The sequence below is a fragment of the Nicotiana sylvestris genome, chromosome 8, assembly GCF_000393655.2.
Source record: "Nicotiana sylvestris chromosome 8, ASM39365v2, whole genome shotgun sequence".
Classification (NCBI taxonomy): Eukaryota; Viridiplantae; Streptophyta; class Magnoliopsida; order Solanales; family Solanaceae; genus Nicotiana; species Nicotiana sylvestris.
In genome coordinates, this window is record NC_091064.1 from 34,878,608 (window position 1) to 34,950,696 (window position 72,089).

General features: G+C 39.0%; 1 protein-coding gene across 1 annotated transcript; it reads left to right on the plus strand.

The window, feature by feature from the left end:
* Window positions 1-19,415: 19,415 nt before the first annotated feature.
* Window positions 19,416-20,743, plus strand: LOC104219620 (uncharacterized). Its single transcript, XM_070153696.1, has 4 exons — window positions 19,416-19,509; window positions 19,589-19,663; window positions 20,402-20,508; window positions 20,663-20,743. Exons 1-4 carry the CDS (start codon window positions 19,416-19,418, stop codon window positions 20,741-20,743), a joined length of 357 nt encoding a protein of 118 aa, XP_070009797.1.
* The last annotated feature ends 51,346 nt before the right edge of the window (window positions 20,744-72,089 follow it).

Sequence of the window (72,089 nt, forward strand, 5' to 3'; positions counted from 1 at the left end):
ATAGCCTAGGATCAACTGCCAAGGTATTGTCGGCTCTGATCCAATCTTATGGGCCTCGATTTTATCCTTTTGGTCTTTAACGCAAAAGATGCCTCAACAGTTGAATTCTTGGTTACACCTTATATAATTTCGGGGGGATTTATATATATAATCGTTTTTGGGTCACGTTTTAACTTGTGTTTGTTGTGCAAAAAAAATTGCAAGCGTACTCACTTTTTCGCGTAACTTCAGCATACGAGGCTGAAGTAGTAAAGACAATCACGCAAAATTTCAGCATTCTAGTAGACGGACCTGAAGTAACAAGTATACTGAACCAAGTGTGCTGAAGTTTTTGTTTGTAATTGCTGAACTTAAGCATTATAGCTGAAGTTTTGTTCTCTATTTGCTGAAGTTTTTGTTTGTAATTGCACTAAATAAGCTGAAGTTTTTTTGCCTTGGATTCATTAGTTTTGTCATTAAGCTTTTTCAAAAACTTCAGCAGAAGATGCTGAAGTTATTTAGTTCATTTATAAAAACTTCAGCACTAAATAAGCTGAAGTTTTTTTGTCCTGGATAAGCTTTTTCAAAAATTTTAGCAGAAGATGCTGAAGTTATTTAGTTGATTTGTAAAAACTTCAGCACTAAAAGTTGAAGTTTTTTTGTCCTGGATTCATTAGTTTTGTCATAAATTTTTTTTCTAAAACTTCAGCAGAAGATGCTGAAGTTATTTAGTCCATTTGTAAAAACTTCAGCACTATATAAGCTGAAGTTTTTGAAAAAGCTTTCTAACATACTAGATAAATAATCAAATTGACAACAGTATCTAAATCATAAATTTTGGAAACAATAAACATGAAAAGAACAGAATTATCATTATCTACTAACTTACGTACATGGATATATTCACAAATTATTGTCTACTAACTTACGTAATTATTTATAATTTATTTTTAAATAATCTGATAAATATATTTATGGTAATCATCCTATGAACTGAAGTTTCATAGCACCAACAACAACAGAAAAAAGAAGAAGAAGAAGAAGAAAACGAAGGAGGAGGAGGAGGAGGAGAAATGGGACTGAAGCTGTTTAAAAAGTGGATACAAGTTAAAACTTTTAAAAAAAATAGTTATAGGTTAAATGGGGGCGACCAAATAGGACGCCCCGTGCAATTTTTATTATAATTCGAAATAATTTTCTCCTCCTATTCCGACGTGAGATTTTTCTAAGACAAGCTTCATAGTTAACCCCTTTAAGTTCAACCATCAATGATTCGTGGGAAAGTTTAAAGCTAAATAATTCGAACAAACAGAAATCATAGAAGTCAAAACCTGAAGTATCGTATTGTTTAAAAATTGGTTAGTAGTACAGAAGTAAAAGAACCTAAAAGAATAGCCATGGAAGTTTGAAAATGCTTCAGATACCCAGAGGTTTGACCAACAAACAACAAGAAAATAAATCCTAATATAACAAAAATATTCAGAAATCGATTAACCAGTAAAGAAATAAGGGAGTCTTTTTTAGGAAAATCAGTGATGAACTCAGGATCGTTCCAGATTTACGAAGATCTGAACCGATTCAAGTCCAAACATTAGGTTTCTTGAAGAAAAGAGAAAGGGTAAAGAGAATCTGGCCTTTGAATCAAGGATTTGAACCGTGACACTTTGATAGAAATCATTCACGGACCATAGACGAACTTTTGAAGATCAGATCTCTTCGAAATCCTTCCACGAAAATCACACAATCGAGCGACCAAGGGAGATAAGAGACAAGTAGAGGCCTCGTACAGCCATGGGAAGCCATAGATCAGACAGAGATTAGGGCTGGTTTTGGGTGGGGCGGCTAGGGTTAGGTTTAGGTCTCAGTGAGAACGGAGAGGAGAGGATTTCAGGGCGGCTGTTTGGTGATAATGACCAGGTTTGGGGGGGAGGGGGGTAGGGGTTGTTTGGAACTAAAAAAGCAAAGGGGTAATGGTGGTCGTTGATCTCTGTGATCAACGGCCAAGATTGAAAGAATTTGGGGCCGGGTTGGACATTATAGGTTTGGGCTGGGTAGATTTGGGCTGGTTTAATTGAATTGGGGTTAAAATTGGGCTAGGTAATTAGGCTAAATCTGAAAATAAGAGGGCTATTTGTTAAATACACTATTTAATTGATAAAATAATTTTTTAAAATAACTAATAGGTTGTAAAAATGATTTTCATGCCTGGAAATATTTTAAAATAATTACATAATATTAAAAAAATATAAAATTCTATTTTATGGTAAAATAATGTAGTAATGCATGTGTGGGCAAAGTAATTACAATTGCAGCCTAAAAATACAAAAGTGACTACTTATGCAACAATTGAAACTTAGTACAAATATAAATGATAAAATTAAATCACAAAATTATTATAAAACTATTTGTGATGCAATTAGTGATTGTTTTATTAAAAAAATGGTGGGAGAAATTAGTTAAAATATTTTAAAAATGCAAAAATTATATAAAAAATACTAATTGATGTCAAAGCATAGTTTTGAAAATATTATGGGAAAAATTGGGTATCAACATCGAGGGCCTCGGGTGAGTTTCGGATGCTCAACAGATCAATTTTTGGACTTTGGACTTGGTAGTTTTTCTGGTGTTGTTGCAGAATATTCTTGTTCACTGTGCTCGCGGTGGATCCCGCGTTCGCGAAGAATAAATGGTGAAGCTGAGGAATTTGTTCTATGCGTTCGCGAGGAGGAGGACGCGAACGCGGAGGTTGAGTAAAGTGTTTTATGCGTTCGCGCTCAATGGGCCACGTTCGCAAAGGGTAGTGGCAGTTGGGGACCCCAAGCCCCTTTGGTCTATGCGTTCGCGTGTCAGGAAACACGTTTGCGAAGGAGTGAGTTGGTAAAGCTTCGCGTTCGCGAAGGGAATTTTTGGAGGCAGGCGAGATTAGCCTACGCGAACGTGAGAGGGCCGCCGCGAACGCATAGAAGGAATAACTGGGCAATCAGATTATATTTAAAAATCGAGGGTTTAAGTCCAATATCACAAAAATCATTAAAGAGCTCGGGAGAAGGTGAAATTTGAGGAGATTTTCAATGGAGTAATTGGGGTAAGTATTCTTCACTCATATTTCGTTTAATTCCATGATTTAATCTTGAATTTCATTATTTAATTTGAGAAATTAGAGTGAAAATTGGGAAAAAATGGAAGAAAAGTTTGAGAGTTCTTTTGGGGATTTGAATGGGCAATTGAGGTCGGATTTTGATGAATTTATTATGGGTAGACTTGTGAGGGAATAAGGATTTTATTTTTTTGGTTTTTATCGAATTCCGAGACGTGGTCCCAGTGGTCGGATTTGGCCAATTTCGGGATTCTTGGTGTAAATTGGTTATTTTCGAGTAGGCTTTGTTCCCTTAGCATATTTTGATGGTATGAACCGGTTTTTGGTTAGATTTGGAGCATTCGGAGGTCGAGTCGAGAGGCAAAGGCATCGGGGGCTAGAGTTTGGACTGGATTGAGATAAGTAATGATTGTAAGTGTTGTCCTGAGGGTATGAAACCCCAGATTTCACATCGTTGTGCCACTTTGAGGTGACACACATGCTAGATGACGAGCGTGGGGTCGTGCACTATTGGGGGTAGTGACTTGGTCCGTCCCGTAAGACTGTTAAGTTGCGTATTTGATTGGAAACTATTTGATATCATTGTGTTTTAGAAAGTATTGCTATGTTTTGGGCGGAATGCCATATTTGGGCCTCGTGCCAACTGTTTTGGACCTTTATGGGACTTTTTACTAATATTCCTCACTGTTTTGACTTAATAATTTTACTCAGTCATGCTGTGTTTTACTGATTTCATAACTCAGCCTTATTTACTCAGTTTTGATACTATAAATGATATTTTGGGCTGAACGCACTATTTTACTGATAGTTCGAGTGGCTTGTGAAGTTGATGGTTGTGAGAGGCTGAGGGCCTGATTGTGAGGTTAATGACTGAGAGAGGCTGAGGGCTTGGTTGTGAGGATTATATATTTATGGATCGGGCTGCACGCTGCAGCAATATATATATGTATATGTATCGGGCTGCACGCCGCAACGATATATTGGATTGGGTTGCACGCCGCATTGATATAGCGCTTTGGCTGTAGGAGCCCCTCCGGAGTCTGCACACCCCCAGTGAGCACAGTCGACTATATATATGGATCGGGTTGCACGCCGTAGCGATATATGGATCGGGTTGCATGCCTCAACGGTTATTATATGGTACCTATTGAGCGTGAGTGCTGAGTGTGAGCGCTGATTGATAAGAGAAGAATCATGAGTGACTGAGAGGCTTGCCCGAGGGGCTATATATATACATGTATACGAGTGACGCTTTGCTTGAGGGTATTGTTTTTATGAAATTGTTATTTTCACTTATCTTTATACTGAGCCTCTATCGAAAATGTTAAACAAATATTTTGAACAACTTTCCTTGAAACTGGAATTTTTACGAGATGTTTGGAAATTAAATTACTGATTTGGTTTTGTTATTTACACTGAGATTTTCATGTTATGTGATGTATATGAATGACCGAGAGGTTTGCCAGAAGGGTTGTTTATGAATTATTTTGTCTGAGGGGCCGATTACGACTTTTCATCACTTTTACTATAAAATGCATTGAACCTTTATTGAAACTATTAGAAAGTTATTTTTCAAAGGATTTTACTGAAACTGGGGTTTAACGAGATGATTTGATTTGTATCCTGTTTGGAAAAAATTATTATACCCACCGTGGTGCTATGACGTGGATTACATGATTTCTTACTGCTCAGACTTTATTTACTATTATTACTTTTTGAGTTGGCGTACTCACATTACTCTCTGCACCTTGTGTGCAGATTTAGGTATTTCAAAGCTCGGTGGCAGGTTCATCGGAGTTAGCAAGGTAGCTGCCTGATGATCGCAGCCCTAATTTTCTCCCTTCTAATTCTTAATGTATTCTTGTGATCTTCCTGGCCATATTGGCCTTGATGTTGTTAGATAGTTGTAGTAGATGCTCATGACTAGTGACACCCCAATGTCGGGTTTGTGTATTTATTCCGCACTGTTCATTTAGACCTACATTATGAGATTATTGATTAATAAATGGTATAAAAATAACTTTTATTGAATAATGGTTGATTCGAGAATTATGTCGGTTGGCCTAGTTTCACGATAGGCGCCATCACGACCGGGTCATTTTTTTTGGGTCGTGACAAGTTGGTATCAAAGCCTAGGTTACATAGGTATCACGAGTCATGAGCAAGTTTAGTAGAGTCTCACAGATTGGTACAGAGACATCTGTACTTATCCTCGGGAAGCTGTAGAACCTTTAGGAAAACTTCACATTCTTGAATTCTTATCATGCGACATTGATTCAGCTTGAAATATAACTCTTGAAATTCCTTCCACGCGTTCATATGCGCGCATGAGCGCTCAGTATCAGCTGTGCATCGATGGCTGGTGATTCCCTGATCAAGGGGCGAGATGTGTCTTCTATGTGTTGATGTCGGGCCAGTCTGGAGGACTTGAGGCCGGGTTTTGCCTGTAGCTTGAGCACTGAGGTGCTGATTGTGTGAGCACGTGCATCTGGATTTATATGTTCGATAGTGTCCCTATTAAGGGAAGTGATGACTAGATAGCTACGTGATAAGTATAATGTGACTGCGGGATGTATTCATATGACTTCAATGAAGCGAGAAGGGTCTGCTTGGGGGTAGTAAGAACTATCTGGTGCTTGATTTCCATCGTGATTTGATGTATCGCTCGAGTTGTGGGCATGATAAAAGATCCTTCTCATGTTGTCTAGTTGGGAAATGGAGTAAATTTCATGTCATGATATGAGTTCAGACTCAGGAAGGGTAAGTGATTGGGTAATAGTTATGATTATGGAAGAGTATAGAGAGATGCCAGTTTGAGGCTAAGCAAGTGGATTATCTTCTGCGGAGTGTTCTAAAGTTGCGTGGTCCCTATGTTATTTGTCGGAATACCTCTTTTACCAGTGAAATATATGTGTTGCAATTTGAATTTGGGTTGCTTAAGAGAGTGGGCCTGACTTTTATGAGGGTGCATGCGAGATTTGTAGAAGATTGAAGTACTAGATAGTCTGTGTTGCACGAGCTTATGAAGGATTGAGTTTAATCTCACTATGGTGTTATGGAGGTAATAGAGTATATGCATTATGAGTTATTGTGTGTTTTGATCTATGTCTTTGAGCTACGTGGGGGAGTCTGCTATTGATCAGTTGATTGCACAGTTATGTGCTACGATGGTTCCAGTTTGGGGTATACTAGTGAACTAGTTAGGGCTTACAAAGGTTGAGATCGAGGATGACCTAAATAAGGGAGATTTTGGATGGGGGTTGTGTGATACTTTATGGGCGTATAAGAATTTATAGGATGACTTGAGTTGTTATTGGTGAAGGATGTAATGTACATGAAGTAGGAAATTTATTTGGTTGCATTAAGATGGAGTTACTTTCTGCGGCATTAGAGTGCTAATGAAGCACAGGTTGTCCGGTCCGTTTGGCCAGTCTAATTGAGGTTTGAGCAGAGTAGATAACTCTCGAGAATGGTTTTAATGGGTTCAAGATTTTACATGTAATAATTGGAGATTTTCAGGTTGTGTATTTGGCTAGAAACTGAGGTTACATTGGAGGATGACAAAACTTATGGCATTTCTGCATCATTATGGATTCTACATACCAGTATCAGGAAGGCGAAGGTAATGGATTTAGATTCGTAGAGGGTCTCTTCAGAGCGGGTATCTTGGTTGTAGTACTTATGGGGGTGCTTCAGAAAAATACAACAGTTTATGAGCTTTAGAATGGTGTGGTCTTATGCTAAAGTTCGCGGGGTAAGTTTTAGTTAAGGATAGTGGTGTACTAGCAAGGAAATGTATCAATTTGAAGGAAATTCGGAAGGAACTCAGAGAATTAGGACAACTTGGTAGTAGGTTGGATCGACATGGTAATGGATATGATTGGTTCTTGGGTGCTTATGTAGTGGTGGGTTTCTACAGGTGTTTCGTGGCAATGTTCTTAGGTTTTGATGGCTTATATAGCTTGGTTGAGTTAAAAAGGAGTCTGTCTTGATGATTTCTACCACGATTAGAGATGTATATTTTCTACTGGCATGAGGATCATGAGATGTATAGTGATTTTCTCCTAGATGGGATCAAATAGAAAAGTCCTTGGCTGGTTGAGTACGTAGTCGCTTGTAGCTCATTGTGGATTATGAAGTTTTCATATTTATCATAGGATAGTACAGTATGTTGTGTGGGGTTGAGATTTGCATGGTAAGGTCACGGTTCAGTTTTGAAAGGAAGGTCATAAATTCTTCGGCAGTATGGGCAACTTCTGATGACTAGATAAATGAGATCACTGATTGGTGTGGCTTGATGAGGGTATACATTTCAGAAAGGGTGACGTGTTTGAGTTATGGATACTTCATTGGTATTGCGGCACTATCTTGTCTGATCAACTGCTAATATTCAAGGTTTGCTTGGTGGCACAGAAGAATTTTAGAAGTACCCCTCGTGAAATGATCGAGTATTAGTGATGTGCTAGATATTCGGGCAGTGGAGTTGGGATCGGATATGGTGATTCGTGTGCTTTAGGGATTTGGAGACTGGGAGTTCTCATAAATAGGTTATTTTGTGGTTGTAGACTGTGAAGTTGTGGGCAAGCTATTCAGATGATAGTATGTGTTATGGTTCAGTCATTGTGAACTTTCAGAGAGTTATTTATCTATTGTGGGTGACCAGAGTTGATTTGGGGTTCATTGGTTAGACAAAATGGATGTGTGTTCTGCATTGAGTCGGATATGTTGACTCTGAACTGCTATTGTTGAGAGAGGTACTATTCGGTTATTGTTAAGCTTATTCGTGTTTCGAGATTATTTGTGAGTTACTCCTATACTCTACACGGGATTTTGATTCGTCGATTATATACACAAATGATATGGTTCTATTTTGGCTTTATAGCGGAATTTGAGTGAGATGAATATCTAGGTGTTGCATGATTGATTGCGCATTTGGTATATTCTTTCGGACTGGTGTGGCATTATGTCATTTGCCTCTCCGTGGTTATGGTGATTCACTTTTGGGTGCTAGACATCAAATTACGCGTGCTTATTGATTTTGAGTATAGTGACTGGAGGTGTTTCATGTGGACCCGTGTTTGGATAGGGTCGCGCATTGCAGCGAAGTTATCTTGAGGTATGATCCTTTGGGTTAGATTCATATGTTCTAGTTCTACGGTGTATGATGGGTTCTTAGCATTGTGTTGCGGTGGTACTGGTGAGCTTGCGGTACATCTCTCTCATTTGATTCACTTCTCATGATTTGAGTACATTCGGATTGTTGCTTATTGGTGCACGGGGGTGCACGGTGGTGGCTTGAGATTGTATCGGTGTGTCATATCACTAGAGTAGCCGTATTGAATGAGATGAGGTCATTGGGATCTGGAATGAATACTATCGGATTCAATCTCAGCATGTTGGAAAGATAATATCGAGATTCGGCTTAAAAATTACTATGGTCCTTGCCAAAGGATATGGAGCTTCATGAATGGTTGATCTAAGGAATGGTTATGACTTTCTACGTGTTTCATTCATCATTGGCAGTATACGGAAGTGTTGGATATAAGGCTTTATTTGATAAGAGATTTATTATCGATATTCGGTTGTTCTGAGCAACTGCTGTGATTAGAAGTTATTGCTACGAGAGTTTGAGCTATGTGGTATATCATGCAATTGCATCTGAGGTTGCAGGTATGGTTTGTTACAGCTTGTTCGGACTTATTCAAAGTATAGATGTGAGATTCTGATCTTATAGATGATTTCAGAAGTAGAAGTATGGTTCTAAGGTTTAAGGGATAGGTTTGATTGTGAAATTTCAGTTACATCGTGTTATCAGACCTATATGAGATAGGGTGACGTGGGATCACCCCGGGGTATGTGCATGGTAAGATTACACAACGATTTGATGGTTTCCAGAATAACTCTGGGCATGTTCGAGGACGAACGTATGTTTAAGTGGGGGAGAATGTAACGACCCGATCTGTCATTTAGAGATTTTGTACTTCGCTCACCAATTCTTGGGCACGACTAGCCCGCGTGATGTATTAAGACTAATGTAAATCATCGGTTTTGGTTTTCAGGGTAATCAGAATGGATTTGGAAGAACAACTCTCAGTTTGAAGCTTTAAATTTGAAAGGTTTGACTAAGTTTTTGACTTTTTATTATTTGATCTCGGATTTGGATTTTTATGATTTGGTTAGCTCTGTTAGGTGATTTTGTACTTAGGAGCGCGTCCGGAATGTATTTTGGAGGTCAGTGGTAGATTTAGGCTTGAATTAGCGAAATTGGAAATTTGAATTTTTTTGGTCGGCAGTAGAAATTTTGATATCAGGGCCAGAATGGAATTCTGAAAGTTGGAGTAGGTCCATTTTATCATTTGTGATGTGTGTGCAAAATTTCAGGTCATTTGGACGAGATTTGATAGACTTTTTGATCGAATTCGGAAGTTTTGGGGATTCTTAGGCTTGAATCTGGTGATGATTTGATATTTTGATGTTGTTCTGAGCGTTCCGAGGGTTGGAACAAGTTTGGACAAGGTTATGGGATATGTTGGCATGTTTGGTTGAGGTCTCGAGGGCCTCAGGTGAGTTTCGAATGCTCAACGAATCAATTTTTGGACTTTAGACTTGGCAGATTTTCTGGTGTTGTTGCAGAAAATTCTTGTTCATCGCGTTCGCGGTGGGATCCCGCGTTCAAGAAGAGTAAATGGGAAAGCTGAGAAATTTGTTATATGCGTTCGCGAGGAGGAGGACGCGAACGTAGAGGTTGAGTAAAATGTTCTATGCGTTCGTGCTCAATGGGCCGCGTTCGCGAATGGTAGTGGCAGCTGGGGACTCCAGGTCCCTTTGATCTATGCGTTCGCGTGTCAGGGAACGCATTCGCGAAGGAGTGAGTTGGTAAAGCTTCGCGTTCGCGAAGCTATGGATGCGTTTGCGAAGGGCATTTTTGGAGGCAGGCGAGATTAGCCTACACGAACGCGAGAGGACCGCCGCGTTCGCGTAGAAGTTATAACTGGACAGTCAGATTATATTTAAAAATTGAGGGTTTAAGTCCAATATCACAAAAATCATTAGAGAGCTCGGGAAAAGGTGAAATTTGAGGAGATTTTCAGTGGAGTAATTAGGGTAGTATTCTTCACTCATATTTGGTTTAATTCCATGATTTAGTCTTGAATGTCATCATTTAATTTGAGAATTAGAGTGGAAATTGGGAAAAACTGAAAGGAAAGTTTGAGAATTCTTTTGGGAATTTGAATGGGCAATTGAGGTCAGATTTTGATGAATTTGTTGTGGGTAGACTCGTAAGGGAATAAGGATTTTAGTTTTGTGGTTTTTATCGAATTTCGAGATGTGGGACCGGGGGTCGGGTTTGGCCAATTTCTGGATTCTTGGTGTAAATTGATTATTTTCGAGTGGGCTGTATTCCCTTAGCATATTTTGATGGTATGAACTTGTTTTTGGTTAGATTTGGAGTATTCGGAGGCCGAGTCGAGAATCAAAGGCATCGCGGGCTAGAGTTTGGACCGGATTGAGGTAAGTAATAATTGTAAATGCTGTCCTGAGGGTATGAAATCCCGGATTTCCCACCGTTGTGCCACTTTGAGATGACACACACGCTAGATGACGAGCGTGAGGTCGTGCACCGTTGGGGATTGTGACTTGGTCTGTCCCGTATGACTGTTAAGTCGCGTATTTGATTGGAAATTGTTTGATATCATTGTGTTTTAGAAAGTATTGCTATGTTTTGGGCGGAATGCCATATTTGGGTCTCGCCCCAACTGTTTTGGACCCTTATAGGGCTTTTTACTACTATTCCTCACTGTTTTGACTTAATAATTGTACTCAGTCATGCTGTGTTTTACTGATTTCATAACTCAGCCTTATTTACTCAGTTTTGACACTAAAAATGATATTTTGGGTTGAACGCCTTATTTTACTGATAGTTCGAGTGGCTTGTTAGGTTGATGACTGTGACAGGTCAAGGGCCTGATTGTGAGGTTAATGACTGAAAGAGGTCGAGGGCCTGGTTGTGAGGATTATATATTTATGGATCGGGCTGCACGCCGCAGAAATATATATATATATATATATATATATATATATATATATGGATCGGGGTGCACGCCGCAGGGATATATTGGATCGGGCTGCACGCCGCAACGGTTATTATATGGTACCTATTGAGTGTAAGTGTTGATTGATAAAAGATGAGTCATGATTGAATGAGAGGCTTGCCCGAGGGGCTATATAAATACATGTATACGAGTGATGTTTTGCCTGAGGGGCTTGTTTTTATGAAATTACTGTTTTCACTCATCTTTATACTGAGCCTCTATCGAAAATGTTAAACAAATATTTTGAACAACTTTCATTGAAACTGGAATTTTTACGAGATGTTGGAAATTAAATTACTGATTTGATTTTGTTATTTTCGCTGAGAATTTCATGTTATTTGATGTATATGAATGACCGAGAAGTTTGCCAGAAGGGTTGTTTATGAATTATTTTGCCCGAGGGGGGTACGACTTTTCATCACTTTTACTATAAACTGCATTGAACCTTTATTGAAACTGTTAGAAAGTTACTTTTTAAAGGATTTTACTGAAACTGGGGTTTAACGAGATGATTTGATTTGTATCCTGTTTGGAAAAAAATTACTGTACCCGCCGTGATGCTATGACGTAGATTACGTGATTTCTTATTGCTCAGGCTTTATTTACTATTATTACTTACTGAGTTTGCGTACTCACATTACTCCCTGCACCTTGTGTGCAGATTCAGGTATTTTTGAGCTCGGTGGCAGGTTCATCGGAGTTAGCAAGGTAGCTGCCTGATGATCGCAACTCTGATTTTCTCCCTCCTTATTCTTCCTTAATGTATTCTTGTGATCTTCCCGGCCATATTGACCTTGACGTTGTTAGACAGTTGTGGTAGAATCATGAAAATGAAAAACTGTTGGATTTTAGTGTGAATGGAGTTTGATCCCGTGATCTTTGGGTTAACTTGTGAATGGAAAATGAAGGGACCTTTGTCCCCCATTACAAGAAGGAAATGAATTTATTTATGTCTATATTATATTAAAAGTACGAAGGCCCTTAGCAAAATGTCGTTCACATTTTTTACTCTTTAAAAATAGAGTTTACACTAGATAAAAACAATCATTTAGTTATTTTCCTAATATTTAGGACCTAAAATTTTGTTGAAATTTAAGTATTAAATCTTTCCTTATTTAAGATAGGTACCTAAATTATAAGACTTTAAAATCAATTAGAATTTGTACCTTAAATAAATATTTTGTAGATGTTTCTTTTGACTATTTGATGATATTACAGTAGAACAATATTAGTACAAGTAGTTTCTTTATGGAAAGTGACATAACAATGGTACTCCGATTTTATTCATGATGAATAAAATAACTATTTAACATCAATGGATAATTATTATTATTTTTTGAAAAACAATCTTACTTCACTTAAATTTTTAACAAATTATATTAACTTATTCTTATTATATGGTAAATAATGCGAGACTAAAATTAAAAACTACTAAATATATAGAAAAATAATGTTTTACTTTTCTATTAATTTTGTTCTCTTCAGTCAATCTATCTAGACTATTATAAAAGCACGAAACTTCAATGCAAAAGTAATTGATATTCTTATCATTAAAAATAAATTCATATTGGATCAAATTACCGTTTAATTAGTATTTTTATTATTACTTAAGATGTCAAAATTAACTAAAATTTTGACTATTAAATTTTTTCTTATTTGAACTAAATAAAAACTCCTAATATTTAGGAATGTAACCCAATAAAACTATAAGTCGAGTAAGTTAATTTCACAAAAATTTATAATTTTAGGAATTGTTATTTCACATAAAACAACGATAATCCAGGTAACATTAGAAGTCTTCCCCTTCAAGATACCAAGAGAAGAAAACTTAAAGCAAATTATACAAAAATTGTACTCAGGAGCTCATAATTATTTTCAAATCATCCAAAACTTTAAAGGTTTAAGGCGTAATGTTAGCTATTTCAAGCTATTCTTATTTAAAACAATGTCAAAAAATACTTTCCAAAACTGTTGCCATAGTATTTCATAGTTTCTCATTGTATTGATAAATCTATTAGGGATATATGACTAACTGATATTACCCATCATTTTTGAGCTAAACGACGTAATAATATTTATTAGCATGTATAATCTCTTTCATAATAATAAAGTATTTGTAGAGCAGAGACCTTTTATTGAGGTAGATAAATGTGATTACATTCATCATTTTTATAGGATTTGTTTTTAGTTTTTATTTAATAAGTTAGACAATTTTGTGAATAACCTCTAGGTAATTTTTACTAAAATTATACTCAGTGGTATTAAATACACGCGCAATGCGCTTACTCTAAGACTAATTGGATATAAATAGAAAAGTACTTCTACTAACACTTAATGGGTCGTGAAGAAGATAAGCCTCGCCGGTGGCATAGTCATCCTATTCAAGGGTAGTCAAGCGCACACCCTTCGTCAAAAAATTATACTGCGTATATAAGTTAGTATCACTTTATATGATTAAATATTATATTTTGAATATCCTTAACACATTTGAGTGAGGTAGTCCAGCGGTTCAAGGTGTTCAAATGACGTGTTGTTTATGGGTTCAAAGTTTTGCCCATTTTATTTGTCAAAATTAAATGGAGACCACCATGTGTGGTATGTTGATTCTTTTTCAATCTATTTTTTTTTTAAATAAATTAACTCTTAAAACTTAAAATTTTTGAAGAAATAAACAACTAATCTTAAAAGCAAATTTTTAACTAACAATTATTTCTTAAATAAATTTTATAAGTTAAAAATCAAGTTTACAAAACCTTCTTCAACAAAAGCTCTCTACAAACTTCAAATCTTCTAGACTTTCTCTTTTCTTTGGTGTACTTACTTTTATTTGTAAAATATTAACGAATAATATGAATGTATAACTGTTTTATTTTATCTATTTTGCCCTCAACACCTCTGCCCTAGGTCGATTACCATGTGATCTCTTTAAAATCCAATTGATTTCAGTTTTTCAACTTCCTAGTTGCCTCCCCTCACTCAGCCAAAGTAGTTAGGATATCCAAACATGTTTGGACTCTAGACCTAAGTTGCTCGGACACAGGTATAAATGTCTGACATGGATGCTGATTTAGAGATCGGATCCTTCGAGATGAAAATTTTAAGATTCAGAAATACGGATCCTAGTACGGATACGGGTGCGGGAATCTGGCTAAAAATAATTCTAAAAATATAAAAATATTTCTAAATTATGATAAATTTGTGAAATACTTACGCCTAGCTTGTAAAGTATGAATTTCTTTTGTATTCTCAAGTTGTAAATAAGTAAATGATTGATTTCTTAGATAAGCTATGCTATTTTGTTCAAATTTATCCAGGTTTTGGTTTTGATTTCGGGAATCAAATTGTTTCTCGTTTCGAATTTTTCGTCCATCATTGTCAAAGTACCCAAAATTGCTTGATCAGATTCAGTGCAGATCCCATATCCACACCTATACTAGTGTCGTGTTGACACGGATACGACACATAAGCTGTCGTGTCAGAGCAACTTAGCTCTGGACTAAGCACAAGTAAATAACAAAGTAAGATAAAAGCACTATAATGTATCGGTCCAAATTTGGATGACCACGGCTACCGACGAACACGATAAGGGACGAGATCCTTACGATACAACGTCCTGCGGTCATTGAAGATGGCGATGACTAACAACGGTAAGAAGACGCGCGACATTTGTAGTAGTGTGGGCTCGACAGGAGACAGTAGGAATATACTTTCGAATATTCTCTATGTTATTTTTTTTAGGGTTCAAGAGGAGGTTGTCCCTTATAAATAGGAGGAAAATACTTTGTAAAAGGGATCTCTGACTGACTTTTGGCTAAGAGCATATATCATAATACCTTTTTACATTCAAATTTGTCATTTTTATGCTTAATCCTTCGGTCTAATGATATCAAGAAACATTATTCATTTTGTTCATCTCTTGATCCTTCAATCTAGAGTTTATTATACTTAGCTGAGATTTACCTCTTTATCTTTTTTAATTAATTTAATTAAAAAGGGTTCAATATCTTTTGGATCAAACATATAACAATACTGAAAAACTAATATAAAGCCTATGGCGACCTTTTTGGCTCTAATCAGTTATGAGTATGTAGAAACTAACTCTACATCAATGTGATCTCAAAAATCAAAGCAAGACGTACTAAATATAAAAATAAAATAAATCGTTGAAATATATGAATTTTATTAGTTCGCGTATTAAAACATTATGAGGCAATAATGTAATTTGCATTTGAATAATATTGTTTGCAAAATTATCTCGAATGCAACTTCTTCCTAATTGCTACTATATTTTTCTCGCTTAATTTGGTCTTTTTTCACATTGAGGCCCGTATCTATTGTTGATGAAGGCTTATTGTGCCGTCCTTTATAGTAGTGTCTGTTGTCATGAAAAAAAACTTTGGGTGTGTTTGGTACGAAGGAAAATGTTTCTCATGCAAAATCTTTTCTCGGAAAATGAGTGATTATCACTTATTTTTTCTTATTTAGTTGGTGAGTGAAAAAAATTAATTTTTACATCATAAAAAAAGATATTTATTTTGTTGAAATGAAAGAAAATACTTTTTACTATATTATTTTGTTGAAATAAAAGAAAATAATTTTTTTACATCATGAAAAGAAATTACTCATTTTGTTGAAATGAAAGAAAATACTTTTTCTACAGCATGAAAATAAAGAATTTTTTTTGTTGAAATGAAAGAAAATATTTTTTCTACGTCATGAAAAGAAAGTATTTTTTTTGTTGAATTGAATGAAAATAATTTTTTACATTATGAAAAAAATAATCATTTTGTTGAATTAAAAAGAAAATACTCTATCTACAACATGAAAAGAAAATATTTTAACAATATTTCGATTTAGAGTGTGGGTAGGGCAGAGTTGGGGGGTGATGGGTTGGGTATGGTGGGGTGGGGTGGAGGGTAGGGGTGGGTGGGGGTGGGGATGAGGAATAGGGTGGGATGGTTGAACAAAAATTTTGAAAAATGTTTTCCCTTCTTTTGATAGGGAAAATATTTTCCTCTAATTGGAGAAAAATGAGTTTATGGTAAAAAAAATTTCCAAAATATTTAAGCCAATCAAATATAAAAAAATTGAAAAATATTTTTCGAAAAATATTTTCCTTCGTATCAAATACACTTCTCCAGCCACAAATTTAGTCATGCGAGCTGCTCTATAATGTCGGTTGCACTCATTGCTTCAATGTGAAAAAGACCAAATTAACCGAGGCAAAACCAACATTCTGTCGTAGCGACACTACCGACCCCGAAGAGCACCAAGCAACATCCAATATAATATAGGAGTTCATGTCCTTCCTTGCAACAAATTTTAGAAACTAGTCTTAATGTACGTGTTTTTTGCGCGTATGCCTATATTACGAGTATATAATTTTTTTAAAAATAGTTAAATATATTAAATAATTTATTTGAGTTATTGAATAAAAATTAACAAAAAAGATCGAAGCTCCTAAAAAATATAAAGATTGATCCAATTGAGTCGAGGATGTTCATTTCAAATATTTTACAAAAAAATAATAAAGAGAAAATATTATTCGAGTAGGGAAGGAGTTAAAAATTATTATAGCTTTATATTATTGTAAAAGTACTAAACCCCAATGCGAAAAAAATAAACTTATTTTTTTAATATTGAGAACAAGTAATTAAGTCTTTGAAGTAATTACTCCCTCAGTTTAAGTTTATATAAAACCTTTTAGTTTTTTGAGATTGAAATTATATAAACTTTGACCAATATTTTTATATATTTTTTATCATATTAACATGAAAAGATTGCATCTTCATAGTATTTCTCGTATAGGATTTAAAGATTAGTCAAATAAATTCTTGAAAAATGAAAGATTCATATAAACTAGAAAGGAGTGAGTAATTAGCCAAATAGTTAATTTATTTCTTTTTTTTAAATCATCATAGAATAAAATTATTTTTTAAATCGATAAAACTCTTAAGGTACATAAATTTATTTTCACAAGAAGAGCATTGGCGATTAAAAAAATAAAAAATAGAGCAAAATTGATTTTGTTATAGTTTAACTTGTTATTTATTTTTCGTATTAGGTAACAAAATAACAAGGATGTTCATAAGATATTCACATATATCCTAAGAAATTACAATAACGCATATGTAAGACAACAACAACAACAACAACAACAACAACGGCCCAGCGCATTGTGCGTGTATCCTATCTTGATGAATATAATATTACATTAAATATTATATTTGAGTTATAAAATAAAAATTTAAACTCTTGAAATTAAAAAAATATTGATTATGCTTCCTTTTTAGTTTCAATAAACCTACATAGCCTTTAAAAATTTAAGATCTTTTTTGGGGAAAAACTTCAGTGTTTATTTTTTATTTAGTGGTTATTTTTTTTCGTTTACCTTTTTTTTGGAGTATCCATTTGTAACTTTGTTTACTCTAAGTTTTTCTGCTTAGCGTCATTCTCATCTTTATCTATTCATATTATTTCATGGATAAGATGATTGAAATAATAGTCTTTTTTAATTTTTGAAAAACAAACCTGCACGATTGATATGTACCTCGAACAGTTGAGATTGCATTATCTGCAATATTAGTTTCTTGCTTTTGAGTTAGTTATGTTGCTAAAATTAATCGTTATATTTCTTTAATGAAGAACAAAGACTCGTAACCCTATAAGGAGTCCTTAGTGGTTAAAAAAAATGAATCCTTAGTGGTTAAAAAAAATGAGTCTTAAGTATCAAAAAAAATTCACTTAAACTTTTCCAACGTTGCTTTGTTAGTAATAGATTTGTTATGTTACATCATTAATTAAGGAAAGATTTACGCAAAATATTCAGTATTAGGACTTTGTGTACATACTTCAAATAAGGAAGAATTTAATGTATTAATTCAATTTATTTAAAGCTCCTAAATATTAGGGAGAAAACTTAAAATGATTATTTTGTCTAATATAAAATTTATTTTAAAGGAAAAAATGACGAACGATATTTTGCTAAGAATTTTCGTACTTTTAATATAATATAAATAAATAGAAAAACAAAGAAGGAAGGAAGGTTCTAGATATAAGTAAACTAAGAAGGACCAAATTCTTTCATAGCCCTTGTAAGATATCTTCTCTTGTATATATAAAAACATTTTCACACAATGCACATGTTTCTTCTAATTAGGGTCCAAAATATAATTTGTTAAGTTTCCTAACTTGGTCATTTTTGTCTTTCTCATTCATAACAGAATATTATCTCTGGCGTAATCTTATATATCTAATGACCTACCCTTTAATATAAATGTCTTATAGTCTTCGGAAAGTATAACACGAATTAGTCAGTTTTCGGACTGGTCATTTAAAAATAGACAGCGTTTGTAAAGTCATTGAAAAATAGCTATTATTTTGCTGCAACACGGAAAGTTCCAGCATAATATACTGGAGATCGGTGCACCTGTGTATGAACTTCCAACATATTATGCTGGAACTCCAACACGCGGAAAATTCTAGTATAATATACTTGAGATTGGAGCATCGGTGCTCCAATCTCCGGTATATTATGCTGGACCGGTATATTATACTGGAACTCCAGTATATTATACTGGAGTATTTTTCCGGATTTTGAATAGTGTTTTCGTTCAGATTTATCTTTACATGAAAAGTGGCTAAATTTCGATTACTTTTGAAAATATGACTATTTTTGAATGTCCACTTATAAATCTGACTATTTTTGAATTTCTCCCATGGATACTATACAAACTTTTGTTTTCAATATGCATCAAGTTTCAAAATTCCACAGCACCAACAATGACCATATTTACTATCCGGTCCATTCATATTCTGGCCCAGACCTAATGACTAAAAAATCCACACTAGGAAGAAGTACAGCCCAGTCTACAGGGGCCGAGTAACCTTTTTTCATATTTTCACGCCAGGTGTGGAATTAGTGTACTTTCAAATATTTGGCTAGAGCTAGCGTATGGGTGATCTCTTTTCTAAGTGAAGAATACACTTCCATAGGGCCGTTTGGCTAGCAGTGGACAGATGCAGGATTTTCATCGAGGGAATCTATATATATATAAAAGAGGGAAAATAAATGCTGACATGACATATCTCTTAAGCCAGCATTGGTATTTATCTTTTTTGTCAAATTTTTGGCATTTTTCTCTTATTTTTACCTTAAGATATTGCTTAAAATTATATAAAGACCCTCTATTAATTTCTTCCATAAGTTTCTACCGTTAGCTTCTTTATTATTAGAATTTACTTATATGTATGGACGTTACATTATAGCACAGCCGAAGAGGCAAAAGCTTGATGAATTTGTTCTTCTATTTGAAGACCAGGTTTATGTCTTTGCACTCAGTAAGTACTATTTTTTTCTTTAGTTTCTTATTCATACTCTTAAGCAATTATTATTTGTGTTCCCTTGGGTGTATTGCAGAGGCCTGCAAGATTCAACGTATCTGTTATATCGCAAAGGGAATTAAATTTCAAAGCCAAGCACCTGATCTGACAAGTACGTTGCAAACTCTCTTCGTAATTATTTTGCATCATGTCTTTTTGTAATCTAAGCCTCTTTTTGATAATATTAAAAGTGCTCCAAGTGATACTCGCAAACAGGTTAACCGTCGACAAACTTTTTATATCTCATGGAATTGCATCTTTTTCATATCCTTTCTCCAATTTAAAGGTTTATCCGAGTAATATTGCAGTCATATAAAAATAAAATAAAAGAGAAATTCAAGAATCAAAAGAGTTCTCAAGGCATATATGGCCTAAGGAAAAGATCTAGAATGCAATTTTATTATAGCACACGAGTTTGGCTATTCAAAAAACTATTTCGTTATAATTTTCATTCTCAGCATTTTCACTATGGTGAAGAGCACATTTTTAGCCTGTTTGGTCAAGCTTCTTTTTGGCCAAAAGTGTTTTTTTTTTTGCCAAAAACACTTTTGGCCAAAAATTGAGGTGTTTGACCAAACTTTTGAAAGGAAAAAAGTGCTTTTGAGGAGAACCAGAAGCAGTTTTGGAGAAGTAGAAAAAAGTAGCTTCTCTCCAAAAGCACTTTTTTGAGAAGCACTTTTGAGAAAAATACACTTAGAAGCTATTTTTTAAAGCTTGGCCAAACACTAATTGTTGTTCGGAAGTGCTTTTCAAACTAATTAGCCAAACACAAACTACTTCTCACCAAAAGTACTTTTGAGAAAAGCATTTTTGAAAAAGAACACTTCTCAAAATAAGCTGATTTTTGCAGCTTGGCCAAACGGGCTATTTATCTGCTCTTCAAACCATGCTATGTTATCCAAAGCTGCGAAAGAGTATTGTTGTTTGTGCCGGTTCACTTATGAGGGATCTCTGCAGGTATTGTTAATTCTTTCGTTATTACTTCTATATAAATTTATATGCTTAATAACACTATTTTCTTTTCTCCTATAACGATTACTAGATGAATCACATCATGGTGTGTGCACAGTGGTGACGGTACCTGCTACTTGTCTTTGTATTCACTATTCAGGTGCTTGACTTGGTTACTACAGTTGTGACAACGACAATTTCGCTCTTGCATATGATTCTTCGCAAAAATCCTAAAGTGTAGTACATAGACATTACCAATGGATTATTGGATTTTGATTTTGATGTAATTTTTACTCTGGTTCTTTCACTATTTCTTGAATTAGCTTTTCTACTCTTATTTCAAATCCAAAACAGCTCGAGAGGATGCTATTGCTCAACATGATATACTATATTGTCTTTTTTTTTTTTTCATTTACTTGCCTTTATCTTATACTTTCCTATTTATCCTATGGTTAGAATAAAAGTCTCTACCATTATTCTTCTTATTATTATTTTTGCAATGAGAAGCACTGGCTATGTGTTGTCTGATGACTATAATCAATGTAGATGCATTTGGTGAAGAAAACAAATAAAAGTAGGAAATAGAAGAGGCAATGTCACCGTATTAAAAGAAGATAAAAGTGAAAAATAAATGGATAAATAAAATCTATGAATACTTTTATACTGTCTATCTAATGTATATTTAATAAAATTGAGTTTGTTTTTATAAATGAATGACATATATGAATTGATGTTAACAAATTGATCTTCTTAATTATTTTGTTAATTAGTAGGGAAAAGAAGTCTCAACTCTAAGTTTCATAAGAAGATAATTCTAAATTCTTAACTGTATCGCGTAAAGCGCGAACAAATTCACTAGTTCAATACATAAAAGTGTAATTTCTAGCGAATTGAGTTAACCCCTGTCGCTAGCTCCCCCTGCTCGCTAGTAGATCAAGTTCTTGAACTGGTTGTTTTCGACTCTTGAAACAGTATGTGTCACACTAGCCAGTCACTTAACTTGCTTACTTCAAGAGACTAATAATTAATAACACAAGAAATTAACCTTAAGTTCAATGGGGAATACCTTTTTAAAAGAAGACTAGGCATCTATGAGACAAACGTTTATTATGCGAACCATGTGGTTCTTTTGTCTTGTTAATTGGGCCAGGTGTGTTTACCAGTAATAAGCCCCAATTATGTGTGAATTAACTACTATATAATAACGTTTTGTTTAATGAAGAAATGAACGGTTCTATTAAATAATGTAAAGGGTATAACTTTCATTGTACATTGAAGTTGTTAGATAGCAGTAAATTACTGTTAGAGAGTTAGTTAAGCTTATTGTTAGGAGTTAGTTAAAAAAGTCCAAATACACTGTTAATGGAACGTGTATAAAGGGAACAATGAAATGTATTTCTAACACACTTCTAAGTAATGAAATCATCTCATTCATTTTGGTTCATCTCCATTCTCGCAAACGACTACCTCATCATCTTCTTCTTCCTTTCTAAGCTTCCTTCATTCTGAATCTTTAATCACTATTGTGTGAATTATATCATGGTATCAGAGTGTTCAAGCTAAAATTCATGTTGATTCTAACTACCAGTTTGTATCTCCCTGTTCTTTCTCTACTGAAATTAGTGTCAGATTAGTTCAAATCTTGAATTAGCAAAGAAAAAAGGCGATAACTGATGATTCGTTGGGTCAAAATCCAGGAACTCAGTTCACTACTGAACATACAACTCAATCTACCGGGAATCAAGTGAATCAAGCTAATGAGATTGATTATAATCATCCTCTATTTCTGTCTCCTGCAGATGCAAGTGAAATTCAAATCATATCATTTCAATTGACTGAGATTGAAAGCTACTCTATCTAGATTAGGTCTATGCAAGTTGCATTGTTAGGGAGAAACAAGCTCGGTATGGTTGATGGCACATGCAAGAAAGAATCATTTTCAGAAATTATGTGGAACCATTGGGAAAGAGTGAATGTATAGTGCTTTCTTAGATTATGAATTCTATGGCAAAAGGTCTTCTTGGAGAAATCATGTATGCATCTAGTGCACTAGTGGTCTGGGAAGATCTTGCAGAAAGGTTTAACAAAGTGGATGGCTTTGAAGACAATTTATTCAACTTCAGTTTCTGTGTATTTTTCAATACTGAAGGATCTATGCGAATAATTTGAAGCCTTGGTGTCGGCCAGTGTTTTAAAAGGCATGGTTGTAAGGCGAGGCATTTTACATATGCATCAGCGAGGCGTAAGCCTCGAGGCACGAGGCGTAAACCCCATAGGTATTTAATTTTTAATATTTTATAAAATAATATAATTGCAATAAATATTTATAAATAGGTAAAATTGTATAAAAATTGAAGACAATTTATTATAATATACGCTACTTAGAAACACAAGTAACTTGAGTCGAAAAGAATAAAGTTTTCTACATGGAGGAACAAAAAGGATGACTAACCTGCAATTTGAACTTTGAACTTGCTGCTATGAAGGAGAATGAAATTCTCTTTGTATTTGTAAAAAAATAAGTTAAATATTCGTTGCATTTGAGAGATATTAGCAGACTAACAGACAAGATAAAAAATTGGAAAAGACCATGAATTAAGGCTTCAATCAATAAAAAAAGGTATTGACTTTAAATTTAATACATTTCAGTTCCTTTTTAAAACTATTGAGTAATTGCCAAACTGAATTTTGAGAATTTGGGTATTATATGAAGGACTTATTCAATAAAATTTATTTTAATTAAAAAAAATCTGTGGGGCTTACGCCTCACTAAAAAAAGGCGTCTCAAACGCCCCGGCGTGCCCGGGCGTAAGCCCCGAATTACTGGGCGTACGCCTCTTGAGTTTTTCACCCCACACCATCACCTTGAGGCGTTTTTGTTGTGCCTCGTCCCAGGGCTCGCCCCGAAAACATCTTTTAAAACATTGGTGCCAACACTTGGGTGTGATTGCCCAAAATCAAGGGAATTTGTGAGTTACTTGCTGAATTAAACCTGTATCAGTTCTTGATGGGATTGAATGAATCATATTCTCAAGCTAGGAGTCAGATTGTAATGAGAAGTCTTACTGCTATTGTTAATCAGGCATATGCCTTAATTGTGAGTAATGAGGGACAAAAATCTATTGCGGCTACACAAGAATTTTGGGAGCTAATCCAACTGATCAAATGGGAAGTTTTGAAGCTGCAATGTACTATAAGACTGGAGGAAATCAGAATCAAAATCAAAGGTTTAGAGGAAATTATAATGCATACTGTAAATTTTGCAAGATAATAGGACATAACAAAGAAAGCTGCTACAAGATATTTGGATATCCTGCAGAGTTCAACAACAAAAGAAGAGGAAATGGGAGTACAAACACAAATGCAGCCTATAATGTCAACTTTCTAACAGAATGTCACGACCCAACTCCATATCAGGCCGTGATGGCGTCCAACATCGTTGCTAGACAAGCCAATAGTGAACAACTTAGTGATTTTCCATTTATTATTAAGCAATCCCAACATCTAACTTTACTTGTATTTAAAGCATTTGATAAATGACGGATTTTTTAAGGCAAACAAAATAGAAACAACTAAGATAAATCATAACTATAAAAATACAACCCAAAAATCAAAGTCTACTAATATATGCCAAGATCTAGTGTCACAAGTGTGTGGGCAACTAGTAGAATATACAAAAGATGACTATCCTACTATCTGAAATAGAATAGACAGATACAAGCAAAAGAGCAACTCCGGCATGCTGCTGAACGACTCGGAAGGGGGCAGCTCACCGTGACGTCTCAGTCCAAGATCAAGTATGCGCGTCGGGCGGGTAACTAGATGCACCAGCCTCAGATCCTGTACAATTAAGTATAGAAGCATAGTATGAGTACATAAATAATATGTACCCAATAAGTATCCAGTCTAACCTCGAAGAAATAGTGATGAGGGGTCGACTTAACACTTACTAGGGCTAACAATAATATATTAAAATATTATGCTAAGCATGAATATTATGAATAAAATTGACAGTGCAATAACAGGAAGTGATAAGTTTTTCTTTCACGAGTATAATTTCAATTTGATTAACAACTTACATTTCAAGGTATTTAAACAGTATATATCACAACGAATTTCAAATAACTGACATGTGCAATTATGCCGAGGCCGTACGACCTAGTCCAACATAATATTAAATTGTGCACTGCCAGAGGGTCAAACGGTGCGAACTATAGATGCATCTATTTACTACCGAGGTGCTCGGCCCGATCCACAAATAACAGTTATTTTCAGGAAAACACAAGTTTCTCATTTACAGTGAAGTATCTCATATAAACCTTCAAGTAAGTGAATTTAACCTTATACAATTCTTTTTATAAATTCCTAACATGGCTTAAGTGATTACGTTTGCAAGTAAAGACGCAAACATTCCAATTATAGCATGATACAGATCCTAAACTAACCGGACAATAGCATACTAGTAGCTATGTACGTACTCTCGTCACCTCGTACGCACGTAGCCCCCACAAATAGGTACAAACATTTATTTAATTCACCTATGGGGTTAATTCCTTCTTACAAGGTTAGAAAAGAGACTTACCTCATCTCAAAGCCTACTTCCCAATTCAAGAATGCGCTCAAACCTCCAAATTCGATGCCAAACGACTCGAAACTAATCAAACATTACATAAACTAATCAATTTGTGCTCAAAAAATCATATTTCTACTATTAAAGTGATTACCCAACCCAAATTGCAAGATTCCTAAAATTCATCCCGGGGCCCACATGCTCGGATTCCAAAAATTTTCGAAGAAAGTCGTTACCCATAACCTTAGGAACATAATATATGATTTTTACTAAGTTTCATAACAAATTTCATGGTCAAATCTCATTTTTATCAAAAACCTAAGTTTTCCTCTAAACCCTTGATTTTCCCTAATTTTTATATGTTAATCTACCCATAATCTAGGTATTTAACTCACATTAAGTAGAAATTACTTACTCACAAAGTTAGATCGAAATCGCCTCCTTAAAAGCTCTCAAATCGCCCAAGAGTGGAAGAAAATTTGATAAAAATGGCCTAAGTCCATATTTAATGATCCCTTACTGCCCAGCGACTTTCGCACCTACGGTGCCTTGGCCGCATCTACGGTATTCACCTGCGGAAAAACCATCGCAGGTGCATTTCCCTCACCTAGCCAGTCTCCGCATCTGCAGACAGAAGGGGCCGCTTCTGCGAGCACAGCCGCACCTACGATCACAGCTCTCGCACCTGCGGCCACGCAAGTGAGCCCAATCTTCCGCATCTGTGGTTCCTATGCTGCCCTTGATTTCTCATTTTTGCGGCTCATGGCTCACACCTGCGGATGGCCAAGAGCAGGTGCGATTATGACAGATCTGGGGACCTTCAGTTGTTGCTTCAAGCTCCCAACTTGTTCCGAGCCTCGTATGATCGACACTCGTGGTCCCCGGGGTCCTGCCCGAACATACCCACAAGTCTGGAATCATAAAACGGACTTGCTCGAACTCTCGGAACGCCCGAAACAACATTAAAACTAAGAATCACACCCCAAACCAATTGAATCAAACTTATGAACTTCAAGTTCTTCAATTTATTTCCAATGCATCGAAGGTGCTTATACTACTCGGAATGACACCAAATTTTGCGTGCAAGTCTTAAATGACATTATGGAACTGTTCCCGATCTCGAAATCCTGTTTGGACCTTGATATCACCAAAACCCGCTCCAAACCACATTTAAAGAACTTTCAAAACCTTCAAGAACCAACATTTACTATTAGGCGCCAAAACACTCCCAGTTCATCTAAAACCCGATTCGAGCATACGCCCAAGTCCAAAATCACCATACGAACCTATTGGAACCATCAAATCCCGATTTAAGGTCATTTTCTCAAAATGTTGATCGAAGTCAAACTTGGCCTTTTAAGCCAACCTTAAGGAACCAAGTGTTCCGATTTCAACCCAAACTCTTCTAAATCCCGAACTAACCATCACCACAAGTCATAAATCAGTAAAAGAAAGTATGGGAAGTCTTATTTAAGGGAACAGGGTTCTAGAAAGCAAAACGACCGATTGGATCGTTACATACTCCACCTATTAATCAAACTTTCTTCCTCGAACGAGTTTAGATTCGTACCTGAAGTGTTCAATAAGTGTGGATATTTGTTCCGCATGTACTACTCGGACTCCCAGGTCGCCTCCTCAACTGGTTGGCCCCTCCACCGAACTTTTACCACGGAAATCCTCTTTGATCTCAACCGGCGATCCTGTCTAGAAACAATGGCAACTAGCTCCTCACAACCCAATCTCTCATCTAGCTGGATAGTGCTGAAATCTAACACATGCGACAAGTCGGCGTGATACCTTCGAAGCATAGACACATGAAATACCGGATGAACTCCTGATGGGATGGGAGTTAAAGCAATCTCACAAGCAACCTCCTCAACTCGCCTCAACACCTCAAATAGGCCTATAAACCTGGGGCTTAGCTTGCCTTTCTTCCTGAATCACATAATACCCTTCATCGGCGAAACTTTCAAGAGGACCTTCTCGCCGACCATAAATGATACATCATGCGCCTTCTGATCCACATAACTCTTCTGTCTGTACTGTGCTGGACGAAGTTGCTCCTGGATCAACTTTACCTTTTCCAAGGCATCCTTTAACAAAATCAGTACCATATAACTTAGCCTCGCCCGACTCAATCCACCCGATGGGAGAACGACATCGCCAACCATATAAAGCCTCAAATGGAGCCATCTCGATGCTAGACTAATAACTGTTGTTGTAAGCAAACTCGGCCAAATGCAAGAACTAATCCCACTTTCCCCCAAAAGTCAATCACACATGCTCTCAGCATGTCCTCCAATATCTGAATTGTCCGCTCTGACTTCCCGTCGGTCTGTGGATAAAATGTTATGCTGAGCTCTATATGGGTCCCTAACTCACTCTGCACGGCTCTAAAGAAATGGGAAGTGAACTGAGGGCCTCTATTCGATATGATAGAAATAGGCACATCGTGCAACCAAACTATCTCCCGAATATAAATCTAGGCCAACTTCTCTGAAGTATGGGTAGTCACAACCGGAATGAAGTGTCCCGACTTGGTCAACCTGTCGATAATGACCCAAACTGCATCAAACTTCCACTAAGTTCGCAACAATCAAACTACAAAGTCCATAGTGATGCGCTCCCATTTCCATTTAGGTATAGTCATCTGCTAAAGTAGGCCACCTGGCATCTGGTGCTCATACTTGACCTGCTGGCAATTTAGAAACCTTTCTACATACTCCACTATGTCTTTCTTCATCCGCCGCCACCAATAATGCAATCTCAGGTCATGATACATCTTCGTGGCACCTGGATGAATAGAATACCGAGAATTGTGTGCCTCCTCTAGAATCCTCTCCCTCAAGACATCGACATTAGGAATACATAGACGACCTTGGAGTCGCAGAACACCATCCTCGCCAATAGAAACTTCCTTGGCACTACCTTGTTGTACCGTCTCTTTGAGAACTACCAAATGCGAATCATCAAACTGCCGAGCCTTGATCTGCCCCAATAGTGAAGGTTGGGCAATAACACATGCAAGAACTCGGCTAGGCTTTGAAATAGACAACCTCACAAGTCTGTTAGCCAATGACTGAATGTCCAAAGCTAGTGGCCTCTCATCTGCTGAAATGAATACCAAGCTATCCATACTCTCTGCCTTCTTGCTTAAGGCATCCGTGACCACATTTGCCTTGGCCGGATGATAAATAATGGTGATGTCATAATCCTTCAGTAACTCAAGCCATCTACGCTGCCTCAAATTGAGATCCCTTTGCTTGAACAAATGTTGTAAGCTGCGATGATCAGTATAAACCTCACATGGCACCCCATACAAATCATGCCTCAATATCTTAAGAGCATGAACAATCGCGGCTAACTCTAGGTCATGCATGGGGTAATTCTTCTCATGAATCTTCAGCTAACGTAAAGCATATGCAATAACTCGCCCCTCCTACATCAATACACAACCCAAGCCAACGCGTGAAGCATCACAATATACCGTATACATCCCCGAACCGGAAGGCAACACTAGAACCGGTACTGTAGTTAAAGTTGTCTTGAGCTTCTGAAAGCTCACCTCAAAATCATCAAACCAACGAAATGGAGCACCCTTCTGGGTCAATCTAGTCAAAAGTGCTGCAATAGATGAAAAGCCCTGCACAAACTAGTGATAATAACCTGTTAACCCCAGGAAACTTCTGGTCTCAGCCACCGAAGTAAGATGTGGCCAACTCTGAACTACCTCAATATTCTTGGGATCCACTTTAATACCCTCCCCTGATACAACATGCCCCAAGATTGCCATCGACTCTAGACAAAACTCACGCTTAGAGAACTTAGCATATAACTTCTGTTCCCGCAATGTCTGAAGCAACACTCTCAAATGCTGCTTGTGCTCCCCCAGGCTGCGTGAGTAGATAAAAATGTCATCAATGAAGACAATGACGAACGAATTAATATAAGGCCTGAAAACCCTGTTCATCAAATCTATAAATGCCATCGGGTTGTTGATTGACATCACCAGAAACTCATAATGGCCATATCTAGTACAGAAGGCAGTCTTTAGGACATCCGAGTCCCGAATCTTTAGCTGATAATACCACGATCTCAAGTCGATTTTAGAGAACACCCTGGCACCCTTCAACTGGTCAAACAAATCATCAATGTGCGGCAACGGGTACTTGTTCTTGATGGTGACTTTGTTCAACTAGCGGTAATCAATGCACATCCGCATAGTCCCATCTTTCTTCTTCACAAATAACACTGGTGCACCCCAAGGTGATACAGTTGGTCTCACAAGCCCCTTTGCTAACAACTCCTCAAGCTGCTCCTTCAACTCTTTCGGAGCCATACGGTAGGTGGGATAGATATAGGCTGGGTACCTGGAGCCAAATCAATATAGAAATCAATATCACGATCCGGTGGCATGCCTAGAAGGTCAGAAGGAAATACATTGACAAAATTCTTGGACTACTGGAATTGAATCAATCGTCGGAGACTCTGCGGTGGTATCCCAAACATAATCTAGATAAGCCAAACAACCCTTCTCGGCCATATGTCGAGCCTTCAAAAAAGAGATAACCCGACTAGATGTACTAACGGAGGAACCCTTCCACTCCAACCTCGGCAACTCTGGCATCACTAAAGTAATAGTCTTGGTATGGCAATCAAGGATGGCGTGATATAGGGATAAACAGTCCATGCCCAGGATGACCTCAAAGTCAGTCATAGCAATTAATGGAAGGTCCGCTCTAGTCTCGTAACCATAATACCATATAGGACCGATAGATCTAATTCATAACCACAGAATTGCCCATAGGAGTGGACACATAAATAGGGGTACCCAAAGACTTGTCACACCTCCTTTTCTTACCCCCGGAAGGGTATAAGGGAGTTTTTTCCAATTTAAGTGACAATCGAAACGAGATTATTTTATTTAAAAAAATTTAGAGTCTCCACTTGGGATAATCTATGGTGTCCCAAGTCACCGGTTTAAATCTCGAATCGAGGAAGTTTGACTCTTATTATGGTCTGTGAACAGAGAAATTCGAGTAAGAAATTTTGTTAACCCGAGAGAAGGTGTTAGGCATTCCCGGGTTTCGTGGGTTTAGCACGGTCGCTCAACTATTATTATTCGCCTATTTATCTAATTTTAAAATATTTTTAAACCTATGTGCATTTTATTCCTTTTAAATCGCTCTTAATTATCCAATTGTCATACAACTAATTATTTGATTACATGTTGCGAATTATGTCACGGGAACCGTACCCACAATCCACAACATGTTTATTTTATTAACAAGATTAAATTATAGCCGGGTCACATAAATGTACCCCCCGGATTTTAGAAATTAAGTGTCATAGCCACGTCACGAGAACCGTACCCGTAGCTACGATAATTTATTTAATTAACGCGCCTAAAACAAGCTAAAAAATTTGAAGACACTTTCTACACTAATTAAGATATCGATGTGAGGGCCATAGATTAGGTGATTGGATGGCACACCTCAATTTTATTAAAGAGAAAAGCATTTAACAACGAATGTTCATATTTAAAACTAATCCGAAATTAAGTATCACAACTACGCCATGGAAACCGTACTCGTAGTCACGATTTATTCATTTATGCTCCTAAAGTTTGCCTACCCACTGCCAGCCTAAACATGCTACTAGCGGATCGAGAAAGTAAAATAAAACAATTAAAATGATAAATGTAATATTTCCATCATCCTTTTAATTACCCGAATCAATTCGAACCCGTATATCAAGAACATAATGCCACATCAATGTTCCAAAGGGTATAAGGATTTGTCCCTAATTAAAAGGTCCTTAAAATAGCTCAATCAAGCAGATAGATATGTGCTATCATCGAATTTCAAGAAATTAACTTAATTTATACAAACTAATTCGTTTCAGTCACATCATGCAATTAACAATGAAATAGTCATTCAACATTCTTAATCATAAGAGATAAAGCACAAACAGAAAACTTTAGAAAGAATAAGGTTAAAGATGAACCTTAAAATGATGGCCTTTCTGATTGCAATAACACAGTGTGAATAGGAACTAATGCGGGAACTTGGCAACCTCGATAGAGAGATCGAGCTAAATTTTTACTCACACGTAAAGAATCTAGGGTTCGTTGTCGTCGAATGAACACAGAAAATGGGTATGAACAGTTGTTTCAGATTCATTGGAGCTGCTGTTGGACAGATGTGTGTTCGTCAAAGGGACTGAAAACCTACTAGGTTATAAGAGTTTTGAGCAGATGAACCGTTTCTGTGGCCATTTATCATGCCTGGTCGTCGTGTCCAGCGTGTTTCAGGTGGTGCGAGATGACTGAAGGTTGAAGATGATGAAGCCTCACGGTGTTGCTTTGGTGAAGTTGCAACTCTGTGTGTGTGTGTATTTGGCATGAGGGAGATGGATGCAGGTGGTGTATGCGAGTTTTCGGCGATGGGGTGAGTCGTGAGGTCCGGTGGCTGTTGTTGTTGAAGTAGGTGAGTCGATGGGGTGGGGGTCATTTTTGTTCTCGCTGCTGACCAAATTTCTAGAGTTTAGGTTAGCTGCCCTTTTTTAGATTTTAGGCGTTATTCATTGTTGTTAAAGAAGAAGGAGAATCTTAGGGGGATGGGGAGGGGGATTCGTTTGGCGTTCTACAACTGAAAGGTTAAAGAAGACGATTAGGGGTCCTTCAGGTTTTTTGTCAAGAAAATGGTGCTGCTTCGTCTAGGTTTTTTTAGGTCAGCTTTTGGTCTTGAATTTTGTGTGTGTATTTTTAGCTCTTTTCTAGTGTTTTAATAGGTTAGGTCTAGGTTATTATTTGGGTTTAAGGGTATTGGGCTCAAGGAATGGACTAAAAACTTGGGCTTTTATGACTAGCTTTACTTAAAATTAGCTTAATTAACTAAAAATCTATACATATAGAAATATTACCAAAAATATTAATTAGCCCTAATTAAGTAAAAATAATTATTAAAATAAGACTGACCGTTAAAACAAAACTATTTTTTTTTTTGTATTTTTCAAGATTAAAAATGACTTCAAAACCTTAATGAAACTATTTTTTGTAATTTTCGTTTTTTGTGAGAAAATTGAGTAAAAGGGTTAAAACTAATTAAAATAGCGATGTTAGGCCTAAACTAAACATTTACATGCTAAGCTATAAAATATCTTGGGGAGGGTCAAAAATCACATGTCTGCAGGTGCCCCTCTTTGACTAGAAATACGAAGTATTTTCAGACAAAAAATGACTAGACAGTTTTTTTGACCCGACCCTTATTTAAAGAGATCAAAAGCTAAAAGAAAGGAGAATGTGACCGAGCCTTGGTATCTGAGCTGCCTACATATCCTTGGCTATAAAGGAATCAGGCCACGTGCAGTTCAGAGGTGAGTGGGATGCTGGAGTATGACAAGGTGGAGAGCCGGTCGAGGTGTCGTTCTGTCGAGGTTCCGGTTCGCGGTCCTGTTATTACATCAAAACCAAAAAGGAAAAAGACTAACTAAGCCTGTCAACTATGAGTTACAAGATTCCTATCTATAAGTCTTCTAAAGCTTGATCTTGAGTCTTGAGTGGTTCTTCATGCAGACTTTGGATTTGAACCTTGACGCTTGCTAGTTGCAGGTGCTAGTTCATTCTTTTCCAGCTTTTCGAATCAAAACCGGACACACCATGCTTGTGACTTCAGTCATGTCTTGAGTAGCTCACATCTTTCATCAATTTTTGCATTTGGATTCACTTCTTGTCTTTCCTTTTTACTTCTGGATTGTGACTAACTTCTGTTGATCACCTTGGACTGTTGACTCACATTCTTGCCGCGAGCTTCTTTTGTTGCTGACTTTAATTGCATTTTGAAGGGAATTCCCTTATTCTCCAGGTGGCGCCTGATTTCCAATATTTGAACTGTATTCCCTTGTTCTCCAGGCGGGCGCCTGATTATCAAAATTGGAATTGTATTCCCTTTGTTACCTTAAACTTTTTTCCGTTGAAACCTGTGCTGTCTTCCTTTGAAACTTGGACTACTTTCCTTATTCTCCAGGTGGGTGCCTGATTGCCAAAACTTGAATTGTATTCCCTTGCTCTCTAGGTGGGTGCCTGATTGCCAAAATTTAACTGTATTCCCTTGCTCTCCAGGTGGGCGCCCGATTGAAAAATCTTTAACTGTGTCCCCTTGCTCTCCAAGTAGGCACCTCATTGCCAAAACTTTAATTGTATTCCCTTGCTCTCCAGGTGGGTGCCTGATTGCCAAAACTTTAACTGTATTCCCTTGCTCTACAGGTGGGTGCCTGATTGCCGAAACTTGAACAACTTTTCCTCGAAACTAAACTGCTCCTCCTTTGCTCTTCCCGGTGGGTACCTGATTTCGAACACCTGCATTGTTTTTCCTTGAGACTTGAACTACTTCTCCTTGTTCTCCAGGTGGGTGCCTGATTTTCAACACTTGCACTGCTTTTCCTTGAAACTTGAACTGCTTTTCCTTGTTCTCCAGGTGGGTGCCTGATTGCTGAACTTGAACCGTCCTCCTTTGAACATTGTTGCTTTCCCTTTGTTCTCCAGGTGGGTGCCTGATTACCAACATTTGAATTGTATCCCTTTCCTCTGGAACTTGAATTGTTTTCCAGGTGGGCGTCTGATTGCAGACACTTGAACCACCTTCTCTTGCTACTTGGAACTATTTCCCCAGGAACTTGTACCATTTTCCCTTGCTCTCCAGGTGGGCGCCTAATTGCTGAACTTGAATTGTTTTTTTTGAAACTTGAGTTGTTCTCCTTGTTCTCCAGGTGGGCGCCTGATTGCTGAGCTTGACCCGCTTCCCTTTGAACTTGTGTCATCTTCCCTTGTTCTCTAGGTGGGCGCCTGATTGCTGAACCTGAACTGCTTTCTCTTGAGACTGCTTTTCCTTTGAACTGTCTTCCTTTGTTCTCCAGGTGGGTGCCTGATTGCTGAAACTTTCTGTGTTCCCTTGTTTTCCATGTGGATGCCTGCAATCAAAACAAACAAAACAAACGAAATTTTCTGCCCTAGTTTGCACTAGGAAGATTTGTGAGTTGTAACCAAAAATGGAAACCACTTATACTATTGATGCAATGATGAGAGTAAACTAAATACTAGACTAGGATGTGCATCTCCTATAAGTAAAACCAAAAAACTTTGACTAGCAAATGCTTCTACTAAAAATAAAACCTGAATGAACCAAAATAGGAAGTGCATCTCCCAGGGGTGAAATCTCAATTTAGGAAGTGCATTTCCTAAAACAAAATATAACTTGAAAGACCCTGACTAGGAAGTACGTCTCCTATGGGTAAAACTTCAATGACTCAAACTAGGAAGTGCGTCTCCTATGAATGAACTATCCATTTAGGAAGTGCGTCTCCTAAAACAAAAATATAACCTCAAATACCCAGACTAGGAAGTGCGTCTCCTATGGGTGAACCTCAATTTAGGAAGTGCGTCTCCTAAAACAAAAATATAACCTGAAATACCCAGACTAGGAAGTGCGTCTCCTATGGGTGAAACTTCAATGACTCAAACTAGGAAGTGCATCTCCTATAAATGAATTTAAATGACCAAAGCTATGAAGCGCGTCTTAAATGAACCAGACTAGGAAGTACGTCTCCTAGGGGAAAATATCAATTTAGGAAGTGCGTCTCCTAAAACAAAAATATAACCCGAAAGACCCAGACTAGGAAGTGCGTCTCCTAGGGGTGAAACATCAATGACTCAAACTAGGAAGTGCGTCTCCTAGGAATGAACTTAAATGAAACAAATAGGAAGTGCGTCTCCTAGTGGTAAAATCTCAATTTAGGAAGTGCGTCTCCTAAGGGTGAAGCTTGAATGAACCAAACTAGGAAGTGCGTTTCCTAGGGGTAAAATCTCAATTTAGGAAGTGCATCTCCTACAACAAAATATAACTTGGAAACCCATACTAGGAAGTATTTCTCCTAGGGGTGATGTGTGATCTTCTCAATAGCCTTTGCGTAAGCAGAATTGGGGCATTACACCTAAAAATTTCAAGCTTCCAAGCTTTTATATGAACATAGCTTCCATCCCTGTTTCAGACAAAGAAACTTGTGAGTTTAAACATGGTGATTGGTTTGTGGCCTTGACTTTGTGGCGATTGCTCCTTCACTTGCCGTGATAACTTTGATTTCAACTTGAAAGACTTTGCTTGTTGATTGACTAAACACTTTCTCTGTCACCCTTATCACAGAAAACACCTCTGATCCGTTCAAACCCAATACTCTTTATCTATTGTATTGTGCTCATGAATTGCCATTTACCGAACTTTTGCATTTCTCATGAATCCCAAAGCACGCTGATTGTTATCCATTCAGTGCGTATACTGCTCTTTCCTGACTTATGCCACTTTGATGTGCAAGACAGATTCCGTTTTGTGCAATTGGAAAGCCGGTAGCAAATTTTGAAGTCATTTCTCACTCGTTTTGACCAAACAGACTCAAGAAGAGGAAGTAAACAAGACAAAAGGAACAGAGTAAGGGACAATGGAAAGAGATGATACCTAACAAGAAAATTACAAAGTGAAAACTTATCAGGTGTGGACACCAACTCTAATGACCATGACATGCACCTTTTGATTAAGTGGCCTAATCTGTCAAGCAAGTCTAATATTCAACTCTTGTTGTACCTCTAAGTCGTGAAACCTGGCTTCAATGCTCTGATTATCCCATCTGATTCACGGTCCTTATTCGACTTGTAGTGCCCGAAGGGTTTTCACAATCAAGCCTCTCTTATTTTGTTCTTTTTCTCAACTTACTGTCGCCTTATGGTGCCTGTGAAAGTTTTCACCAATAAGACTCTCATTTTTGTTTTCCTTGTGCAGAACGGAGTGTTGTCCCTGATGTGAATCATACCTCTAACTCTCTTGACTTGGCACTACTCAAAGATTGATCGGAAAATCTTTCTTTGGACCGTAATATGGGCTTTTTGATAGGGTTAGAAAGAAAGAATAAAGGCTCAAAAACAGCTTAAAAGGGCTCAAAATTACAACTTTTTGGAATCAGATCTCTTACAACAACCACAATTTCTACCCCAGTTTCTTTGCTTGGGGACTTTTGAATTTTTATTTTGATGGGACCAAACCGTGAGACTACCTACGTATCCTTAAAAGGAATCAGGTCAAACGTAGTTCATGACATAGGAATTGCTTTGTTTTTTTGTTCTTTTCTCTTTTTTTTTGGAATTTTCCTTTTGGAATGAACTTTCTAAAATACACCTATGGGGACATGAACTCTTTTTTTCGTGAGGCTCTAACTTGATTCCAAAATAGGGGAGGTCAAAGAAATCAGATCAGGCTCAAAAGGGTATCAAATGGTATAAGTGTTTGAGTAGCTGAAAGAGGGCCTCCCAATCCCTGAAAATGCCAAGTACAACACATGCAACCTGAAATGAAAAAGGAACAACACACACAACATTTCTTTTACAACTTCGATATTGATATCACTGATATGCTTTCCACCTTTTAGTGCCTTATCAAGTATATAACTCTCATTGGGTGATTTCTTCTTCATGATGGATACCCTCCATCAATTCGGAGAAAACTTTCTTAACTTTATCTTGTAACTTGAGATGCACTTGAACTCAAAGTTGCTTGCTTCAAGTTGTTCGGGATGCACTCTCCTTTAACAAATTCTTGTCACCCCATTAACTTACCAAATTATCTACCACAATTTCACACAATTCAGGCTTTAAGCGATCTCAGAATCTCTTTACTTACTTCCCTTAAATGTCCCTATCATCTTCAAAACTGTTTCATTGATTCATGACTAACTAACTTTTAAGACCAGGCTAAGAGTTACGCGTGCATGTCATGTCACTAGAGTCATCAGGAAAAGAACTATAAAAGGAAAAGAGAACTAAACAAACACTAACTAAAAATGACAGAAATGGGCAATTGCATTAGACAGATGGTGAAAGAGTTTGAACAACAAAACACGTAAAATATGCTGGGGTTACAACCCTGGAATAAAACCAGACAACGCTAAACGAGCTACTACGACTAAACAAACCAGGCAAAAATAAAAGGATAGAAGGGTTTGAGTCACAAGACCATATCCAGATTAAAACCCTAAAAATAACCCAGACAACAGAAATGACAACAAAATAAACCACCAAGACTCCTCCTTGGCTTGCCAAGAGATGGAGCGTCTTTCCAATTACCAAGCACAACATTTTAGCCACTGGATTTCACATCAATATTTACAAGACCATTAACAACTTCAATATCATTAACTTCAGTCAGCAAGTTCCCAAGAGGATTCACATGCTCCCTGTTGCTGTCCTCGGTTACAATTATCCCTTCTTGAATCATTCTTTCTATTTCCTTTTTCAAAGCACAACAATCTTCAATGCTATGCCCTTGGACGTTAGAGTGGTACATGAATCGTATAGTAGGATCAAATCCTTTTGCATATGGGTCTGGAGTATAGCCGAGGAGCGTCTTAATCAGGCAAGAATGCTTTAGCTTTTCAAACAAGCTTGTGTAGGACTCTTCGATTGGCGAAAACCTATTTCTTTGCCTATGTTCCCCTCCCTGCCCCTGTTTTCTAGGGTTGTTGGGTGCTTGAAAATGTTGTGAAGGCAAAAGTGCATTATGCGGTGCTGACACTCGCCATAAGGAGTGACCCGGTAGTTGGAGAGATGACCGGACATTGTTCGAAGGATAATACTGAGGTGGATTATGTGAAGCTTGGGGATAGGTTTAGGGTTGGGGTTGAGGCTGAGTGTATTGGTGAGGTGGACCCATTGAACCATGTCCTGATCCCGAGACAACTATGGCAACATCATCATGTTCCTTCTGACCCAGCAAGCTTCCTATGTCGTTCTGAATTGCTTGTTTTGTGGCTTTTAAAGCAAAATAACTCATGATCTGCTAGACTTTAGCCCATCTTCTACCATTTCTCCCATTTTTACCACATCATTAAAAGGCCTTCCCACAACCGAGATCAAATGCCCAAAGTAATTTGTCTCTTGAGCTTGAAGAAAGTACTCGACCATCTCTTTTTCTTCCATCGGGGGATTGACTCTGGCAGCTTGCTCTGTCCATCTGAGCCCGTATTCCTAAAGCTTTCATTAGGCTTCTTTTCCATCTTGGCGAGGAACATGCGATCCGGGACAATTTCTATATTGTACTGAAAGTGCCTGGCAAAGGCCTGAGCCATATCGTCCCACATGTACCATCTGTTAGCATCTTGGCGGGTGTACCACTCCAGAGCTGCCCCACTCAGACTTTGACTGAAATACACCATCAATAATTTGTCTTTCCCACCGGCGCCTCTCATCTTACTGCAGTAACCTCTCAAATGGGCCACGGGATCTCCGTGCCCGTCATACAAATCAAACTTTGGCATCTTAAACCCAATAGGCAGTTGGACGTCAGGAAACAAGCCCAAGTCTTTGTAAGCCACGCTCATCTGGCTCCCTATCCCTTGAATGTTTCTTAAAGACTGCTCTAAGATTTTCATCTTCCTGGATATCTCATCTTGCTCCACTATCTTAGCAGGCTTTTCAGTTTCACCGGGAGGCTCAAAATGAGGAGCATGAGAGTAGGGATCCGAAACATTGGAAGTTGGTTCTGGAGCATAGTGTTGGGCATCGGGGACTTTGAGCACAGTATCGTTAGAGGATCGGGGAAAATTAGCTGGTGGAGGAGCTACAAAAGCATGAGTTGCCAAAGGAGCGGGATATGAGGTGGTTTTTGTGGGTGGAGTGTGAAAAGGTTGCAGGTAGACATCAACAACAGTAGGAAGCTGGATTTGTGACAGTGGCGGAATGGTGACAAGGCTTTCAGTGTAGTTAGTGGAAACTGATGGTGGAGGACGCCCACTAATCCAGGCTTGGTATATTTTGGCCATCTGTCCTTTCACCATTAAGACATCTTCTTTCAACTCAGATCCTGATTCAACAATTCCCTTAGACGGATCAATAACCCTTCTGTCCAACTCTTTGCTGGCCATGGCTACCTTGCTCTTTGACCTTGTGTTGTATGGACGAGTTACTTAAAAATCACAAAAACCACCCTTCTGCTCAGTGAAGATAACAAAAAGGAACAAAATGAGGTCATCACGTTAGCGTTAGGGCATTTAACAGCTGCAAATATCACATTGTGTGCAATGCACCTAGCAACAATTAACGGTTCTGGAATGACTTCGAGGGTCACAAGGTCACTTGACATCATCCCAATTTTGTTCATTTCAATCTTCTCTTTTCTTTCTTTTTTAGCATTTCTTGGCTTGCTCATTTTCCTTTATCTTTTTTTCTTTTAATTATCACTCTTTTCTTTCCTCTCATTTCTCAAATCCCATAATTTCACCTCTTTTTTTTTGTTTCCTTCTTTTCCCTTTTTCTTTTAATGAAATAAAAAAAATGATTCGATCGAACCCTATGTAGGTTGCCTACGTATCATGACGCCGCATGAATCAAATCTTTGCGTAGTTCGAGAATAAAGTAAACAAACCAACGTTCTCTTTCTTTTTTTACCTTAATGAATACTCTGATGAGAAATTATTAAGGAAAACCCCTAGAAGAGAAAAAATATTTTTTGATTCTTTTTTTAGGAAGGAAATCTAAAGAATAAACCAAAAAAAAAAATATTTTGAATTTTCATTTGATATCCCTGAAAAAAGATTGCGAAACGAGAAATGAACAAGATAAAAAAAATATTTTTGGATTTCAGTTTTTAATAACCTAAGGAAGAAACTCGGAAAATAACATAAGATGAAGTATGTTTTTTTTTCTTCTTCTATGTACAGTATCCTAAAGTTCTAGTGAGAATAAAAAGAAAATATATATTTTTTGTTTTTTATATATTCCCCGATGAAGAACTTTAAGAAAAAATCTTTTTGGATTTTTGGGATTAATATCTTAAAGAAAACTTTGAAATAGGTACTAAAAGAAAATTCTTTTTTTTGGTTTTGAAATTAGTCTTAATATACTAAAGGAAATATAAAAGCAATTTTTATTTTGAGTTCTAGATATTAATTTCCTAAAAGAAAAAGCACCTCAATTTTTTTTCATTTCTAGAATTAGTATTCTAAAGAAAATTTCTAACGGAAATATAAAACGCAAAATCTCTTTTTTTTTGAATTTTTGAGTTACACCACACTTTTTCAAATACAAAATAGAAAGTACAATAACAAAAACTCGACATTACTGTACAAAACTAGAAGGTAAAAGATGACATAAAAAAGAAAAACATACTCAAAACATAAAAATAAATAAATTAAAATCTCCTAAAGCAACTCCTGAATGAGTGATCCTGGCTGGATGGTCCTGGAGTGTCTGTCATGCCCGAACTCTGGTAAGTAGATCCACACTTGTATGAGAAAATTAAGGCAAAATAAAGTTAAAGACCTAGAACGCTATGTGAGACAATAACCCTTCCTGTTGGACACATGCAAGACATGATTGTGACTATTTTTCTAAAATTAACCTATGTGGCAAAAATGCAAGATTTGAATAAGACCCCGCGAAGCCAAGAACCTAAACTTACTAGGAAGACTGGACCCTATGTGAGTTGCCTACATATCCCACCCCGAGAGATGAGAATCAGGTTCGCGTTGTTCGGGCAGATTGGATATGGGCAAGAATAAAAAAAAACTAATTTAGGAAAAATATATATTTTTTGTCCTTTTTTGAAAAAATAATAAAACATGTAAACTCTTTTTTGGATTTTTCTCTTTCCTTTTTTTTTGATTTTTGGAAAATGATGAAAAAGTGCAAAATCTTTTTTGAATTTTCAAGCTTTTTTTTTTCTTAACAAAAATGTGACAGAAAACATAATTGGGCCCTACTCGCTTTATCCTCACACTTCACCCTCTCTTTTTTTCTTTTTTTCCATTCGCCCTCAATTATCATTGGTCCGCCAAATGACCCTTTTACCCTTGAAGATTGCAACATGTAGCACATAGAATGCATCAGGATGGTCTTTTATTTTTTGGTACACCTAGACAGACCCAACCCATGTGTTGAGTCCCCAAAGTCAGATGCTTGTGATGCAAACAAACGTTCATACTAGAAATCCGGCTTGAGGCTGGGTTATTCTAAGTTCAAAACCTGGGTATGTTGTTCTAGACTTGTATACCCGAGCGGACAACTCGAGCCGGGGGGGGGGGCTATGTACCGGGAACTAAAAGGCCATCCGGCTTTGTAACTTGTCTGAGTCTCTTCCTAATTTAAGTTATGACACTAACAGAAGAGGAGTCACGCCAGCGTGCACATACCCGAAGATGAGAAGAGAAGGGTTTTGTAGCAGTTTATATACAGTTCAGATATATCAAAGCGGTAAAAAGTAACATTTAGCACATTAAGCCCAAACATATAATTAAAACCAGATAATAAATAAAAGCCAAATATAACAATTATTCTAAGCTCGAATTCTTGAACCCCGAACTAGAGATTCTGGGTTCTTGTCCCCAGCAGAGTCGCTAGAGCTGTCACACCTCATTTTCTTACCCCCGGAAGGGTATAAGGGAGTTTTTTCCAATTTAAGTGACAATCGAAACGGGATTATTTTATTTAGAAAAATTCAGAGTCGCCACTTGGGATAATCTATGGTGTCCCAAGTCACCGGTTTAAATCCCGAATCGAGGAAGTTTGACTCTTATTATGGTCTGCGAACACAGAAATTTGAATAAGGAATTCTGTTAACCCGGGAGAAGGTGTTAGGCATTCCCGGGTTCCGTGGTTTTAGCACGGTCGTTCAACTATTATTATTAGCTTATTTATCTAATTTTAAAATATTTTTAAACCTATGTGCATTTTATTTCTTTTAAACCGCTCTTAATTATCCAATTATCATACAACTAATTATTTGATTACACGTTGCGAATTATGTCACGGGAACCGTACCCACGATCCACAACATGTTTATTTTATTAACAAGATTAAATTATGGCCGGGTCACATAAATGTACCCCCCGAATTTTAGAAATTAAGTGTCATAGCCACGTCACGGGAACTGTACCCGTAGCTACGATAATTTATTTAATTAACGCGCCTAAAACAAGCTACAAGATTTCAAGGCACTTTCTACACTAATTAAGATATCGATGTGAGGGCCATAGAATAGGTGATTGGATGGCACACCTCAATTTTATTAAAGGGAAAAGCATTTAACAACGGATGTTCATATTTAAAACTAATTCGAAATTAAGTATCACAACTACACCACGAGAACCATACCCGTAGTCACGATTTATTCATTTACGCTCCTAAAGTTTGCCTACCCACTGCCGGCCTAAACATGATACTAGTGGATCGAGCAAGTAAAATAAAACAATTAAAATGATAAATGCAATATTTCCATCATCCTTTTAATTACTGTGAGCACGTGATTTTTGCCCTACAAGAACTACTCCCAAAAATTCAAAATAAAATAGTTTTGTGTCGCTTGTGATTTATTTGTATTTGTCTGTGCATGTTTATTCTATTTTAATTAATGAAAAATACAAAAAATATATGTGTTGCATTTGCATTTACGATTTAGTTTTGCAATTTAGGATTAATTAAACAGTAATTTGTTTTACGAAAATGAAAAATCGAAAAATAACGTACTTCGCATTTTTAGTGTCTAATGTCAAAATTGTGTGATTATCTTTGTATTTAATTTTGTGTGATAATTATCATTGAGGGTTAATTAGTATTTTTCTAAGTTAATTTTGGCTTTACAATTTATTTTAGAATTTTTGGTAATTAGGAATTAAAAAGAAAATAAAAGAAAAAGAAGAAACAAGAGAAAAAGAATTAAAAATCGGACTGGGCTGGTTTTTAAAAGAAAGGTTCAGGCCCAATGTCACACCCCAACCTAGGCCCAAACCGGTTGGTCCAAGAGACCATACCAAACGACGCCGTTTCATCTCCAATCAATCTCGACCGTTCAATCATCCAATCCAACGGTCCAAGATTCCCCTCCCATAACCCGTCTCCAGCCCGACCCGCTTACCCTGAACCACACCCGCCCCAGTACTACTCCAAACGACACCGTTCCTCCTTAATGAAGAGATCAAGGCCGTTGATCATGAATGATCCAACGGCCAAGATCCAATCTCCACCCCACTATATATTCCTAAAAGCCTCACCCCCATGCCCCCTAATCCATACCCCCCGGTCGTCTCTTTCAGAGACGAACCAAACGACCCACCAAACCCTAGCCGCCCTCATTCCCTTCGCCTGAAAACCCGGCGGCCTGAGGTCCGATGACCCGCAAATTCACACCCCTAAACCACTTTGACCCCCTTAGTCCAAATCTATACCCCTTTAACCTCGAATCATCCCAGTCTGTTTCGAATCTTAGATCGAAGAATCGAACCAAACCCTAATCCGTTCAATGACCACCAAACTCACACCCTGTGATCTCCTGGACCCCCTCACCATGAATCCTTGATCAATTCTTTTCAAATCATCGTGGGGCAGCTCGGATTCCAGATCGAAGTTAGGCAGGCCAGGTTCCATGAATTTTGAGTCAGAGACTGACTTTAGCCATACTGTTTTCCTTCGAAAACACATGGTTAAAGTCCGTCTCGGCTTGAAAGTGGGAAGATCCTCGAGGTTTTTAATCGAGTTGTGATTCGGGTAAGTCTTTTACGTCCAGTTTTGATTGTTCACTCTTGCAATTCCGTTTGTTTACTCTGTCCCTTCCTCTTCTATAAATTTGTGTGAATTTCCCGTTTGAATTATGGTCAGTAGTCTAAGTTCTAATTTGGGCCAGTTTGCGAGTTGAATTTGTCAAGAACTGGTCTAATTTGTGTCCGGTTAGTTTGGTTTAAGGTCAGGCTACCAATTACTTTGTCATTGTAATTCCTTAATCAGTGATGTTGGCCTGTACAATAGATCTAATGCTTAGGAAATGATTCATGATTGTTTGAATCTAGACTTGTGCTATTAATCAGGTTTCTTTTCATGACATTTGCTTTACCTCATCTCTAATTGCAGGCTCATGTTGAGAGTAGTTGGGTTTAGTCAAAACTTTTGTGAATTAAAACTTGTTCTATAGTGTGTGATTCCCTTTGTTTGCAATTCATACTGTCGATTACCTGCCTTGTTGGTCATCAGGAGGTCTACTGGTCTTTCAAATCTGAAGTTTTATAATCTGTCCAGTTGAGTTAGGAGTCAGTTGTTAGGAATTTGATAGTTTGAATTGGCTATAGCTGAAGGGTTTGGTAAAGATTGAAAGGAGTTCATGTAGGATAATATTTTAGGGCATCAGGGGGGGGGGGTAATTTGGACTTTTAAATTTGAAATTCTGACAGTAGGTACTAATGTGCCATTAAAATAAGGCATTTGTTTAAAAATAGTGGGATGGTAAACATAACAGTATGGGGTTTAAAGGAAATGGATTAAGAAATTGGTGCCCATACCTATTTGAATTTAATAAAGAAAAGACAAGGGTAGTGGGGAACAAGTGAATTAAAAAGAGAACAAAACATGTAGTAGTGGTTGAGGAATATCATGGGCAGAAATACTTTCTTAATTAGCTTAATGCTCCTAAGAGCTGTTTGGCTATAAATGAGAGGAGCTTTACACAGTTTAAGGGGGGGGGGGTCTCTTTTGGAATCAGTTTTTTAAAAAGGGAGTGGGCTAAAGCATGGATATTCTTTGAGAGCTTGGAAAAAAACAGAGACTTGAAGAGCATAAGAGTGATAACCTGGTTCTTAAAATTGAGGACCTACTATTCCATTAAAACCTGAAGTGAAATACTTGACTTTTAGTTACTGAGTTATATTTTCCAGTTTAGTTTGGTGTACTGAAGGGTTTGAGGTTCACTGGTTGATTTCCTGTTGATTTTGGAGTTCAATTAGTTGCTTGGGGTTGTTTGTTGTTGTTGTTTGGTTTCACAACTGGTTCTGGGCGGTGGTCAAGTGTTTATTCTGGTTTAAAACTGGGTTTTGAGTTGTTCTGAATTCCAAGCTACTGCTGCCGGTTACCTGCTGTTGCTGACCCTTTTTCCTCTTCTTATTGTTCTCAAATTTCCAGGTATTTGCTTCTTTCCTGAGGTATTGGTGCTGATTTAAAGTGGAAGTGCAAAAATGTAAAATGATTACCTTTCTTGCCTCTTGTACCTTAACTGTTTGGACTCCATGTACTAATGCCTAAATAGTTTAGACAAAATAGCTTAATGTAGTGTAGTTCTGATTTGTATACAACTGTATAACCGGACTGAAATTAGAAATAGACGTTTGGACCGATTAGCTAGTAGATTGGTGATAATCACCAACTTTGACGTAGTATGGTTTACTTGTGTAGTTTAAGTTCTGGAAAATTAAAATAGTTCGAAGCATGAAATGAATTCGAGAGTTATGATTTTATCTTGTAGTAACAAGCAGAAAATGAATAATTAATTAGGACATGAACAGTAGTTCAAGGCTATTAATTAGGATATGGGTATCAGTTTAAGGGAAGCATTACGACATTTGTTTTCAATAGTAAGTTCAGTAGTTCAGCTTTAAAATCACGAATATTTGAATATTGATCTAGTAAGGTTCATTTGAATCAATCAATCAGTTGCATCGTATCTTGGCAATACCACGCTTCCAGCTCGACTTAAACGACCCCAAACGACCCATTTGCATAATTTGAAGTAATCCCAGTGATCATTTGCTCAATTGGAATCAAGGCGGGGATTGACAGTTTACTTCGGATAGTTTGGGCCTCTGTACCATCCCAAATGGCCCAGGTCTTGCTCTTGATTACATGTTCATTTGGACCTGGGCCCAGGCATAGGTTTGGCCTTCCCTTTTAAGCATATTCGAATAACTATTCTTTGTATGGTTAAGGAACAAAAATTCAAATGACTTCTTGAACCCCAAATGTAGTAGTAGTATTAGAACTAATAATAAAATTAGGACTTTTCCTTTTATTTTTAGAGACAAATAAAAATAGCAATTCATAGTCGCTTTTAGGTTTGCCCTTTTAAATAATAAATGAGACGAGCCTCGCCAAATAAAGCACCTAGATTGCGGGGCCCTCGATAATTGTATATATTAAAATACTTAGATTTCGGGACGGGCCGTTTAGCGAATTTTACGGCCTTCCCCAAAATAATAACGCGTTAGTCTCTTTAGGCACATATTTTAATAACATTACCTCCCTAAACTCGGGTGCGCATTTATGTGACCAAATCCAAATCCTAACGATGTTAAAGTATGTCGAAAAACCACGGGTGCATTTATGTGACGTGGTTCAAGACTTGTTTTAATGACGCTGCAATTTTCTTTAAAAAATGAATAAAAATAGTTAAGTTTAAAATTTGCACATAGGTTCATAATTGTTAAAATCAGATAATTTAAGCCAAATATAACAGTTGAGCGACCGTGCTAGAACCACGGAACTCGGGAATGCCTAACACCTTCTCCCAGGTTAACAGAATTCCTTACTCAGATTTCTGGTTCGCGGACTGTAATACAGAGTCAATCTTTTCCTCGATTCGGGATTCAACCGGTGACTTGGGACACCATAAATCTCCCAAGTGTAGACTCTAAATCTTTAATAATAAATCCTGTTTCGATTGTCCTTTAATTGGAAAAACTCCCGCTACGCCCCTGCGAGCGCATGTAAAAAGGAGGTGTGACAGCTCTGGCGACTCTGCTGGGGATAACGCTAGAATCTCTAGTTCATGGTTCAAGAATTCGAGCTTAGATAAATTGTTATATTTGGTTTTATGTGATTTTTTTACATGTTTGGGCCTAATGTGCTAAATGATGCTTTTACCGCTTTGATATTATCTGAACTGTATATAAACTTTGCCGAAACTCTTCTCTTCTTACCTCCGGGGATGTGCTTACTGGTTGAGATCCCCTACTCTGTTAGTGTCATACCCTGAAATAAGAAAGAGGCCGGACAAGTTACAAAGCCAGACGATCTCGTGGGTCCCCGGTACGTTGCCCCCTCCTCGACTCGAGTTGTCTGCTCGGGTACATAGTCTATAACAAATACCTAGGCTTTGAACCTAGAATAACGTGACTTCATGCCGGATCCCTAGTAGGAACGATTATTTGCATCATGTTGCATTTGACTTAGGGGACTCAACACAGGGGTTGGGTCCGTCTAGGACTAGCAACCTGAAATAAAAAAGACCATCCTGATGCATCTTATTTGTTTTCCGCGCATTTATTTGCTTCGGACTTGCATGTTGACCGACTTTTGAATGTTTTGAGGAAAGAGAAATAGAAGGATGAGGATTAAAGAGAGTTAATCGCCTGTTTTGAAAAAACCAATGTCCAAATAGTGTCGAAACTCTGCCGAATTTTTGAGAAAATAAAAAGAAAAAAGAAAAAAAGAAAAGAAAAATGGGTTTTGTTTATGAAAAATAGTTTTATTTGCCAATGAAAAGAGTCTTGTTTTCAAAAAGAAGTTTGTTTTATTGTCCCGAACTACGCCGGTTTGATTCTCACAGGGTGCGGGATACGTAGGCAACCCTCATCGGGTCCAATCTCCCTTTTACAAAAATGTCAAAATTTTTGTCATAAATAAGTCGGGTGACGCCATTCTTGCTTAAAATAAGCCGAATGTCCCCAAAAGGGCACCGGAAGGCTATTTTCGCAAGAACAACCACCCTGAGTCATTTTTAAATGGTTTGCGGGCACAACCTTAAATTCTTCCTCCAGGAAGCGCTGAAAGGCCGTGTTTTCAACTGGGTCTTTTATTTCAATTTGAAAAAAAGAAAAAGAAAAGAGTCAATAATAAATCGAGTAATGCCGTTTTTGGCAAAAATAACCGAATGTTCCCGAAAGGGACGCCGGAAGCTGACTTTGCATAAACGGCCACTTTTAGTCATCTTTGGATTTTTGACCGATTGACTTACCCAGCCTTAAAATCTTCATTCCCAAAGTGCTAAAAAGCCGTGTTCGGAACCAGATCTTCCTTTTAATCTGTGAAAAATTAAAAATAGTCAATTTGTTGAGTCAAATGAATTTTATTTCTTAATCACCTTAATAAATGTGCAGGATGAGCACGATGCAAAATGAACCTTTTTCAATAATGACTAAAATCCCTTTCGAGTTGCGGCTATGGTGGGATGATTTAGGTGGTAAGGGGAAATATGAGGTCAAAAAATATCTAAAAGGTCTTACGGGTTTATTGGAAATCCAGCCTAGGGGGGATATCATAAGAGCTTTGGTCACCTGCTAGGACCCGGCACATAATGTCTTCCACTTCCCCAATTTTGAACTCACCCCGACTTTGGAGGAAATAGCCGGGTACATCGGAAATGCTGAAGTTCCGATAAGGCAAACATACCTGGTTGCTCCAAGAGCTGTCACCGCGCATCGGTTTTTAGATTCATTAAAAATTCCCAGGACGGTCCATAACCCAAATTTGGCTGCGAGTTTTTGTAATCCGCGCTTCATATACGATAGATACGGTTATGTCGGAGGATTCAACAATCCGGGTAACAAGTTATGCAGCAAAAGTAACCATCAGAAATAGGATGAGCATAGACGAGTGGCTTTTATGATAACCTTTTTGGGCCTTTTGGTGTTTCCAAGGAAAGACGGAAACATTGATTTGAAAATAGCCGGGGTAGTCAGTACCTTGCTCACTCAAGATGAAAGCACTCTTGCACCTATGATAGTATCTGATATCTTCCGAGCTCTCACAGCCTGCAAAGCCAGAGGGAACTTTTTCAAGGGGCGTAACTTGTTGCTACAAATATGGATGACTGAGCATCTCTGCCACCGTTCCTAGCTCTTGAGTTATGGTGCCTCGAAGAAAACTTGCATAGAAGAATTCCAAGAAAGAATCAAGGGGGTCAGTCTACCCGAGGGAGTTACGGCGTGGACATCATTCTTTCGGACCCTCACCGCCAGCCAAATACAGTGGACGCTAGGATGATTGCCCGTTGATGAGGTCATATATATGCCGGCAACTAGGACTCACTTTCTATTGATGGGGCTCAAGAGCATTCAGTCCTACGCGCCATATCGGGTTTTGAGACAACTGGGGAGATGCCAAACAGTGCCACAGGAGGAAGATCTTAGTGCTCAAGTAATTGAGATTAGCCCTGACGGACAGTTTCCTAAAGCAAGAGTCCATCAGATCTGGAGTGAATGCCAATATTTAAAAGCAGATACTTGCGTGCAGGATCAGGCCAAAGGCGAAGTGGCGCCAGGATACCTTGCTTGGTACAAGAGAGAACTCGAGCACGAAAGGCCGGCTAAAATACCCCATCTCCAGGAGTTCGTCAAGGCGTCACAAGAACAGTGGGATTGGTTGGCTAAAGAACACGAGTACAGGGTGACAATAGGCAAGTTGGAGAAGCAAGTTATGGATTTGAAATTTGAGAAAGATTTGCATATCGCTGCAGATGAGGGAGAAAGGAGAAAACTAGCTCAGGAAAACGAGGTCCTCAAAACTCAAATCCAGGAAATGAAAATAGCTGCCAGAAGCTAGGAGAGAAGCCGGGCTGAGAAAAGGCTCATAAATGGTCTAAAGAAGGAAGTCATCGAGTATCAAGAAGACCTGGAAAAATCTAAAGCTGGTCTAGCGAGAATCCAGGTGAAATGGATAAAGAAGACAGAAGAGCAAGTACGGTTCATGCAACAAATGAAGAGGGACTACGAAGAGCGGATCTTCAGACAAGCCCGAGATGCCAGAACAGATAGGAAGCGCTACTATGATCTGATGGCCCGAATGAAGAAACAGATGAATGAGTTTCAGGATCAACTCTTTTAGAACGCTCAAGTGCTGGGGACACGGAATCAACAAATAGAGCGATTGCTTATGGAAAGGGACAGAATCAAGGGAAGAATCGACGATATCGGGCACTACATCACCATAAAGTGCCTAGCTTGTGAGGATATGTCCCGTACCACCTTCTTTGCTTCAATAATGATTTATGTCCACCAGATCATGGAAGATTTGAAAGATCTACAAAGGGTCCTTGCACCAAAGCCCGCGGCGAGGCCGAACGACGCCCCACGGGCGCCAAAATTCAAAACTTTGAGACATTCATAGTTTGAGTCTGTATTTTCCTTGTATTCAGAGTCTACTGTCTGTTGGAGTTTGTATTTCCCTTTTTGCATAAAGTCCGTGGTCTGTATCAAGCCTGTCAGTTTCCTTTCAAAAATGTTTTGCCTTGTAATAAAACGTTTTGCTAATGAAGATTGAAAAAATCCAAAAATAGTGTCTCTATTTTTCGCACTCGTGACAGAACTACGCACGGTCTGATTCATGCGGGGACATGATACGTAGGCAATCTCTATAGGATTCGACTACCACTAAAAAAGAAAAAAGGGAAAATGAAAAATAAATAAAGAAGGATAGAATAAAGGAAGCTTAAAAGAAGGGGCACAATTATGAGAGGCCGGAATGACGCACGCAACCGAAGCAAATGCATGATAGAAAATGGTTAATTGCCTAGATGCATTGCATCCCAACGTGTAATTGCATATGTGTTAAACTTTGAAAACTAACAAGTTTGTTGATTTCCAAAGAATTCAAGCAGTTAGTTTATTTAGAGGATACTGGCACATTACCATTACCAAACCAGATCAAAGGGACCAATACCGGAAATCATGTCTAGCCCAGATGTCGACACTAGTGTTGAGGTAGAGGAGTTAGACGTCTATAAAATGAAAGAGGAGATGCTCAAGCTTAAACAACAGATGGCCGAAATGTACCAGGCATGGTCCAAAGGGCAATCACCGCCAGCTTACCCAGCCAACCCGACTTTTACCCCACCATTAGCTCAGTCTCAGGATCATCCCGCCACCGATCCAGACTTTCCCATTTATCAACACTACCATGGCACCACTTCTCATACGCCACAAGCTCCAACACCAAAATCAATTCCATACCCTCCTCCGCCAATCACCCCTGTCTTTGTGGCATCTCCACCAACTGCACTCCATAAATCCCCGAGTGAACCTGTGTTCCAAGCTCAGGATAACCAGTATTATCCCCCGGAGCTCACCTTCAAAGCGCCCGGAACCTATCCACATGATCCACATTCTGACCTACCAGGGAAAGCAGAAAAACCGGCCAGAAATCCTGAACAGGAAGAGATGTTCAGAAAAATGAAAAGCATAGAACAATCCTTCAGGGATATGAGAGGGTTAGGAGGTCAGGTGAGTGTAGCTTACAAAGACCTGTGTTTGTTCCCAAATGTAGAACTACCGGCAGGGTTCAAAATGCCCAAATTCGACTTGTATAACGGACACGGTGATCCGGTGGCTCATTTGAGAGGTTTTTGTAGTAAGATGAGGGGAGCCAGAGGAAAGTATAAATTGCTAATGGCTTACTTTAGTCAGAGTTTAAGCGGAGCAGCATTGGAGTGGTACACCCGCCAAGATCACAAAAGATGGTATACATGGGATGATTTGGCCCAAGCATTCGCTTGTCACTTTCAATATAATCTTGAGATCATTCCGGACCGACAGTCCTTGACCAAACTGGAAAAGAAGCACAGTGAAAGCTTTAGAGAATATGGTTTCCGGTGGAGGGAGCAAGTAGCAAGGTAGATCCCCCAATGAAAGAGAGCGAGATGGTTGATTACTTTTTGTAGGCTTTGGAGCCGACCTACTTTGGTCATCTTGTGTCCGCAATTGGCAAATCTTTTAATGAGGTTGTAAAAATGGGAGGCATGGTCGAGGAGGGGCTTAAGTCCAACAAGATCATGAGTTATTCAGCGATCAAGGCAACCACCCAGGCCATTCAAAGCGGCACTGGGGGTGTGCTCGGGAAAAAGAAGAAAGAAGATGTCACGACTGTTGAGTCCGGATCCTGGTTCGGATCTAGAGGCCCGTCACCCTACTATAGCCAACCACGACCCTACCACCCAAATTACCCCCACACTTCATATAGCCCTCCACAACACTACTATCTACAGCCAGATCCCCATTTTTCCGTCCATCATGAACAAGCCTATACCCAAACCCCGGCACACGCACAATGGCGCATGCCGGCTTCACAAAATCCATACCCAGCTCCACAAAACACATATCCACCCCCAAGGGCCTACAGAAATCCCCCCGGGACAGGTTTCCGACCAAACCCAGCCCTCAAGAATGAGAGGTCACAGAAGCAAAAGGCTTTCACTCCACTGGGGGAATCATATACCAGTCTATTCCACAGATTGAGGCAGTTGGGCATGTTGAATCCAATTGAGCCTAAAATGCCAAATCCCCCCTAGAAATCTTGACCACTCGGCGAGTTGTGAGTACTGTACAGGGGTCCCTAGGCATGATACATAGAAATGTTGGAAGCTGAAAACAACTGTGCAAGAACTTATCGATACTCATCGGATCGAGGTTCAAGCCCCAGAAGCACCAAATATTAATCAGAATCCACTGCCAGCTCACCATGAGACACACATGATTGAGTTGATACACAAAGAGAGGGAGCCCAGGAAGCCCTCACGGACAGTAATGATGATCTGTTACAGCGAAACCAACTCAAAGGAAAAAGTAACTAGTGGGAAATCAGTGGTCCGGTTGAAAGGGGTAGATAATAAGCTAGCTGTGGTAGCAAAGAGAGGGTCGTCAAGCATTGTTGCCGTGAAACCAGAGAGAGTTAAAGTGGTAGTGCCAGGGGTTGCAAGTAAACCTATTGTGGTCGTGAAGGGTGCTCGCATGTCACGACCCAAACTGAAGGGCCATGACTAGCACCCGACCACACTTGCCGAGCACCAACGCACATTTCATCTAACCTTCATTATTATCTTTTAGGGCTGACGAGATCAATATAAATGGTAGACCTAGATCATGGACAACCAGCAATAAAATATGACGGCATGAACATACATAGCAGGGGATGACCAGACAATCAAGAAACTACATATAAGGTATGAGCTACCACGCTACTATGAAAGACTATACAACAAAAACTAGCCGACAAGGCATACCAAACTATACATGAGCCGACACCTGTCTATGAGCCTCTAAAAGAACATAAGTGTTGCAACATAGCCGGAACAGGGCCCCGACATACCCATAATGTCTATAACAAAAATTGCATACCAAGACCAAGGCAAGTCCGGAGAAGGGATCTCGCCAATCACCGCTGAACTGGACAGTCTACTGTGGTGGGGGAGCTGCACCTGCCTATCTATCAGGACCTGCAGCACGACATGCAGCGTCCACAAATAAAAGGACGTCAGTACGAATAAAGTACTGAGTATGTAAGGCAAGGAACCATAAATGCGATCAGTAATGTAAGCAAGGATAGAGAATATACAACCTGTAACATCTTAGTACCTCTGAGGGCTACTTACATGAAATGCATGATACATATGTATAAATACATAAACCTTTAAAGCATTCGCCTCTGTGGGCATCATCATCATCATATCGTACCCGGCCATAATAGGCTCGGTAGAATCGTACCCGGCCACGTGGAGCTCGGTAAAACCCAACTGATCAGTGGTTGCACAATAGGTGCCGTACCCGGCCAACTATAGCGTGGCTCGGTAGAGTAAAATAGATACATATATATAATGCATGCTCGACTCATGGAATCACATTCTAAACCTTTCGGAGTGACGTAAGGTCGGTATCCTCTGTACACGTTATTAGGACTAACTCTTCACTATGAACCTTATAAGAATCAGGAAGTACCAACAACATTGATAACATAAGACTAAGAGAAGCAACATTAACATCAATCGTTCCATAAGAGGGAAAACAATGTAAGTACTGCTAGCTTCTAAGAGTAGAGTATCTTGGAAGATCGTTCATTACATTATGTGCAATCGGAGTCGTGCAAAAGAAGGAAAGGGATAGCCTCACATACCTTGTATATACTTCCCCAATCTCAAGCTATGCAATTGTCAAAACTCCTTAGTCTACAATAAGAGAAACGATACTATCGTTATCATTTAAGCGTCATAACTATTATGTATCGACCACAACCTATTTTACGATGAAACGGACAGCACCTCCCCTATATATATGACCTCACACCATTCAAAACAATCACCAAACAGCCCAAACAACATCAATAATAAACATATTGAGCCTCCCAAAATAGTCCACACACAGCCTAATCACTCCATACATACGACGACCACCGTAGTCGTGTCAAACAACCTGGAAATGTTACGAATAACTATCAGCCCATAACCCTACATATATATGGTGTTTCTCCACACCCTTCCTCCTCCAAAACTCCACAAGATAGTAGTAAAATACGCAGCCCAACAACAACGCAAAACAGTCCACAAAACAATAACATTACTACCAAGCCTTTCGATATATATCTCACAAGTTCTAGCTTCAATGGCTTAGCCGCAACTTGGATAATCTTAAATACATATAGAGTAAGAGGTTCCTTACCTTTATACAGAAAGAACAACTCCAATTTGACCTAATTTCCATGAAATATCCCTCCAATGCTGCCACAACAACAACAAAGCGAAACTAGCGATCAATTAGTGTTTTTCGGCACTAGAATCACTTTAGAAGGCTTGAAATCACCTAGGATTGATATTAAGAACATGAGGGAGTATTTACAGAACATAAACCCTTTAAAACAACCTCCCACACGAGCTGGAACGACACAAAAATGAGCAACAACAAGAAGAACAAGAGACTTACTAGCGCCACGGAATTCCCGACACTTGATTTGTGTTGTTTGCCCTTTTTTGGGTCTTGAATCTTGAGAGAACCTTGAGAGGATGTTCCTAGGGTTCTAAGGTCTGAAAATAGTGAAAAGAAATGACTTAAAACGGGTTGGAGTCATCCTATATAGGTCCAAATATCTTAAACCGACTTAGTGGGCCCCATAGAGAGGTGCTTGGTGCAGTCTCGCGAAAACGCGAATATCCCTCTACTCCGAGATCGTATCGATAAACGGTTTAATGAGTTGGAAACTAGACTCCTAGATCTTTAATTTGGTTGGTAGATCACCCCGTAATTCCTTGTAAATTATGAGAAAAGATTAGAAACATTTGACCCAATGTTTAAGTAAAATTATGAACCTAAGTTGCGACAACTTTTGTCGACTTTTGTTTCATAACTCGTTTGACTTCAAGACTTATGATACGGATATTATATGATTAAAATACCTTAATAAATGACCTCTTGAGTGTATTAAGCACCGCTAGATTACCTGAAAATACGAGTTACAACATCCTTGATTCGTTTAACTTCTAATACTGGTTAATCACCCTTATACACTCTTGTATCACTTAAGACCAATAGGATTGACTTCTTATCATCTCAAAGATAATTCCTTCTTGGATTTATGTTAACTAATATATGGCATGAACTAACACATGTGGATATGGGTTGTAACACCCTCCCCCCTTAGGAACATTCGTCCTCGAATGTAAGGGTTTATGGGGAGTTTAAATCATCGTGGATTCCAATGGAAATTTCCGATCAATTTTCCCCTATAAAATGGTCACTAGCAAAACTTGCAAGTAATTAAGCCCAACATATGGCTTCACAAGGCTACACAAAGCATTATGCGTATTTACATTATCTACATATCACCATTTTGTATTAAGGAGGAGTATTCTCAAATTATTGCTTACCTCATAGAGCCGTTTCACCTTCCAATGTATCCTGTCTTCCACCAGCATCCTTGTTATCTTCATTCTGGAATAAGTAAGGGTATTTAGACTTCATCTCCTCTTCTGCTTCCCATGTCATTTCTTCCATATTTTTGTTCCTCCACAATACTTTGACGGAAGCTACATCTTTTGTTCTCAGCTTGCGGACTTGCCGATCTAATATCGCCACTGGCACTTCTTCATATGATAGGTCCTCTGTAACTTGTACATCTTTGATAGGGACGACTCGAGAAGGGTCTCCAATACATTTTCTCAACATAGATACATGGAATACCGGGTGGACAAATTCCAATTCGGATGGCAATTCTAACTCATAAGCAACCTGTCCAATCCGTCGAAGAATTTTATACGGCCCGATATACCTTGGACTCAGCTTACCTTTCTTCCCAAAATGCATAATACCCTTCATTGGTGAGATCCTCAGGAAAACCCAATCACCAACCTCAAACTCTAGATCACGACGTCGGACATCAGAATAAGATTTTTGCCTGCTTTGTGCCGTCCTCAATCGCTCCTGTATCACTTTCACCTTCTCAATAGCTTGGTGAATCAAATCTGGCCCATATAATTCTGTTTCACCGACTTCGAACCATCCAACTGGTGATCTACATCTCCTCCCGTATAGTGCCTCGTATGGGGCCATTTTAATACTGGAATGGTAGCTATTGTTATAGGCGAATTCTATGAGTGGAAGATGATCATCCCAATTCCCCTTAAAATCTAGAACACATGCTCGTAGCATATCTTCCAGTGTCTGAATGGTACGTTCAGCCTGTCCGTCAGTCTGCGGATGAAATGCAGTGCTGAGATTTACCTGTGTGCCTAAACCCTTCTGGAAAGACCTCCAAAAGTTAGCCGTAAATTGAGCTCCTCGGTCTGATATAATAGATATGGGCACACCATGAAGCCTAACAATCTCCTTGATATACAACTTTGCATAATCTTCAGCCGTGTAAGTTGTCTTCACTGGCAGAAAATGGGCACATTTTGTAAGTCGATCAATTATCACCCAGATGGAGTCAAACTTATGATAAGAGCGAGGTAATCCAATAATGAAGTCCATATTAATCACCTCCCACTTCCAGGTCGGAATCTCTATATTTTGAAGCAATCCACCGGGTTTCTGATGTTCTATCTTTACTTGTTGACAATTGGGACACTGGGCTACAAATTCTGCAATAGACTTCTTCATATTATCCCACCAATACTGCTCCTTGACATCATGATACATCTTTGTCGAGCCGGGATGGATGGAATATCGGGATTGATGAATCTCATTCATAATCTTCTCTCGCAACCCTGCCACATTAGGCACACACAATCGGCTCTGGTATCTCAGTGCCCCATCTTTTCCGATCCTAAAAGCCATACTTTTACACTGTTGAATGCTTTCTCTTAATCGTACTAAGATAGGATCTTCATATTGTCGTGCTTTTACCTCGGCTACCAAAGATGATTCTGATGTATTCTGTACAGTAACACCTCCGTCATCAGAGTCTAACAATCTGATTCTCATATTGGCTAGCTGATGAAGCTCTTTAATCAACCCCCATCTACCTACCTCAATATGTACTAAGCTTCCCATTGATTTACGGCTGAGAGCGTCTGCCACAACATTGGCTTTACCGGGATGATAAAATATCTCGACGTCGTAGTCTTTCAATAATTCAAGCCACCTACGCTGCCTCAAATTCAACTCTTTCTGCTTGAAGATGTATTGTAAACTCTTGTGATCTGTGTAGATGTCAACATGGACGCCGTATAAGTAGTGCCGCCATATCTTCAAAGCATATATTACTGCAGCCAATTCCAAATCATGGGTTGGATAATTCTTTTCATGCTTCTTCAATTGTCTTGATGCATAAGCAATCACATTCCCACGCTGCATCAATACGCACCCCAAACCTATACCTGAGGCATCACAATATACCACATAACCTTCTGTTCCTTCAGGAAGAGTGAGCACTGGTGCAGATGTCAATCGATTCTTCAACTCCTGAAAACTACGTTCACAAGTGTCAGACCACTGGAATTTGGTAGCTTTTTGTGTTAACTTAGTCAATGGTGATGATATAGAGGAAAATCCTTCTACAAACCGCCTATAATATCCTGCTAGCCCTAGGAAGCTGCGGACTTCTGATGGTGTTGTAGGTCTCGGCCAATTCTTTACTGCATCGATCTTCTGAGTGTCGACACTAATACCCTCATCAGATATCACATGGCCAAGGAATGCTACTGAGTTCAGCCAGAATTCACATTTGGAGAGCTTAGCATATAACTTACGATCCTGAAGCGTCTGTAATACTATCCGCAAGTGGCCCGCATGTTCCACCTCCGAACGAGAATACACTAGAATGTCATCAATGAATACAATCACGAACACATCAAGATAGGGCCTGAATATAGTATTCATGAGATCCATAAAAGCTGCTGGGGCATTTGTTAGCCCGAACGACATCACCAAGAACTCAAAGTGCCCATATCTTGTCCGGAAGGCCGTCTTTGGAATATCCTTCTCCCTAACCCTCACCTGATGATACCCTGAACGTAAATCAATCTTAGAGAAATACTTGGCACCCTGGAGTTGGTCAAACAGGTCATCAATTCTTGGAAGTGGATACTTGTTCTTTATAGTAGACTTATTCAACTGTCGATAGTCGATACACATCCGTAACGACCCGTCTTTCTTCCGCACGAATAGGACTGGTGCACCCCAAGGTGAAGTGCTAGGCCTAATAAAGCCCTTATCCAGCAAGTCCTTCAACTGCACCTTCAACTCTCGCAACTCTGCCGGGGCCATTCTGTATGGAGGAATAGAGATCGGTTGAGTGTCAGGTAACACATCAATGCTAAACTCAATCTCCCTTTCAGGAGGAAGGCCTGGGAGTTCATCTGGGAAAACATCTGGGAATTCGTTGACCACAGGGATTGATTGTAAAGTAGGCGGTTTCGCCTCCACATCCCTAACGCGAACGAGATGATAAATGTAACCTTTTGAGATCATTTTCCTTGCCTTAAGATAGGAAATAAACCTACCTTTCGGTGTAGCAATGTTCCCTTTCCATTCAATGACGGGTTCACCCGGAAATTGGAACCTAACCATCTTCGTACGGCAGTCAACATTTGCATAGCATGAGGCCAACCAGTCCATTCCCATTATCACATCAAAATCAACCATTTCTAACTCAAATAAATTTGCCGAGGTTTGACGACTACAAATCATCACAGTGCAACCTCTATATACCCTTCTAGCAATCACAGAATCTCCTATCGGAGTAGATACCGCGAGAGGTTTACTTATCAATTCAGGTTCAATGCCAAACTTATTAGACACAAAAGGGTGTAACATATGATAATGTAGATCCCGGATCAATCAACGCATATACATCATAAGAAAACACAGATATAATACCTGTAACAACATCTGGAGACGACTCGAGATCCTGTCGACCTACTAGAGCATAGGTTCGATTTTGAGCACCACTCGAACTCGGCACTGCACCTCTACCCCTACCACGACCTGTCGACTGCTGAAAACCCCGTGCTGGAGGTCGAACTGATGAGGAAGAACCAGACACAGATCCAGTCGGCTGAGCCATACCATCACCTCCTCTATTAGGACACTCCCGCATCATATGGCCAGGCTGCCCGCACGAATAGCATGCATCAGAACCTCGACGACACAGTCCAAAGTGGGCCTTGCCGCACTGATCACAATGTGGTGTTGGGGGTCTCATCTGACTAGTATCCCTGTGATGTTGCGAGCCAGATGCCCGCGAACTCTGACCTGGACCAGAATAGGATCGATCATATCGAGGCCTCTGAAACTGTGGAGGAGCACTAGCTACAGGTGGCGCCGAACTCCTCGAAAACTGTGGCCTGATGCGGCCTCTGAAGTCATCAGAATACCCTGCAAATCTCGCCCTCTTATGCTGGCCTCTATCCTGCTCCCTAACTGCCCTCTGCTGGCGCTTACGATCCTCTAGGGTCTGGGCATAAGCTTGAATACGGGAAATATCCATGCCCTCCACCAAGGAGGCTGTCGTACACTCATTTATCAGATGTGGTCCCAACCCATTCACGAACATATGCACCCTATCACTCATCTCGGCCACCATATGGGGAGCATACCTTGCCAAAGAATCAAACTGCATACTGTACTCTCGCACACTCATATTACCTTGTCTAAGGTTCAAGAACTTATCAGCTCTAGCTCGTCGTATCTCAACTGGCAAGTAGTGACGAAGAAAGGCCTCAGAAAATTCCTTCCACACAGCTGGAGGAGGGTTCGGACCCCTGGATCTCTCCCAACTATCATACCAGAGAACCGCTAAATCCCGTAACCAATAAGAAGCCAACTCTACTGCCTCTGTATCACTAACATGCATAACCCGAAGTGTACGATGAACCTGGTCAATAAAAGTCTGTGGGTCCTCCTTGGGGTCTGATCTGGTAAACACTGGAGGGTCTAAATTAATAAAATCACGAACTCTTGTACTAACTGGTTTCTCAGCAGCACCTGTATTCTGCCTCTGAGCCTGAGCAGCTACCAAGCTAGTCAATAACTGCAAAGCACTCTGCATATCCTGGTCTGGAGTGCCAGACGGAGGAACTGGAGGCGCTGGGTGCCTTCTAATATCCTCTGGAGGAGATGGAGTAGATGAGGTATGAGAGGGCATCTCACTTTGAGCCTCACTTTGTCCTGCTCTGACTTGGGGCACCTGACTGGTACCCTCTCCCGCTGCTGTATCAAGCCGTCTACTAATCGTTTGCTTCCTAGTCGAAGGCATCACTGAAAAAAACAAGGTGAATATTAGAGACGAACACTTACGACTCAACTCTACGCACGATCTAGATTCAGGAAGAAGGTAACAACCCTAGATGTCATGTAGCCTCCTGATTATAAATGTGGCGCGCTACACATCCATAATCAAGACTCTACTAGACACGGCTCATAGACAACCCCTAGGACAGACTTGCTCTGATACCAAGTTTGTCACGACCCAAACTGAAGGGCCATGACTAGCACCCGACCACACTTGCCGAGCACCAACGCACATTTCATCTAACCTTCATTATTATCTTTTAGGGCTGACGAGATCAATATAAATGGTAGACCTAGATCATGGACAACCAGCAATAAAATATGACGGCATGAACATACATAGCAGGGGATGACCAGACAATCAAGAAACTACATATAAGGTATGAGCTACCACGCTACTATGAAAGACTATACAACAAAAACTAGCCGACAAGGCATACCAAACTATACATGAGCCGACACCTGTCTATGAGCCTCTAAAAGAACATAAGTGTTGCAACATAGCCGGAACAGGGCCCCGACATACCCATAATGTCTATAACAAAAATTGCATACCAAGACCAAGGCAAGTCCGGAGAAGGGATCTCGCCAATCACCGCTGAACTGGACAGTCTACTGTGGTGGGGGAGCTGCACCTGCCTATCTATCAGGACCTGTAGCACGACATGCAGCGTCCACAAATAAAAGGACGTCAGTACGAATAAAGTACTGAGTATGTAAGGCAAGGAACCATAAATGCGATCAGTAATGTAAGCAAGGATAGAGAATATACAACCTGTAACATCTTAGTACCTCTGAGGGCTACTTACATGAAATGCATGATACATATGTATAAATACATAAACCTTTAAAGCATTCGCCTCTGTGGGCATCATCATCATCATATCGTACCCGGCCATAATAGGCTCGGTAGAATCGTACCCGGCCACGTGGAGCTCGGTAAAACCCAACTGATCAGTGGTTGCACAATAGGTGCCGTACCCGGCCAACTATAGCGTGGCTCGGTAGAGTAAAATAGATACATATATATAATGCATGCTCGACTCATGGAATCACATTCTAAACCTTTCGGAGTGACGTAAGGTCGGTATCCTCTGTACACGTTATTAGGACTAACTCTTCACTATGAACCTTATAAGAATCAGGAAGTACCAACAACATTGATAACATAAGACTAAGAGAAGCAACATTAACATCAATCGTTCCATAAGAGGGAAAACAATGTAAGTACTGCTAGCTTCTAAGAGTAGAGTATCTTGGAAGATCGTTCATTACATTATGTGCAATCGGAGTCGTGCAAAAGAAGGAAAGGGATAGCCTCACATACCTTGTATATACTTCCCCAATCTCAAGCTATGCAATTGTCAAAACTCCTTAGTCTACAATAAGAGAAACGATACTATCGTTATCATTTAAGCGTCATAACTATTATGTATCGACCACAACCTATTTTACGATGAAACGGACAGCACCTCCCCTATATATATGACCTCACACCATTCAAAACAATCACCAAACAGCCCAAACAACATCAATAATAAACATATTGAGCCTCCCAAAATAGTCCACACACAGCCTAATCACTCCATACATACGACGACCACCGTAGTCGTGTCAAACAACCTGGAAATGTTACGAATAACTATCAGCCCATAACCCTACATATATATGGTGTTTCTCCACACCCTTCCTCCTCCAAAACTCCACAAGATAGTAGTAAAATACGCAGCCCAACAACAACGCAAAACAGTCCACAAAACAATAACATTACTACCAAGCCTTTCGATATATATCTCACAAGTTCTAGCTTCAATGGCTTAGCCGCAACTTGGATAATCTTAAATACATATAGAGTAAGAGGTTCCTTACCTTTATACAGAAAGAAAAACTCCAATTTGACCTTAAATTTCCATGAAATATCCCTCCAATGCTGCCACAACAACAACAAAGCGAAACTAGCGATCAATTAGTGTTTTTCGGCACTAGAATCACTTTAGAAGGCTTGAAATCACCTAGGATTGATATTAAGAACATGAGGGAGTATTTACAGAACATAAACCCTTTAAAACAACCTCCCACACGAGCTGGAACGACACAAAAATGAGCAACAACAAGAAGAACAAGAGACTTACTAGCGCCACGGAATTCCCGACACTTGATTTGTGTTGTTTGCCCTTTTTTGGGTCTTGAATCTTGAGAGAACCTTGAGAGGATGTTCCTAGGGTTCTAAGGTCTGAAAATAGTGAAAAGAAATGACTTAAAACGGGTTGGAGTCATCCTATATAGGTCCAAATATCTTAAACCGACTTAGTGGGCCCCATAGAGAGGTGCTTGGCGCAGTCTCGCGAAAACGCGAATATATCTCTACTCCGAGATCGTATCGATAAACGGTATAATGAGTTGGAAAATAGACTCCTAGATCTTTAATTTGGTTGGTAGATCACCCCGTAATTCCTTGTAAATTATGAGAAAAGATTAGAAACATTTGACCCAATGTTTAAGTAAAATTATGAACCTAAGTTGCGACAACTTTTGTCGACTTTTGTTTCATAACTCGTTTGACTTCAAGACTTATGATACGGATATTATATGATTAAAATACCTTAATAAATGACCTCTTGAGTGTATTAAGCACCGCTAGATTACCTGAAAATACGAGTTACAACATCCTTGATTCGTTTAACTTCTAATACTGGTTAATCACCCTTATACACTCTTGTATCACTTAAGACCAATAGGATTGACTTCTTATCATCTCAAAGATAATTCCTTCTTGGATTTATGTTAACTAATATATGGCATGAACTAACACATGTGGATATGGGTTGTAACACCCTCCCCCCTTAGGAACATTCGTCCTCGAATGTAAGGGTTTATGGGGAGTTTAAATCATCGTGGATTCCAATGGAAATTTCCGATCAATTTTCCCCTATAAAATGGTCACTAGCAAAACTTGCAAGTAATTAAGCCCAACATATGGCTTCACAAGGCTACACAAAGCATTATGCGTATTTACATTATCTACATATCACCATTTTGTATTAAGGAGGAGTATTCTCAAATTATTGCTTACCTCATAGAGCCGTTTCACCTTCCAATGTATCCTGTCTTCCACCAGCATCCTTGTTATCTTCATTCTGGAATAAGTAAGGGTATTTAGACTTCATCTCCTCTTCTGCTTCCCATGTCATTTCTTCCATATTTTTGTTCCTCCACAATACTTTGACGGAAGCTACATCTTTTGTTCTCAGCTTGCGGACTTGCCGATCTAATATCGCCACTGGCACTTCTTCATATGATAGGTCCTCTGTAACTTGTACATCTTTGATAGGGACGACTCGAGAAGGGTCTCCAATACATTTTCTCAACATAGATACATGGAATACCGGGTGGACAAATTCCAATTCGGATGGCAATTCTAACTCATAAGCAACCTGTCCAATCCGTCGAAGAATTTTATACGGCCCGATATACCTTGGACTCAGCTTACCTTTCTTCCCAAAACGCATAATACCCTTCATTGGTGAGATCCTCAGGAAAACCCAATCACCAACCTCAAACTCTAGATCACGACGTCGGACATCAGAATAAGATTTTTGCCTGCTTTGTGCCGTCCTCAATCGCTCCTGTATCACTTTCACCTTCTCAATAGCTTGGTGAATCAAATATGGCCCATATAATTCTGTTTCACCGACTTCGAACCATCCAACTGGTGATCTACATCTCCTCCCGTATAGTGCCTCGTATGGGGCCATTTTAATACTGGAATGGTAGCTATTGGTTGGTAGATCACCCCGTAATTCCTTGTAAATTATGAGAAAAGATTAGAAACATTTGACCCAATGTTTAAGTAAAATTATGAACCTAAGTTGCGACAACTTTTGTCGACTTTTGTTTCATAACTCGTTTGACTTCAAGACTTATGATACGGATATTATATGATTAAAATACCTTAATAAATGACCTATTGAGTGTATTAAGCACCGCTAGATTACCTGAAAATACGAGTTACAACATCCTTGATTCGTTTAACTTCTAATACTGGTTAATCACCCTTATACACTCCTGTATCACTTAAGACCAATAGGATTGACTTCTTATCATCTCAAAGATAATTGCTTCTTGGATTTATGTTAACTAATATATGGCATGAACTAACACATGTGGATATGGGTTGTAACATCGCACAGAGCCTGTTATTATAAAATCGGTAACTCAGCTTCCAATGATCAACAACAAGGCTTTTCCTTGGAATTATGAACGGGTGACGGTGATTTACAAAGGGAAAGAAGTCAAAGGAGAAGTGTGTGAAGCCCAAGGTCTAACTCATTCGGGAGGTGTTTTGCTCCCACAGAGTTAAGAAGGGCCAATCCAGTAGCGACAAAGAATCCAGTTACCGAGGAAGAGGCGGAAGAATTTTTAAAGAAAATGAAGGTGCAAGATTACTTCATTATGGAGCAGTTGAGGAAGACCCCGGCACAGATCTCATTGTTATCCTTGTTGATCCATTCAGATGAGAACCATCAGGTATTGATGAAAGTTATGAATGAAGCCCATATTTCGGATAAGATCTCTGTGAACCATCTGGAGAAAATAGCAAACAAGATTTTCGAGGTCAACAGGGTCACTTTTTCAGACGATGAGTTGCTCGTGGAGGGTACATAACATAATAGAGCCCTCTATTTGACCGTGAAGTGTGAAGATTCGGTAGTCACTCGAGTACTGATTGATAATGGGTCCAGTACCAATATCTGTCCTTTGACCACGTTGAACAAACTGAAGGTCGATGGACACAGAATTCACAAGAACAACATCTATGTTTGAGGGTTTGACGGAGGTGGTACAGACACAGTGGGTGACATCGTACTTGAATTAACAATTGGTCCGGTCGAGTTCACCATGAAGTTTCAAGTGTTGGACGTGGCAGTGTCATATAATCTTCTGTTGGGGCAACCCTGGATCCACGCCGCCAAAGCAGTTCCTTCTACATTACATCAGATGGTCAAATTCGAGTGGGATAGGCAAGAGATCGTAGTACATGGGGAAGACAATGCAAGCGCTGTAAGTGATGCCATCGTACCCTTCATAGAGGCTGACGATGACAAAGGGCCCTAGGTTTACCAGGTCTTCGATACGGTTTCAGTGGACAAAGTTCCCGAGGGTGAAAGCATCCCATTTCCCAAAATAGCAGCTTCAACTGTCATGGTAGCCTCGGAGATGTTGAAAAACGGGTTTGTGCTAGACAAAGGTTTAGGGGCTGATCTTCAGGGTATTGTTCAACCAGTTTCTTTGCCCAAAAATCTAGATACCTTTGGGCTAGGGTTCAAGCCTACATTGGCGGATGTGAGATGGGCCCGCAAGTTGAAGAAAAGAGTCTGGGTCCTTCCCAAGCCAATCCCGCGCCTGTCCAGATCTTTTGTCAGGCCGAGCATCAAAAAGCAATTGCTGTCCAAGGTTACAGGGCCATTGATTGGTGCAGATGGAGACTTAAATGAAGGCTTTGAAGGATTATTCACCGAAATCAACATGGTAGAAGTTGGGGAGGGGTCCAACAAGGCGGATGTGCAGTTTGTGGGGCCAAAGGAAAAAACCAACAATTGGATGACTACTCCTTTTCCCATTCGGAGGGAGTCTTGGTAGTTGGCTCTGATTTTCCTTCCTGTTTTCTGGATTATTTCAGGGTTGTAGTCCAGATTCCTTTTATTTTTGTTGTGTTCATCAAAGTGTGAAACCTTGTTATCCTGTAATTCAATAAAATAATAATAATAAAAAAGTTTCTTCTTCATTCCTTATTTTATTATAATTTTGTTTTCTTCTTTTCTTTTTCTGTACAGTTCTCTTTATACTGGTCTTAATGACATGGCGTGCATAAGGAATCCTCAGCCCAGTCTTAAAAATCAATCTGATTCCGAAATGATAGTTCAAGAAGTAGATTGTGATTACGAATCAGAATATGATGATGAGGATGAAGCCTTCGAAGAAATTAGTAAGGAGTTAATTCACTTCGAAGAAAAACCCAAACCCAATTTGAATGACACAGAAGTCGTCAATTTAGGGGACACAGACAACGTCCGAGAGACTAAAATAAGTGTCCACCTCGAGCCAAAAATCTGGGAGGAGTTAATCAAAGCAATCATTGAGTACAAAGATGTTTTTGCGTGGTCGTATGACGACATGCCAGGTTTAAGCACTGATTTAGTGGTCCACAAATTGCCCATTGATCCAGCGTTCCCACCCGTCAAGCAAAAGTTGAGGAAATTCAAAACTGATATGAGTATGAAGATTAAAGAAGAAGTTACCAAGCAGTTGGATGCAAAGGTTATTTGGGTCACTCGATATCCTGTCTGGTTGGCTAATGTCGTGCCTATACCGAAGAAGGACGGCAAGATCAGAGTATGCGTCGATTACCACAATCTCAACAAAACAAGTCCGAAGGATAACTTCCCACTACCCAATATCCACATTTTGATCGATAATTGTGCCAAGCGCGAGATTGGATCTTTTGTGGATTGCTATGCCGGGTATCATCAGATTCTAATGGATGAAGAAGATGCAGAAAAGATGACCTTCATCACACCGTGGGGAACTTATTGCTACCGAGTAATGCCATTTGGGTTGAATAATGCTGGGGCAACTTATATGAGAGCGATGACTACTGTATTTCATGATATGATACACAAGGAGATTGAGGTATATGTAGATGATGTGATCATAAAATCAAAGCATCAGGCCGACCACGTTGAGGATTTGAGGAAATTCTTCCAGAGGCTTCGCAGGTACAACCTCAAGCTTAACCCCGCCAAGTGTGCATTTGGTGTTCCATCCGGAAAGCTGTTAGGATTCATAGTCAGGCAGCGAGGCATCGAGTTGGACCCATCAAAGATCAAAGCCATACAAGATTTGCCCCTCCGAGGAACAAGACTGAAGTGATGAGTCTGTTAGGAAGGCTGAACTACATCAGCAGGTTTATTGCTCAGCTCACGACAACTTGTGAGCCTATTTTCAAGTTGTTGAGGAAGGACGTTGCGGTCAAGTGGACTGATGAGTGTCAAGAAGCGTTTGACAAGATAAAAGGTTACTTGACAAACCCACCTGTGTTGGTTCCGCTAGAACCAGGGAGACCCTTGATTCTTTACTTGACAGTCTTGGAAAATTCATTTGGTTGTGTACTGGGGCAGCATGACGTCACCGGCAGGAAAGAACAAGCCATCTATTATCTTAGCAAAAAGTTCACAGCTTACGAGGTTAAGTACACTCACCTGGAAAGGACATGTTGCGCCCTAACTTGGGTGGCACAGAAATTGAAACATTATTTGTCATCCTACACTACTTACCTCATTTCACGCTTGGATCCATTGAAGTATATCTTTCAAAAGCCTATGCCGACAGGAAGACTTGCAAAATGGCAGATTTTGCTCACAGAGTTTGACATAATCTATGTGACTCGGACTGCGATGAAAGCCCAAGCATTGGCCGATCATTTGGTCGAGAACCCGGTCGATGAAGAGTATGAGCCACTGAGGACTTATTTTCCTGATGAAGAGGTGATGCATATTGATGAACTAGAACATGCCGAAAAATCAAGCTGGAAACTTTTCTTTGATGGGGCTGCTAACATGAAAGGAGTCGGAATAGGAGCGGTGCTTATTTCTGAAACAGGGCATCACTATCCTGTTACGGCTCAGCTTCGTTTTTATTGTACCAACAATATGGCTGAGTACGAAGCATGTATTTTGGGTTTAAGGTTAGCTGCAGACATGGATGTCCAGGAAGTCTTGGTCTTGGGAGACTTGGACCTTCTGGTACATCAAATTCAAGGAGAATGGGAAACGCGAGATCTGAAGCTCATACCATACCGACAATGCTTGCATGATCTTTGTCAACGGTTTAGATAAGTGGAGTTCAGGCATATTCCAAGGGTCCATAATGAGGTCACCGATGCTTTGGCTACCCTAGAATCAATGCTGCACCATCCGGACAAAGCTTATGTCTATCCTTTGCATATTAAAGTCTGAGATCAGCATTCTTATTGTAACATGATTGAAGAAGAACTGGATGACGAACCATGGTTCCACGATATCAAGGAATACATCAGAATGGGGATATACCCAGTGCAAGCCACGGGGGATCAAAAGAGAACAATTCGATGGTTGGCAAGTGGATTTTTCTTGAGTGGAGGAGTTCTGTATAAAAGAACACCAGACCTAGGATTGTTAAGATGCATAGATGCTAGACAGGCTATGACTGTCATGTCCGAAGTACATTCAGGAGTCTGCGGACCACATATGAGCGGATATGTGCTGGCGAAGAAAATTCTCCAAGCTGGTTATTATTGGCTCACCATGGAGCGAGATTGTATTAGTTTTGTGCGCAAATGTCATCAGTGCCAGATACATGGAGATTTGATTCATTCTCCGCCATCAGAATTACACACAATGTCAGTGCCATGGCCCTTCATCGCTTGGGGCATGAATATCATTGGACCAATTGAGCCAGCAACATCCAACAGGCATAGGTTCATTCTGGTAGCCATTGATTATTTCACCAAATGGGTTGAGGCCAAAACTTTCAAATCTATGACTAAGAAAGCAGTGGTCGATTTTGTTCACTCAAATATCATCTGTCGATTTGGAATCCCAAAGGTGATCATCACAGATAACGGTGCTAATCTTAACAGTAAATTGATAGAAGAGGTATGCCAACAGTTTAAGATTACACACCACAATTCTACCCCATATCGTCCCAAGGCGAATGGAGCAGTTGAGGCAGCCAACAAAAACATAAAGAAGATACTTCGGAAAATGGTAGAAGGTTCTAGGCAATGGCACAAAAAATTACCATTTGCGTTGCTGGGTTATCTCACTACTGTCTGTACTTCAGTAGGGGCAACTCCTTATTTGTTGGTATATGGAACTGAAGCCGTAATACCTGTGGAAGTTGAAATCCCGTCCCTTCGGATTGTCGCTGAAGCTGAGATTGATGATGATGAGTGGGTCAAAACTCGTCTAGAGTAGTTGAACTTGATTGATGAAAAAAGATTGGCAGTTGTATGTCATGGTCAGTTATATCAAAAGAGAATGGCAAGAGTATACAACAAAAAGGTGCGTCCCCGAAGGTTTGAAGTGGGCCAGCAAGTGCTGAAACACATCCTTCCACATCAGGCTGAGGTAAAAGGCAAGTTCGCCCCGAATTGGCAAGGGCCATTCATTGTGACCAGAGTGTTGTCCAATGGTGCTTTATGTTTAACAGATATCGAAGGAAAATGCATCGACATGGCTATCAATTCTGACGTAGTTAAGAGATATTATATATGATTTCTTTTAATTGTAATTGTTATTTGTTTGCATTTGGCATGATATCGGAGAATGAAATGACGGAGGCAATTTGTTATTCCATCCAAACACTTCAACCTTTGCTTCCCCTTTTGAGCCTTATTTATTCTTTCATACCCCTCTTTTGGAATCAGTAATGAAAATGGAAAAAGAAAAAAATAATGATAATAAAGACAAAAGAAAAACAAAGGAATTGGGAACTACGTTTGACCTGATTCCTCAAAAAAGGATACGTAGGCGCCTCACGGCTCGGTCATAGTGTAATAAGAATCAAAAATCCCCAAGCAAGAAAAACTGGGGCAGAAGTTGTGTTTATAATTTTGGGAAAGAAAGTTGATTCCAAGAGTTGTAATGTTTTACCCATCAAAATTATTTTAAAATTTTTCTTTAGACATACACCAGAAACCTATATTGATGTCCACAAGACCTCCCGATCAATATCCGAGAAGTGCCAAGTCGGGCAAATGGAAGTCTGGAGTAACACTCTCGCCCCCAGCAGAAAAGAAATGAAATGAGAGAATCCCCAGCAGAAAAGAAATGAAATGGGAGAATCCCCAGCAGAAAAGAAATGAAATGAGAGAATCGTATCAGTAACACCCCAATCCCCAGCTGAAAAGAAATAAAATGAGAGAGTCTTATTGGTGAAAACCTTCACAGGCACCATAAGGCGACAGAAGTTGAATGAAATAAAATGAGAGAGTCTTATCGGTGAAAACCTTCATAGGCACCATAAGGCGACGGGAGTTGAGAGAAATGAGAGAGTCTTATTAGTGAAAATCCCTCGAAGGGCACTATAAGGCAACAAGGAATTGAAAGTGGACAAACAAGGTAAGGTTGACGGAAATGATCCGTCGAGGCATCAAGCAGAACAAAGATGTTGATTCGGCAAAAGAGTTGGATTGCGGGACCTTTTGAAATGCAAAGTAAGACCGTCAGAAAGATTGAGTGATATAATAGACTGGGTTGATTAGGCCGAAATGCACAACATGATCATTGAGATCAGTTATACCATTCAGATAAGTCCTTTTCCTTTCTCTCTTCAAACAATTGTTCAGAAAGAATTTTCTTTTCATCTTTGGAGGTCATCATCTTTCATTTCTTTTGGTTAAAGATTTTTTTTATATAGAAGAAGGATTTTCAAAGCCAACTACCAGTCGCCAATATGGGGCAAGGTAAATGGGGATAAGACAGACCGAAGATAATGTGACGGGACAAGAAAGACGTCATTATAAGACCAAATGATGGATTGCTCTAAGATGTCGTGGAAAGTATGGAGTAAAAGTGGAAAACAACGGTTGAGAAGTTGGCAAATAACAGAAGCATCAAGAAGGTCGGAAGTTATCGGCCAAGTTTCAAGATGGTCGAACAACGCAAAGCATGGGAAAAAGAAAAAGGGAAAACCATCCCCAGCAGGAACGTCCCCCACGTTTTAAACTAACAAATTTTCTTTGATTTGAAGCAGGGACAGGAAATGTTATTGATGATGGAAAGACATGCCACAAGAAAGATTGTCAAACTGGGGCAGAAAATTTTCTTTCATTTCGAAAATTTTCTGGAAGTCTAACACAAGTTTGTTGAAAAGCGGTATCCCCAGCAGTTTTCGAGAGAAAGCAAAACAAGTTTTAAAGAAAGCAATTTCGGGAGGAAGATAACATAAGTCTTAAGGGAAGTAGTTTCAGAGGAAGGAAAACACCAGCTTTAAGGGAAGTAGTCTTTGAAGGAGGAGAATAACATATTTTTGAATGAAACACCAGTGTTATCCCCAACAGTTTTCAGAGGATTGAAACACCAGTTTTGAGGGACGCAGTTCTGAAAGAAGATGATTCAAGTTAGAAGGAAAATGGTTCAGGAGGAAGGAAGGAACAACGACAATAGAACGCATTTTAAGAAGTTGTTGAAGTCAGGAGCCCGCCTGGAGAATGGAGGCTGTTTTATCTTTAAATTACTGTTGAAGTCAGGAGCCCACCTGGAGAATGGAGGCTGTTTTATCTTTAAATTACTGTTGAAGTCAGGAGCCCGCCTGGAGAATAGATGCTGTTTTATCTTTAAATTGTTGTTGAAGTCAGGAGCCCGCCTGGAGAATGGTGGCTGTTTTATCTTTAAATTGTTGTTGAAGTTAGGAGCCCGCCTGGAGAATGGAGGTGTTATATCTTTAAGTTGCAGTTGAAGTCAGGAGCCCGCCTGGAGAATGGAGGTGTTATATTTTAAGAAGTTGTCGAAGTTAGGAGCCCGCCTGGAGAATGGAGGTGTTATATTTTAAGAAGTTGTTGAAGTCAGGAGCCCGCCTGGAGAATAGAGGTTGTTATACGTTCGAGTTGTAGTCGAAGTCAGGAGCCTGCCTGGAGAAT

Coding starts and splice junctions, on each gene's coding strand:
- LOC104219620 (XM_070153696.1), top strand. CDS start 19,416: ATGTATGGACGTTACATTATAGCACAGCCGAAGAGGCAAAAGCTTGAT. Junction 19,510..19,588: donor GGTTTATGTCTTTGCACTCA/GTAAGTACTATT, acceptor GGTGTATTGCAG/AGGCCTGCAAGATTCAACGT. Junction 19,664..20,401: donor CCAAGCACCTGATCTGACAA/GTACGTTGCAAA, acceptor TGATTTTTGCAG/CTTGGCCAAACGGGCTATTT.